At 35.4% G+C, this 72,089-nt stretch overlaps 2 protein-coding genes across 2 annotated transcripts; both read right to left on the reverse strand.

Annotated features, from left to right (window-relative positions):
- Positions 1-31,392: 31,392 nt before the first annotated feature.
- LOC122581567 (protein REDUCED WALL ACETYLATION 3-like) lies at positions 31,393-39,547 on the reverse strand. Its single transcript, XM_043753801.1, has 16 exons — positions 39,309-39,547; positions 36,848-36,939; positions 36,462-36,599; positions 36,315-36,371; positions 36,144-36,216; positions 35,890-36,048; positions 35,562-35,711; positions 35,123-35,378; positions 34,461-34,576; positions 34,298-34,384; positions 33,840-33,928; positions 33,660-33,722; positions 33,513-33,569; positions 33,194-33,290; positions 32,938-33,096; positions 31,393-31,851 (listed from the first exon to the last, which is right to left on the reverse strand). The coding sequence occupies exons 1-15, from the start codon at positions 39,339-39,341 to the stop codon at positions 32,941-32,943; spliced, it is 1,623 nt and encodes a 540-aa protein (XP_043609736.1). The 5' UTR covers positions 39,342-39,547; the 3' UTR covers positions 31,393-31,851; positions 32,938-32,940.
- Positions 39,548-40,318: 771 nt separating this feature from the next.
- On the reverse strand, positions 40,319-46,116 carry LOC122583287. Its single transcript, XM_043755708.1, has 8 exons — positions 45,364-46,116; positions 44,922-45,255; positions 44,424-44,720; positions 43,885-44,156; positions 42,209-43,791; positions 41,240-41,294; positions 40,754-40,837; positions 40,319-40,390 (listed from the first exon to the last, which is right to left on the reverse strand). The coding sequence occupies exons 1-8, from the start codon at positions 46,114-46,116 to the stop codon at positions 40,319-40,321; spliced, it is 3,450 nt and encodes a 1,149-aa protein (XP_043611643.1).
- Between the last annotated feature and the right edge of the window lie 25,973 nt (positions 46,117-72,089).

Raw genomic sequence — 72,089 nt, forward strand, 5'->3', positions numbered from 1 at the left:
CGATTTCAAGCCTATTTTGCCTTGTTTGGTTCCATAATCATATTTTTGTTATTACCATAATTTTTCCAGAATATTAACCTTGATATTAACACATTTTTCACTTATGACAAGCCTAGCTTCATCTCATAATCCAAACAACAATCCAACCTTCTTAAATCTAGCATATATGCACTTAAATCAATACTTTTTAACATAAAGCTTTAACTATCAAAAATCCATCCACATAAAAATATATTTTTCATGAAATATTCCAGAAATATATATGCAAATATTTATACAACATGTTCATCTTTTTATATAAAAAGTTACTTTACAATCTATCAACACATATCCACCTTTTTTATGCTAGCTTTTATAGATCCAACACTTTATCAATAAAATCTATATTTTTATAAATATTTCCAGAAATATTACCTTCATAATATGTATGAATATAGCCATCTTTCAAAGGAAAAATCACATCAAAGACTATTAAACTTATATCCACACTTTTGGGTCTTAAACTAGTTGAATCCTTGGATCTTTCTTCATGGATTCAACATGCATGAGCATGGAAAGAAAGATCCTATCAACTTTGCCCTCATCAAGTGTATATTCAAAAGAAAACATGAAGAAAACACAATCTTTTGATAAAACCTTTTTAATATAAACAAGAACAAGATTAATCTAATAAAGAGATGAAGATATATACCCTTGAAGAACACTTTTAGATGATGAAAAATGGCAGAAATTTCGTGGCCTATATCTCCAAGAATACCCTTGTTCAAACCTTGCAACAACCCTTAATCTATAGCTTAATCAACCATTTGTTTATCTAACCTACAACCCTTATTATTATCAAGTGTTTAGATGAGTTTTTAGTCTTGTTCTTGCTTCTTCTAATGGCTGCCGAAATGGACAAGAAAAGAGGAGGGAGGAGGAGTTTCTTGAGAGGAAATAATGACTAGTATGTGAAGAGTGTGAAGAGTGTGTAAAAATGAGAGTTCCAAGAGTGATTTTGTGGAAGTGAAATTTGAAATGTGGAGTGTGTGAGGGGGAAAGGGGGGGGCGGCCTTGGGGGTAATGAAAAGGCTTTTCCTTATTTTTTTTTTGTATAAAATTAGTGTATAAGTTGTTGTATAAGTATATGTTAATTATGTATTTGTTTTGTAAGTGTTTAGTTAGTTAAATGTAAGTAATTGGTTGTTTTAGTTAGGAATATGTATATATGTGTATAAGTCATGTATATTTATGTGTATGGATATATTTTTGTATTTTTAGTTGGTTACATAGGTCATTGGTTGTAAATTTGTATTCATTTTTAAGCTTATATGCTTACTTATTAAGTTTTCGACGCTTTTACGCACACAGTCCTTCCAAGTATATTTTTAGTTGAAGATTTTATTTATTTGATCATATTTACCAAATTTAGTTTTATTTTTGATTTGTTGGGCATTCCATAGGAAATTTTGATTGGTATTTCAATTTGTACGGCTTAGGTTATAATTATCGTATTGATTAATTACCTCTTAAAATTTTTGTTCCGAGGTATTTTTCATTAAGTATATCTCGTTGCATATCTTCAGTTTTGGACTACTAATTTGGGGCATTACCTACTAGCTTCAAGTATAACTATGACTTGCGGGAACATAGACAACCTAGCTAGCACATATATAATACTAAAAGTGCGGTTGTTACAATAGGGTCGTACCATGGGGACGACCACTTAAAGTAAGGTAGCTAGAACACCCTATGGTCGGACTAGAAGTGAAAGTCGTCACAAAGGCAACTAACCTTCTAACGTTACACTATGGGTGGGTGGACGAATCCTAGTTGCGCAACTCTCTAACTACAGGCCTCCACTTTCGGAGTAAATAGTAGTGTACCGAAAGAAAACGGGTTAACAGAACTCAAGCTCATCATAAAACATTTATCACATTGAACATACGAAACAATTTCATTTCATAATCATATTATCAAAAATCATTATATATATCATACTTTTCACCCCGATTGTTAAACACATAAAATAGTTTGAAAGGGGGCTATGACTCACTTGATTTGAGAGTGAAAGAGGGCTGATCAAGAGTGAGATCTTCGACTAGTGGTGTCTTTCCTCAAGCAAGCCTAAACCATGGTATTCGAAATATGCACAACGTAAGTATGTGTTGCATGACTAGTAAACTAGATCATGAGATGTATGCTAGTAGACTTGCCTATCTTTAGTTGTTACTTAATTATGGAATCAAAGTGCATTATGATGTTCAAAATGTTTGGTTAAATTAGAATTGGTGATAAGAGTAGTTTTCGTGTTATACGTTTTTGCGCGTTTATTGGAATTTCGGTAGTTTGGCTTTGATACGCATGATTTCTTTTGTACACTTAGCTTTGTAATATTATTTGACATTAGTACTGTAATATTATGGATATTAAAATATATTTTCTGATTTATATTAATTTCCTTGATTTATTATTATTTAATTATTTATTTATTCTATTTATTCATTAATTAATTAAATAATTCCTTATAATTATTCTTAGGTTCTTAAATTGACTTTAAATTAATGGATAATTATATTTTGATTATCTACTGATTATTATGCTTTTTAAATTTGTAACATTATGTTTTATATATTTATTTAAGCTTTATTATTAATTTATTTAATAATAGTGATTAATTAGTGATTTTAACTTAGTTATTTATTCTTAAATCATATAAAACTTGGTTCTTTCCTTGTGATTGTTTTCCTCCAGTAGGTTTGAGCTATTTTTGTCATTGGTTATGTGAATTTGTCCAAGTTCATGATTTATATAATTTATTATTGATTTAATTATCCTTTATATCCCTTTTTAAATTCAGTAAATCATAAAAACACTTAGAAATCACCACAAGAGTTTTTGTCCAAAAATCCCAGGCCTCTCTAGACACCTTTTATCAATAAAAATTTATAACATTCAACCTCTCTTGTTTCTTTATAATTTGAGGACTTTTAAACATGAAAATCGTTTACCGAAATAGTGATTTTTGCCTCATTTCTCAAGAAAATTAAGTGCTTCAAAAGGGATTTTTGTTCTTGTTTCATTTTATCCAGAATATTCATCATATTTTGATGTTCCAAGTCGTGATTGTGGTGGTGTTGTGATATGTGCAATTTTGTGCTTTCGGTTGGTGATTATTTGACCCGAAAAAGTGATTTTTAAGCTTATTATTGTCTTGGACCAAGCAAGTTGAGTTTTGTAATATTAATATCAATTTTTCACAGTAACTTTGTGATATTTTCTTGGTCATTTGATTTTGGTGCAAGTGTGTGTTAAAAGTGCATTTTTTACAAGCTTTCGGTTTTCGATTTCAAGCCTATTTTGACTTGTTTAGTTCCAAACTCATATTTTTGACATTATAATAATTTTTCCAGAATATTAACAATAATATTAACATATTTTTCACTTATGACAAGCCTAGCTTCATCTCATAATCCAACAACAAATCCAACCTTCTTAAATCTAGCATGCATGCACTTAAATCAACACTTTTTAACATAAATCTTTGTCCATCTCAAATCCATCAACATGAAAACATATTTTTATGAAATATTCCAGAAATATATGTACAAATATTATATAAAATATGTTCATCTTTTTATATAAAAAGTTACTTTACAAACTATCAACACACAACAACACTTTTTGCTACAAACTTTCATGGATCTAATAATATAACATCAAATACATATTTTTTTTTATCAAATTTTCCAGAAAATATTTCTTCATAATATACATTAATATGACCATCTTTCACAAGAAAAACCATATCAAAAGCTATATAATATATATCTACACTTTTGGGTCTTTATCTAGTTGAATCCTTGGATCTTTCTTCATGGATTTAACATGCATGAGCATGGAATGAAAGATCCTATCAACTTTGCCCTCATCAAGTGTATTTTTAAAAGAAAACATAAAGAAAACACAATCCTTTGATAAAACCTTTTTAATATAAACAAGAACAAGATTAAACTAGTAAAGAGATGAAGATATATACCCTTGAAGAACAATTTTTGATGATGAAATATGGCAGAAAATTCGTGACCCAAGAAGCTCCAAATAACTCTTGTATCAACCTTAATATGACCCTTAATCTATAGCTTAATATAACCCTTTCTTAATCTAACTTAACCCTTATTATTAATACAAGTTTAAGTTGATTTTTGCTTGCCTTTTCTCCACCTTTTGGCTGCTGAAAATGAGAAGGAGAAAGGAAGAGAAGAGAGTTTTTCTTGAGAGAGACAAAGTTGGTGTGAAGAAAGTGAAGAGTGTGTTTTTGTTGGGAGTTTCAAGAGTGATTGTGTGAGAAATAAGAATTCAAAAGTGGAGTGTGTGTGTGGTCTAAGGGGTGGGGGGGACGGCTAAAAGGGTAATGAAGGGGTTTTCTATATTTTTTTTTTATGTTTAATGTAGTGTAAGAGTGTAGGAGTATAAATATATAAGTTGTATATATACATATGTTTGTTTTATAAGTGTAATGTTAGTTAAATGTAAGAAAATGGTTGTTTTAGTTAGGAATATATAAATGTATGCATAAGTCATGTGTATATATGTGTATGTATATATTTTTGTGTTTTAAGTTTGTTACAAGGCTCATTGGTTACAATTCTTGTAATTATATTAGGCTTATATATATACACTTATTATTAGTCAAGCATTTTTTTTTTTTTGTACATAAGGACTTATAAATGTTTTAAGTTGCTCATACTATTTTCATGACCAAATATTAGTTAGTTGGCTTGATGGTTAGATTGTTGGGTATTTACAAGTGTTTTTAAATCGCTAGCTCAACTTGTGAGACTTACATTATTATTTATAACTTGATTGAACATTAATAAAATTTTTGCTCAATGGTATTTTATTAAATTGAATTTAGAACCAAACAATAGCTTTAGATTACTAATTTAAGAGCATTATCTACTAGCTTCAAGTATAACTATGACTTGCGGGAACATAGACAACCTAACTAGCACGTATATAATATTAAAAAGTAGGGTTGTTACAAAATGGCCACTTCAGTTGGCCAGAAAATTGAAGATACTTTGATTACCAGGGAAGATGAACTGATTAGAAAGGTAATGTCTGAGATTGCCAAGATACCCCCTCCTCAGGTTGATCTGGCCCCTGTTACTAGTGAACTCAGCCAGTTAAGGGGTGCTATAGATAAACTGGTATCTGAAATTTCTTCCCACACTTCATCAATTAATAAACTGGCCACTGAAGTGGAGGACTTAAAGAAGAAAAAAATTGAACCACTAGTTGCACAGATTGATCTCACTCCAGATGTTGTTAAATTGATATAAGAACTTAAAACTGGTCAAGCTCAAACTACTCCAAATGTCTTGACTCAGTCTGGAGAAACCAATCATCTTTGGGGGTCATTTCGAATTATATGCACCATCTTTAAAGAGTGCAAGGTCATGCAGTCATGGCAGCCTCTTGACCGATTGCCTTTCAATAACGAAGACTGGGCAGCGGTTAGGGCAGGTGTAGATGCTGCCAAGGGGGAAAGAACTGTCCTTGCACGAAAAGTACCTGGCCCCGGTACAAGACAACTGGTGGAAAGGCAAGTTGTTGTTGCTGGTACTGGTGCCAGTCAACAAGTGATTGAAGAATTTGAGGATGTTGGTGATAGGGGGAATGTTGACAAGGGCAAGAAAGTTATATCTGATGAAACTGCCCAGATGGCCACTGACATACCCATGCTGGAGACTGGAAATCCTGATCAGCTCCCTCCAGCTACTGAATCTGATAGCAAGCTACTGGCGAGAATTGGTGATATTATAAAGGAAAGGAAAAAACAAAGAAAAGCCAATCTGTTGGAAGGATTAGGCATACTGGACATAAATGATGCCAATCTGTTGGGCATCACATTGCAGCAATATAAGAAAGTCAAGAGTGACCCAAAGATAATGGGAATGATAAATGAAATGCTTGACATTAATCTTCACAAAGACTATCCAGTTGATGAAGCTGAGCATGATGCCAGAAACCTCAATATATCAGTGGAGAAGGCAAAGGAAAACAGGGCCAGTGGGATACAGAGGAGACTGAAGAATGTCCAGAAGGTTATCAAGAGGGTGCTTAATCCACCCAAGTCCAGGGGAACAAAAAGAAAAGAACTTCCAAGATATTCAAACCTAAGGACTTGGGTAGAACCACTACATGTTACTGAAAGTGACATTAAAGCTGTTGTACAAAGGGTAAGTACTTGCCAGATCAAACTGGCAAATGAAACTGAAGCCAGAGCATTCTATCAAGAATTAATGCAGCGGAGATATCACCCAGGTAAGATTGTTGAGGTTTAGGTTAACATTAAACCTGGCAACAAGTTCTTCAGTGTTGGAGTCAAATAGGCAAATGGGCCTTTGCATACTACTGAAGACCTAGATGTGCACAACTATGGGCATGCTGAGCAGGTGGGCATGTTAAATGTGTTGGAGGTAAAGTCACCAAAGAGTAGGCTGGAGAAGTGTTGGGTTCACATCTTGCAAAATCTGATCAAATTCAAAGAAGATGTTGAAACAAGACTGAATGTGGTAGATGAAGACAAGCAGTCCATCTTTTCAATAACCAAGAAAGGAAGAATTGGTGAAGGGTCATCAGTTTAAGTTCTTCTTCCAGTTATCTACTTGTAATTTTATTTACCTTCTTGTAACTTTTGTAATTCTATCATGTATATACAAGTTGTCAGATTGTAATCACAAGATAGATAACAGAAAAACCCAAGGCATTTGATGATCTACAAAAATGCCTTGGAAAATTAGATTATATTTGGTCAAACAAGTGCTTTAAGTTCATACTTGTATAGATACAAGAACTTGAAAAGACTTGGCAATATTTTAGGACAAATAGAGGGAATTTGTTAGGTCTAGTTTTGGTTTAAACCGGCCAGTCTCCAGTTGCATCTGGAGACAAGAAGATTTGTCCAGAAATATATTGAAGTCTAGTTGCAGCGTACAGTTAATGCAACTGAAGACATTCCAATTGAAGTCGAAGATAACAAGTGGAAGATAGAGAATGACAATGGCAGCGAAGCCCAGTTGGCATTCTACTCAGATAGAAACTGGAGAGCATCAGTTTAAATCCTTTACAATGCTTTACACTGTTTATGAGGAAGACCTTTTTGCTTTATGCAGCTTTATACAGACAATATCATTTGTCTATGATTAAAGTACAAAAGTGCATAAAGCAGGTTGGATAAAGTAACATCTTGACTTACCTTATCAAGCATTTCAAAGAAACTCATCTAGTTTCCTTAAATGTTGTCAACCATATCTATACGATAAACTTGGAATCCCAATGCCAACTTTGTCTATAAATAGAGGTCTTTGCATAACAAGAATACAACTTTGCATATTCAGACTTTTGCAATATTCTTGGTGTACTTGTGCAATATTCTCTCAATCGTAAAAAGGAACACTTCACAACTTTAAGTGTTTCGATTGTAAAAGAGAATTTCCAAGTTTAAATCAATTGTATTTCATAGGTTATTAGGATATTTACATTTATGTATTATCTTGGTTCCGCAACAACCTTGTATTTTATTTACCATCAATATATAAAATACATTTGAAATTTACAACTTGTTCTCACCATATTTACTTTATTGTATTTACTTATTGCATTGTCATTTACTTATTGTCACCTTTAAGTAATCTATCCAAGAACTTGGTATACATTCACTAGAACTGGTCGTCTCCAGTTCAGTGTTTATATTGCAAAGAATTCTCACCATTGAGATAGAGGTGTCTTCAGTTAGTACCATCTCTTGAGTTGGGACTTATAGATCGTTTGACTCATTCACCCATTATGGTTTCCCCCGATTGGTCTCAACCTTTTGAACTAATATGTGATACGAGTGATTTTGCAGTTGGAGCTGTTTTAGGACAAAGAGAAGGTAATCATTTTCGTCTTATTTATTTTGCTAGCATGACTCTTAATAGTGCTCAACAAAATTACACTACCACTGAAAAAGAGTTGCTTGCGGTTGTTTATGCATTTGATAAGTTTAGATCATACTTAGTGCTTAGTAAGATCGTTGTTTTGACCGATCATTCAACCCTTAAGTACTTGTTTGCCAAACAAGATGATAAACCTCGTCTTATACATTGGGCTTTACTCTTGCAAGAGTTTGACTTCGAGATAAAGGATAAGAAAGGGGCTGAAAATTTGGTGGCTGACCATTTAAGTAGATTAGAGGATCCTCACCATGAGTAATTGAGGGAAGAGAATATTGATGATGCATTCCCAGATGAATATTTGATAAGTGTTGATTCTAATCTTCCATGGTATGAAGATTTAGCTAATTATCTTGTTGCAAGGATACTTCGTAAAGGATGGATACATCAACAAAGGAAAAAGTTCTTTTCCGATGTGAAACATTACTTTTGAGAGGAACCATATTTGTTTCATGTTTGTGCAGATGGAATGATTAGAAGATGTGTTTATGGAAGAGAAACTCGTTTGATCTTGGATGGATGTCACCGAGGGCCAACCGGTGGTCATTATGGACCCTCCGTTACCGGTAAGAAAGTATTTGATGCAGGTTTTTATTGGCCCACCATTTTTAAGGAAGCTCAAACCTTGGTGGATACGTGTGAAGCTTGTCAACGTCAAGGGAATATCACCAAAAGAGATGAAATGCCACAAAACTTCATTCAGGTTTGCGAGGTTTTTGATGTTTGGGGTATAGATTTTATGGGACCCTTTCCGTCTTCAAATAAGTGTCTTTACATTTTAGTGGCGATTGATTATGTTTCGAAATGGGCCGAGGCTAAGGCCTTGCCAACAAATGATGCAAGGGTTGTTATAGATTTCTTAAGACAATTGTTTTGTCATTTTGGTTGTCCGAAGGCCTTAATAAGTGATCGTGGAACTGATTTCGCGAATCACTAAGTTGCTAAGGTGTTGAACAGGTATGGTGTTCATCATCGTTTCTCTACTTCTTATCACCCGCAAACGAGTGGCCAAGTAGAAAATACTAATAAGGCTTTAAAATGAATTTTAGAGAAAATCATAGGTGATAATCCTAAGAAATTGGATGATGCACTTTGGGCTTTTAGGACCACATTTAAGACTCCACTTGGGACTACACCTTATCGGTTGTTGTATGGGAAAACATATCATTTGCCTTTAGAGATAGAGCATACAGCTTATTGGGCTCTTAGAAATTGCAATATGGACTTGATTGAAAGTGGTGAGTTGATTGCTTTATCATATAGGATTTAATCATATTAGTAATTAAACTATATGTTCCCTTTGGTTCAAATTTTTAAATTGTGAAATGTGTTTTGAATGATTAATTAGACAAATCCCTTCTAGATTAATAACATGACTAGCACACTTCTATCCCAAAACACCAAATATGTGAGATTCTTGATTCATTTATAGATTGGCTTGGTGTTACGGTTTTGGTTTGATTACCTTGTAAATTTTTCCCTCTCATAGGCTTTTGGATTTATTCAAGAGTAAGGGTTCTATTTTGAACATTGAACTATGATGTGCAAGTTTGGGGTGAAATTGATTCATTTAATAGAAATCGATTAAGTATTTTTATTTTATTTTTGATTAGCACCCACTGCGGCGCAGTGAGGCGAAACACCTCCACTACGGCGCAGTGGAAAACTTCGGCAAATAAAGAAAAAAAGCTCACTGCGGCGCAGTGAGGCAAAACATACCCACTGCGGCGCAGTGAAATCCCACGAATCAAAATGACCAAATGCCCACTGCGGCGCAGTGAGTAGGGAATGACTCCCACTGCGGCGCAGTGGGACGACCTGCAGAAAACCCCTTTCTTTTAAAATCAACTTTCCTGCACCATATCACAAAATGGTTTCAACTAAAAATGCCACTTTCCTTCACAACCTTTCATGGACTATGCCAAACTTGCTTATGACATATAAAACACCATTTCAAAAGACTTGACATCTATACAAGCTTTACAAACACATTGTTCAACAAGTGGGTCGGATGCCCAACTTGGATAATTCATCAAATCTTTCAAGACTTGCATTACCCATTTAAATGCAATTTTCCAGAATTTTCAAAACAAGTTAACCAAAAAGGATTTGTATCAAGAGCCAATAAGTACCAAAGGGATCATCTACCAAATTATCCAAAATGCCAACCTTCCAAATGGCAAGAGCTTCCAATTCTAACTTCACTCGATCTCTTCTTTACCCTTGCTACTACCAACTCCTATAAAAGAGTTAAACAACTAAAACGTAAGCTACACTTAGTGAATGCATACAATATAATCATAATCATGTCATTATAACATTGTGCATCAAGCACCACATAAAGTCTAGCAAGCTAGCCATTATATACATATCAAACAGCATACATTCATTTTCAACATGGCCATGGACAATTTGGCTAGTAGGAATTTACCCACCTACTAGCTCTTGCAAACAAATTGACTAGTAGGAATTTACCCACCTACTAGTTCCAACTAATAACTATCAAATGGGTCATAGGAATTTATCAAATCACAATTCTTCCCATTTTTTCTTCCTAGAATTTTCGGCCACCACTACCTCTCACAACCCTCAATTTCAATTTCTTTTACAATGGAGATGGTTATTGTTATTGTTCTAAGATTAAAATTCTTCAATTTGAGTTTCTATTGCATGGATTTGAAGAAGAATTGAAGGTTCAAGAAGGATTAGAGATGTAGTAGTGGAAAGGAGTTGTTAATAAGAAAGAAGTGGAATTGTGGTTGGCTTATCTCCCTGATAGCCACGTCCCATAACATATTTAGTGGGTAAAATACCCGCTAGACACTAAAGCTCCAACTAAATTAATCCCTTAACTCAAGACAAAATACTAAGAAATTAATTTAATGTCAAAATTACAAAAAGGGTTAATTTCCTATTACCTTAAAATATTGGGATGTTACAAAACATAATACAATATACCTCACAATACATACAATCGATCAGATCAAACTCATACATATTTGATTGGAGTAAAGAGGCACAAACACTATCTTCGGGGAATCGCCAACAAATAACCCAAACACCCATCATCCCACTCTCAAGCTAACTACGGTTTGGTGCACGTAGTAAAAATTAAAACATATATATATATATATATCACCTTATCATTGAATTAAAGATTAGTGAAATAAAGAGTAGTAAACAATTACAAGGATATGTCAAAAATTTCACGGCTTGTGCAACGATACAATTATTAGTAACAAAAACTTTATCCTATAAATAACCAAACTAAATCGAAACTGGCCCAAACCGAACCGTGTTCACTCTACGTGTCATGATATTGGTTGGTTCTAGTTGGCATTGTTCTTGTACTAAGTCGTATTGACACTCACTTAGTACGCATATTTTTATTGGTGATATATATATAAAGCTAATTGGGGTGACGCATATTTTTATTGGTGATATATATAAAGTAAATAGGGGTGACGATGTTTTACCATAAAAATAAACAATAAATAAACCCTTACCTTCAATGACACTAGCTAAAATAAAGAATGAAGTCACAAACCCTCTATTTCCCTTGCAATTATGGACACCCGTGACACACTAATTTTCCCAATTTCTATTGCTAGCAATTTAAATGTTATTATTATCACAAGGAATTGAATAATGTATAAAGAATTAGAAGAAGAAAAGATGGGAGAATGGGTTAAAAAGATTGGTGGTGATGGAAAGATGAGTCAACAAAAAATAAATATGTCTCACATATTCTCCTTCTACCCCGTTGTTAATCAAATTAAATGGGTATTATACCCGCTCGACATTAAATATCCAATAAAGCTAACCTCATGTCTCCAATATAAATACTAAGAATTTATTTAAGTTAATTGCAAGATTGGTCCCTGTGGTTTACATACTTTAGCAATAAGAGTCCCTTTTTGAATATTGTTGCAATGGGGTCTCTCTTTTGAGAACTTTTTGCAAGATTGGTCCCTTTTTAACGGGACCTTTAACGGGTTCCATCAAGTCTTCACATGGTCATCACGTGCACGGACAAAATTGTCTTTTCATACACAACATAAGGGACCCCCATTACTAATAAACTCGAAAAAGGGGCCCCCATTGCTAAAATAGAAAAATCACAGGGACTAATCTTGCAATTAACACATTGAGAACTTTTTTAAATAAATAAAAAACTGCAATATAAAATTTATATTTTCTATCGAAACTAATTGATATATAAATTTTTATTATAATTTAAGGTTAAGAACCGAGATATCTTACGTTAATTAGATATTTATTAGAAAAACAAACTTGTTTGATTAATATAAATGTCATATATGGTATTTTAATTTTCGATGTAACTATTAAACAATTATGCAGTTGGTTGATTTATATATATTAATTAATAAATAAACGTGAAAGTTTATTTTAATATAAATGTTAACAAGTTTTTTGATATATTTTAGATATATCGAATAATATACTTTGTATTTTATAGTACGTGAAAATGTATTTTTAGTAATTTAATTATTAATAATTATGAAAAAAAATATATTAATAACAATTGAGTATCTAGTAAAATTCATTCTTTAATAAAAAAAACTAAAAAGTTTAACTTAGTGATAGATTATAAAAAAATCTAAATTAATAAGACTTTTTTACAATTATTATTAGTAATATTAATTTTTTTTGTCATGTTCGACAATCTTAGTGTTTAATTCGGTTTTTTTAGTTGGTTAATAAATGGTTAAACTAGTAGTCTTTTAGTTAGTATAAAGAAAAACAGATAAATATAAATGATTATATATATTAGGGTAAATTACATAAATCATACCTAAGGTTTGTTCGAAACTGCACTGCGCATACCTACAATTTAAAAATTACACGAGACATACCTATCGTTGTCAAAAAGCTACACTGATCATATCTAGCCCTAAGAGAGGGTGACGGACAGTTAAAAAGGGATCACATGCCAGTCACGTCAGGGGGTAAAATGGTCTTTTCACACTACTTCTTTTCCTGCTATGTTGTTTCTTCAAGCTCTATTCTTTTAGAAACAGAATATCTTCAGGCCAATTTTTTATTTTTTTTGGAGAGATTCAACTAGATCTTCAAATCTTTAATAATAACTTTATACATGAAAATCACAAAACTTAAAATAATCAACACTCATACATCTTCTCTGTCAAAAACAAAATCAACATCTATATCATTGTCTGAACTATTGAAATCATAACATTGAAATAAAAAGAAAACCAAATTTATCTATATATCTATATATATATATATATATATTAACAACAACAATAACAGTCTCAAATGGTCTCCAAATCAAAATCTGAACTCAAATCAAACCAAAAATCAAAAAATAAAAACCCCAAACCCACCACTGCGCTGCTGCAAACCATTGCACCCGATGTGGCCGCCGATCAGATGGAGCAAGCCCTTAGGGCGAAAAAGATTATGGTGTGAGTCCACCTTCACAAGATGTATAAAGAGAACAAGATATAACAAGAGATAAAATGGGTTAGTAATAAACACAAGTATATCAAGTAACCCGACTGGCAAGTGGTTCGAATCTAGATAACGACTAGTTAAGTACCACGATCCAGATATGGATATGAAAAATAAAGAACAAGTGCTTGAAACTATATAAATACTAAGTATATTCAAGTATTATGGAAATGAGTCGAGATGTATTTTTCAATGTATTTTATTTATTTCTATAAACAAAATGCAAGAGTTGTTGTGGAGCAAAGATAATCACACTTGTGAAAATATCTAAACAACCCCAGAAATACAAATGATCTATGCGACAAGGAATTACTCGTAAGAATACTTAGAGTAATATCACACGTTGGAATTGCCAAAGTTCCAAGCATTTTTGCAAGTGTGAGAAGTCTTATATTTATAGGCAAACATGTCTTGATGACATGGCAATATGCCGTACAAATATGGTTGGATGCATTTATGAATTTGTGGGACAAATCCATAACATGCTTGTTTAAGGTAAAGTATGTAAGTTTCTTTGATGTGACTTGACATACTTTATTCCCAACCTTTTGCTAAAACTTTCCCAATCCCAGGTATAGAGTAATTAACCGGGTAAAGGTAGTTAAAGCTGCAAAAAGACTTTCCTCGTAATCAGTGAAAAAGTGTTGTAAGTACTTTTTCACTGAGCCTCTTCAGATTCAACTTCAGGTAAGATCTTCTCTGAGCTCTGCTTCTGAGATGATCTTCTTTTTCAGTCTTCAGTCTTTGACTTCAGTCTGAACGTCTTCAGTGTAGGTTGATTCTGAATCTGAAGTGAAGCTTCAGTGAGCTTTATTTTGAATGACTTTAGAATCCTAAGCAAGCTTTCTTCACTGAACCTCAACTATTTTGAACAAATCATACTTAGTCGATTTTCGACCTAACAAATTCCCCCTATTTGTTCTAAAATAGTTCATGTATTTTAGACTTCTATCTATACAAGTTTGTAAGTCTAAAAATACAAGTTTTTGTTTAAGTTGTAAAAATATTTCTAAGGACATCTCATAGATCATGATGCCTTAAGAAAATTTTCTTGTTTGATTTCTAACTTAAACTATTTCCTAATAATATGATGTAACTTGTAACTATATAAAAGATACTGAGATGATTGTTCAGTTACAAGTACAAAAATAAAATGGAAAATATTTACAAGTACAAATATTTACAAAGAGATACAACTACTTCTTCGCAGGCCTTGAGCCAGAAGGTGCTTCAGTAGCCTTTCTCTTTGGAGAATTGACCTTTCCAAACAGTCTTTCCTCCATCTCAACTTTGGCCTTCATTTTCTGTTGGATCTTCAGCATCCAGGCTCCAGTTAGATGAGACTTTGGTTTTCCTTTCAAAATGGTACCCATTGCCAAGTGTTGGGCCCTTTCCCTTTTTTTAGATTCTCCCCACATAATGAACTGGTTGGAGACTTGTCTTTGAAGGGCTTCCAACTTTTTCTGATCAGCACCCAAATCTGGCAATGGATAACCATGCTCATCAACATTTTCTCCAACAACAAAACCAGAGTCCTTGGTCCCCTTTTTCTTTGGTTCCTCAACCATCTTAGCTTTGCCTTTGTCTTTCTTAGCTTGTTCAGATGGTTGGGGTTCAGATTGTTTCTTCAGTTGTTCCTCCTCAGATTCAGATTGCCTCTTGGTCGCTTCAATTAATTCTTGAGAGCTGGCTAGCAAACCAATTGGCACATCACTTCCCCCTTTGGGAATCTCCGCAGGCATCTTAGCATATAAATCAATGGCCTTCTGCATGCCCTGCAGAGGTTCCCAATTCTGCTGGGTAATACTATCAGAAATGCCTTTAGACATGGTGGCAAACTGAGCTCTTAATCTGAATGTAGAGTTCAGGTTCAGTTTCTCATGCTCCAGGACTTCCTTCAGCAATCCCTTTTCTTCATCAGATAAAGCACCAGAGGGAGGAGGAGTAACAACTTCAGGTGCTTTCTTGAGCAGGGCCAGAATTTCATCCAGTTGCTTCGACTGGTTCTAAACTTGTTGATCAAGTGTTGACACAGAATTTTTCAGTTCATGAACAGCTTTATCAACCTTGTTATTTGTTGCTTTGGAGACTTCAGAAACCATCGACCAGACCCTCTCTTCAACCTTTTCAGCCACCGACACTAAAATCTGAGAAATAAGATCTTCAGAGAATATGGACTTCAGTGTCTCAGAAACCTTTCCACCAACAGAGTCACCAAGTGACTTTTCATCAACACTTGGCTTCTTGACCAATTCACCAACTTCTTTCTCAACCGCCAAGAATGAGTTTTGTATCATAAGAATCCAGGATTGCAGATTTGCAACAACTGAACTCTGCACATCCCTCTTGGTCAACTTGAAAGCTTCACCAATAGCCCTACTTAAACCATTACATGCCGAAACCAATTCATGTAACTTCCCAACCACCAAGCTCTCATTAACTGCAACTCTTGTGAATTCAGCACCCATAGCAATCAAGGCACCTTTCAAATCGGCCAGAGACTTGGTGTTGGCAGCCAGAGATTTAGATAAGCCCTCAACCTGAAAGAGTAGGTTTTGGACTTCAGTTTGTGACTTCTCTAGCTGAGCTTCCATGCTCAGAGGTGCAGCAGACGAAGTGGAAGCTGAAGCAACAAAGGGAGATGTTTTGATGCCTGCCAGAGTTCTTTCTAAAATCCTTTCTGAGGGACCTTCAGACTCGGTCTCAGAATCCAAATCCTTTTCTTGACCTTCTGGCAGATCATACGTCCTCCTTGGTGGAACATCATGAATTTGAGGGTGAAGAAATTGAAGTGGTGGTTGAAAAACGGCGGAGGTAACATAAGCTGGTGTTGTACCTTGTGGAAACAAAGGATGTTGATGCGAAATTGGTGGTGGTTGATAAGGTGGATCAAGATCGATAACATTTTGTTGTTGTTGTTGTTGTTGTTGTTGTTGTTGTTGTTGTGGTTTTTGTGGTTGTTGTTGTTGTTGTTCCAAAAGAGGTGGTGACATAGGTTCGTCAACAAGGTTGAGGGTTGGCTCAGAATCCGATTGATTCTCCCTCAATAAGTCCTCATCAAACTCAAAATCTTCGAGGTTTCCCTCAGGAAGCTCATTGTCATCCCAGATATTTACAATCTGGTCAGATATGCTCTGGTCTTGATTCCCATAATCCAAGCCAGCACCCAGTTCAGCAGCTGCTTCAGCAGGTGCATCGTTACTGGTCAAAAGTGGAACAACTTTAGTCGATACCATTTGTGCCTCAGTAACCCTTGTGCTGGATCCAAGAGTCTCTTCATTGGCCGCAGAAGTTGAAACCTCCATCTCTCTGGGTATCACCTGAGAAATAACAAAAGTTTGTGCATGCAAAGAGTGTAAGATTTGTGAAGTTACAGGGAGTGCATGTGCAGACTCAACTTCTAATGTGTGTTGGGCTGACACACCAATATCTTCACCATCTCCTCCTAAAGAAGTTTTGGAGATGGTTGCTTGTAAGTTTCCCATTTGACCTTCTTCTGAAACCTGTTTTAAGGTCTCAGAAGGCTGAGCTTGGGTACTAGTATCCTTGGGTTGTAAGGATGGCCTAAAAGGACGCAGTTTTAATAAACCCTTTGGAGATCCTGGGGAATCTTTTGGGAGATTCTCAGGTTGGTCAGTGGAAGATGAAGGTGGCAGGGTAGAACTTGTTTTGGGTTTAAACAAGTGTAACATTTTGCCACTAGATCGACTGGTGGGTCTCACATTCTTTTGTGACCCGCCTAGTGATCTTTCTGAGCCAGCCGGTCGTGCTGCGTCAGTTTTAACATTGTTACCAAGTACCTGAAGCATTGCAGGGGAAAGCTCAGGTTCGTCCTCAGACTCAGTCAGCTTGGAGAGATCTTTACAAAAGTCCGTCTGAGAGTTCTCCTGAAGGATGTCAGAATATCCTTCTCCCAAAATGGCAAGAAAACATAAACTTAAAAATCTTGGGAAGGCAATATGAATGCTCCTCTTCCCCTTCAGCTTCGTCAACAGCTGAGCAAAAAGCATCTCGGCAAAGTCTACCTTCATCCCATGCCAGAGATAGTAACCCATCTCGACTTGGATCAACGAAATCTGATCCAATCCTCCACTATTTCCTCCAAGACACTCCACAATTTGTGTCCAGAAGTATTTCCAGCAACTCTTGAAGCCAGCAATAAAAATGTGGCCAGATGTCTTCAAGTTGCCATCATCATCAAGAATTTGGTTGTGGCCGGTAGCAAGCAAAACTTCTCTAAAATTAACCCCTTTTTGTCTTTTTGTATATGGGGTGTTGGGAGGCAAATAATTTAACCGAAGTGCCTCCCGGAAACCATCAAGCGTCAATACGCACTTCACCGTACCTTCTTTTAACATGAATGCTATCGACTTCTCATCCTTGGCAACTTCTGCCGTATACCAAAATTCTAACAAATATCGATGATATAACTGCTCTGGATCAGCAGTTAGGGCGTAGGAGATGGGGCAGCGTTGAAGAAACGCGTTTATCCTGCCCTTTAACCCTTCAGATTTGGCATTTAAGGCTGCCTTATAGTTGTTCATGTTGAACCGGATAGTTTTGGATTCGAAATCCTTTGGCCATTGAGAACTGGGTTTTACTGCAAATTTGGGTGGTGAGTATTCAAAAGCAATAAGGGTTTTGGGTTCTTTGACAGTCGATGATGTAGCCATTGAATATAAGATAGAATGAAAGAAATAAGGGAGATGAAAATGTGTTAAGGAAAATTAGGGTTTGAAGTTATGAAAGATAATGAAATGAATGTTGAATGTTTGAGAGAATGAGAGAGAGAGAGAGATATGATTAGGAGTAAATGAAAAATGAAATAAATGATGGAATGATCTTGGAAAAAGGTTTTTATATTTTCAAAGGAATACAAAAGGATTTTCCGCTGAAAATAAAAATAAAATAAAAAGATTTTGAAATTCAAACCCAATAAAATATAATTATATTTTATTGAAAGTAATTTTGATCGAGTTTGAAGTCCGAAATAATTTTTGGTGACACGTCCGCATTTAATGCAACAACGGCCATGACCCCACTTTTTCGAGAGAAATTCAACCATTTTTAATGCAAAAGCAATGATCATTTTTCTTTACGGCACAAGTGGTATGACACGTCAGCAAAAAGGTATCCTGGAATAGTAAAAATCACGTGTCCACTTGCCAGCTAGGTATCCATTGTATAATAAAAGGTTTAGATGAACTTCAGATTAAATAATTTAAAGTTCTGAAAAAGGTTAAGAAATTGCAATCTGAAACTTCTCATATTCTAAAAAATTCTGAAGTCCTTCAGTTTCTAAATCATTTCAGACAAAATATTTTCTGAGGCAAAAATTCCCCCTCAGAAGAAAAATTTCTTTTCTTGTAAAAACATTTTTTGTCTATTCCCCCTGAATTGCTACACAGGATTCAGCATTCCCAACTCGCTGATGAGATGTTTAAAAGTTTTGAGATCTAAAGGTTTTGTAAACACATCCGCTAGTTGTTTGTCAGTGGGAATGAAATGAATTTCAATATCACCTTTTAAAATATGATCACGAATAAAATGGTACCTATGATCATAATGCTTGGTTTTAGAGTGCATGACAGGATTGTGAGAGATTGCGATGGCACTTGTGTTATCACAGAATATTGGCGTTCTTGTGTACTTGACACCATAATCAGTTAGTTGGTTCTTCATCCATAGGATCTGAGCACAACAACTTGCTTCAGAAATGTACTCAGCCTCAGCAGTGGATAATGAAACTGCAGTCTGTTTCTTGCTCGTCCAACTAACCAATTTGCCACCAACGAAATGACAACCACCTGTGGTACTTTTCCTATCTATCTTACAACATGTATGATCAGAATCTGAATAGCCCATGAGATCTAGACTTGAGCCTTTGGGATACCAAAGACCTAGTCTGGGGACACCTTTTAGGTATCGAAAAATTCTTTTTACTGCATTCTGGTGTGCTTCTCTGGGATCAGATTGAAATCGTGCACAAAGACATGTTGCAAACATTATGTCTGGTCTACTTGCAGTTAAGTACATTAATGATCCTACCATGCCTCGATATTTTGTGGAATCAACAAGTTTTCCATTAGGATCTGAGTCCAAAGTTAATGGGGCAGAAAATGGAGTATCTTTAGAGGAGACAGAGTCAAATTGATATTTCTTTAAAAGATCTCTGACATATTTTTCTTGATTAATAAAAATACCATCGCTGGTTTGTTTTACTTGAAGTCCCAGAAAATATGTCAACTTACCCATCATACTCATTTTATACTCAGAAGACATTATTTTGGAAAACTTGTCACATAATTTTTCATTTGTTAAACCAAACACAATATCATCAACATATACTTGTACAAGTAAGATATCACTTTTCTCATGTAAGATGAATAAAGTGTTATCTATTGCACCTCTATGAAAACCATTATCTAAAAGATGTCGAGTTAGAGTATCATACCAGGCTCTAGGTGCTTGCCTCAGACCATATAAGGCTTTGTTCAGTCTGTACACCCAATGAGGTTTTTCTTTGCTTTCAAATCCTGGTGGTTGAGATACATACACAACTTCTACTAGCTCTCCATTTAGAAAAGCACTTTTGACATCCATTTGATAGACTTTGAATTCATGATGAGCTGCGAATGCCAAGAAAATTCTGATAGCTTCAAGTCTGGCCACAGGTGCAAAAGTCTCATCAAAATCAACTCCTTCTTCTTGTGCATAACACTTTGCAACAAGTCTGGCCTTGTTTCTGATTACATGAGCATCTTCATCTACCTTGTTTCGAAAAACCCATCTTGTCCCAATTGGTTCTTTCATCAGATTGGGGGGGACATGGAACAAGCTCCCAAACATTGTTCCTTTCAAATTGGTTGAGCTCTTCTTGCAGGGCTTCAACCCAACTTGGATCTTTTAAAGCCTCGTCAATCTTCTTCGGTTCTATCAGTGACAAGAAGCTGACATATAAGCATTGATCGCTTGTGGCTCTTCTGGTCTAAACCCCTCTACTTGGATCGCCAATCACTTGATCAATTGGATGTGAGCGAGTCCATTTAGAGTAATGACCAAGATGAATAACCATATCAGTGCAAGAACTCCTCTGGCTTACTTCAGGAGATGGTTCAGAATAAACTATTTCAGTTTCACCATCTTCATCATCTTGTAAATCACGATTTGCATCATGAAATTCTTCATTCTGAGGTAATTCAGGGGATACTGATATCTGAGGAGCAGCACGCACATCTGATCCAATAGTCAATTCAGAGGGTAGTTTGAATGTGACTGAAGGATAAAATGGAATGCTACTTTGCTGACTTGTAACTGGTTCTGAACTGGAATGATCAGAAACCTGTTCAGGTAACTGATCAGATTTGTCATTGTGATCAGATTCACCAAAACTGATAGGACCTTCTGAAGGTGGTTCAGGGATTGGTTTATTAAAGATTGCAGAATTTGATTCATCAAAGGTGACATGAATTGACTCATCAACCTTTTCAAGTCTTTTGTTATAGACTCTAAAGGCCTTGCGAATTGTTGAATAACCTAGGAAGTAACCTTCATTAGCTTTGGCATCAAATTTGCCCAATTTGCTGGAATCATTTAGAATATATACTAGACATCCAAAAACATGAAAATATCCAATATTAGGCTTTCTATTTCTGAGCACTTCATAGGCAGTCTTCTTATGTCTTTTGACATAAATGGAACGATTATAGGTGTAGCAAGCAGTTGCAACAGCTTCAGCCCAAAAACATTTTGGAAGACCTGATTCATTCAACATACTTCTGGCAGCTTTATCAGCGTTCAATTCTTTCTTTCTACAACACCATTTTGCTCTGGAGTATTTGCTGGGGAGAAGTTCTGAGATATGCCAGTGTCAGTGCAGAAGGTTTCCAGAGTGGAATTTCTGAATTCAGTGCCATTGTCGCTTCTGAGCTGACGTACTTTTCGCTTGTGCTTGAGTTCAATCTGCTTGATGAGGGCATTTATTTCAGCAGCAGCTTCACTTTTGTTTCTGAGGAAGATCACCCAACAATATCTTGAATATTCATCGACTACAACCAGAGTGTACTTCTTCCCCGCTCTTGTCTGAACATTCACAGGACCAAAAAGATCCATATGAAGCATATGAAGTGGTTCAGTGATGCTGAAATTTTGCTTGGTCTTGAAGCATGCTATCTTTTTCTTTCCCATTTCACATCTTAGACATGGTTTGTCTTTATCAAAAGACATAGCTGGTATCCCATCAGCCAGTTGTTTTCTTGACAACTTATTAATATATTTGAAATTGAGATGGGATAACCTTTTGTGCCACAACCAGTTGGTGTCCTCATCTGCCCTTGAGTAAAAACATTATTCAGAAGTAGCACTATTCATATCTACAACATAAATGTTTCCCTTTCTGGGTACAATCATTACTACCTTCCAATCTCTGTTGAATATGGTGCCTTGTGAAACATCAAATAAAACCTTAAAGCCATCATCACACAGTTGGCTGACACTGATCAGGTTATATTTCAAACCATTCACATATGCAACTTTAGTGAATTTGACTTGTCCATTGTTCACAACACCATATCCCTCAGTTTGTCCATTTTCATCATTACCAAAACTTATTGAGGGCCCCTCTTGCACCCTATATTCCTCTAGCAGGGTTTTGTGACCAGTCATGGTTCTGCCAACAGCACTGTCAAGAAACCAAGTGTTCTTTTTGCGGTCACCCTGCACATACACAAAGATTAGTTCTTTTTGGGAACCCATCTTTTGATGGGTTCACTGGACTTTCCCTGAACAGCCTCAGATTTCTTTGGCACATAAGGAACAGAAGGATCAAATGGAATTTCAGTCATGATTTCAGATGACACAAAAACAGTTGGTTTGATGACTTCAGGAACCTTTTTCTTCTCAGATTTTTGCTTTTCTTGCTTGATTTTCTTTGAAAAAGGTTTTGGCTTTTGTTTGGGATTTTGGGGAGTGCTTTCAACATTTTTTAAACGTGCATTACAGCTCTGCACTTGCCTAGCCAAATTCTGAAATTGACTTTCAATCCTTAACAAAATAGACTCTGAATTAGACACCTGAGGTCTACCAGAATCTAAGGTAGAAGGCTCAGCAGGGATCACATTTTTCTTTCTTTGAAGGTTCTTAGGAACCTTATTTGAAGACTGAGGGGAAAACTTCTTGGGTTTAGCTTTCTTGTCTGAAGCACTGGTCTGACATGCTTCAGATCTGCCCTCAGAGTATTCCTGGTTTTGATCAGTTATCACTTTTGATTTTCCAAGATCTTTAAAAATGATCTTTGGTCTCATTTCTTTAGGAAGTGCATCCAAATCAGTTATTACAGATGCAAGATGAAGATCACCAATGCCATAAGCGATTCTTTGATTTTCAAAAGTTTTCTTAACGGCAGCTTCAGGAAAAGGTGACTTCATCTAAGATTTAATTATTTTCTGTTCTTTTTCCAAAATAATTTTTAGTTCTACTTTTTCCAATTCAAGTTTAGAAACCAGAGATTGATAACTTTTCAAAGCCAACTGAACATCTTTCAGTTCTTTTAATCTGGCCTGACTGGCATTCATTTCAGAAGAATTTATTTCAAACATTTTTATACTCTCTGAACGCACAGTTTCAACATAAGTTATGTCAGCCTCTATAAGAACCAAAAGATCCAGTTTTTGTTCTTCATCCTTCTCAAAACCAAAAGTACTAACCTTCTTCATGATGATATCCACCCAACGACCAGATTCAACATCAGACTTAACAACATGACTATGATCTTCACGAGCCATGAAACACATATCCCTTACTTCTTCTTCATCATCAGATGACACGTCAGAATCCTCCCATTTTTCAGTGTCTGTTGTAACACCCCAACTAAGGCGGAACAATGAGATGTACAGAAAGTCGAGTATTCAAAACAAAGGATTATAAATAACATTCACCACAACCTTATTTGATAAAAAGGAATTTACAAATGTACAAGCATGTGAACCAATTTCCAAGTACAAATGCGTCCACCATACTTGAATATTAAGTTCACGAAACAAATATCAAGCACATGAATAGTATACTACAATGGTCAAGGCGGATTCCATTGCCCTTCACAAGGTTTGACATTTGACTCCAAAGTGCAATGCAAATATTCATGAAGCATATAAATCCTCAAAGCTTATGCTAATTCCTGAAAAGCATGAAGAAAAAGTGTCAACTACGAAAACGTAGTTGGTGAGTGCATAGGTTTTTAACTAATACAATAAGCATATATACATATCATAACAAAATAATTTAGGAATCACCAATTTCCATGAATATCTCCAATTTACCCTTTGATAATCATTTGTTCAACTCAATTTTAACCCATGTAAATAAATCCTTGTCACATGACCACAAGGCCTAATTCCATTATCTTAGATGAGTAAGTACTTGAGCCACTACTACTACCATTTTATTCAAGTCCGATTACAATCCAATAATTCAATTCATAGCACAAGCTGTCAATCAAGTGCCGTAATAATAATAACAATGATGATAATGGGTCGTGCCATGGAGACGCCCGATTATCTTAAGGTAGTTAGAACACCCGGGGGCCAGACTAGAAGTGGAGGTTGTCACGAAGGCAACCAACCTTCTAACGGTACGCTTTGGGTGGGCGGACGAAACCTAGTTGTGCAACTAACTAACTACAGGCCTCCACTTTCGGAGTAAATAGTAGTGTACCGAACGCCGCAGTTTGACAGAACTCAAGCTCATCACATAAATCCTTTATTTTCATGAACATACGAAACAATTTTATTTCATACTCATATATCAAGAATCATTTCATATAACAACTCTCTTTCAAGAAACATTGCATATATAGAAAGTAGTTTCATTTATCATGCTTTTCACCCCGAAAGTAAAACACATAAAAGAGTTTGAAAGGGGGCTATGACTCACCTTGATATGCCGCATATTATACTCATCTATCCAAAATGGGTACTTCCCATCTATAGCTTACTTGCCCATATATCCATTATGTTCCTCCATCATTTTTCAAGCCAAGACTATCCCTACGATAGGACTAATATACGTAAGTTCCTATCTTAAGCCATCACTTAGAAATGCCGCTTTCATTATGTTGCTATCAATTGTGGAATCCAAGTATATTGCTAACATTCGCATTGTTTTGGTTGTAGCGATTGATAGTGAAAAAGGTTACTTTAATTACATGCGTAGTTATAAGTTGTTAGATTTTTGGTAACTTGGCTTCATTTGTGGTTTCACTTGGCATCTTAGGTTATCATGTAGAAATATCATATTAAGCTATGTTATTCTTATTCATCATTTGTTGTGTAACCGATTTTGGCGTGAATAAACATTTGTGATATCAATATATAGCTTGGTTAACATAATTACTTATGTCAATCTCACTTAATTATCTTTGTTTTATTTTGATTATACTTATCTTCAACTCGTATATTCCTCGATTTGTCTTACGATTACTTGGTTCATGAAGTTCGTTTAAGTGTTATGGGCCATTACCAATTGGGCCTTAAGTGTCATGGGCTTTTAAATGTTTTGGGCTTACACTAGTTATTGGGCTTTACCTTATTTGGGTTAGGTGCTTAATGGGTCATAGTGGTTATTGGGCTATAAGGCTTATTGGGCCAAGTGGGCCTACTGATTTGTGTTCCTTATGAGTTCATTATTTGGGCCGGGTTAGCCCATTATGGTTCTTAGTTCATTACCTAGCCCATTATGCCATTTATAAGATTACTTACAAATTTTCTGTTTTATACTTTATTTTTAAGAAATGATAGCTACTATTTTGGGGTCAAGACGAATTATTTGGACCTTCATGATTTTTACACAGTGACTTACATGTATCTAGTACTTTTGTGAATTTTGGTGAATTTTTAGATGATGTTTGGTGTCCGTAAAAATTATCCAAACACAAACTGTCCCGAATGGGCACTGCTTGCGACATCAGAAGTTTTATAAAAGTTCTTGATGTTCTGATTGTTAGAAAAATCCCATGATTTTATTTTAAGTTCACAACACATTGAAATTACTTTCCACCAAGTATGACCTCCTGGAACTTTATGGATATGGAGATAAAAATTGTTAAAGTTTATAAAATATTCATACAAAATTATAGTTTTGACCAGTCTCAGTAGAAAAATCATATCTTTCGTTTGGTTTAGTATTTTTGAGTAATTCCAGTTGGAGGTTAATCTTAACTCATTTGTCTACAAATTTTATTTTGATAGTTTTTCTTGAAAATGTCCTCACATGTTCAGTTTACCCGTTCTAAGACAGGAGATCAATTCTGTCAGAATGTTTATTGGTTATATCAACTCACCAATGGTTTTGCTTGCTTGCTTTAACCTCTAGATTCCCACTAACAAAATTTTTACTTTATTTTGTATCTCCTAACATCAAATATGCAGATTTCAATCAATTTCAAGTTCATCAATCATCCTTAAAAGATCCATCTCAAGACCCAAATCAAAACAACTCAAACTAGTGCAAATCTAAGCATGCATGTAATCATCTCATCATTTTAACAACAAATCTTTATCCATCTTCAATTCAACAACTTAAAAACATATTTCTATGAAAAACTCCAGAAATATATTCATCAAAATATATAAAAATATGACCATATTTCAAAGGAAAAATCACTTTAAAATCTATTTAATCTATGACAACACCTTTGGGTCTTAAACTAGTTGAATCCTTGAATCTTTCTTTTAGATTTCAACATGCATGAGCATGAGGAAGGAGATTCTATCAACTTGCCTTCATCAAGTGTATTTTCAAGAAGAAAATCAAAGAAAAACATGGTCTTTGATAAAGATCTTTTAGTATATACAAAAACAAGATATATTAAATAAAGAGATGATGAGCTATACCCTTGATGAACTCAAAATGTAGGCTGTTTTGGACAGCCAAACCCACGACCACATGACCCCAAAATGGGCTCCTTATCTTGCTTTAACACACCCTTGAATGATCTAGCATGAACCCTTATTGTTATAGTTGATTCATTTAAGATTTTTGAGCTCTAATTTGTGTTGTAAGAATCGAAAAAGAGAAGAAGAGAAGGAGAGGAAAGTGCAGAAAATTTGAGAGGAAAAGAGAGAGAGAAATGGGATGGAGTCTGTGTTGGAAGTGTGAAAGGAGTGATGGTGGAGTGAAAGGTGTGAAGGGGTGTATTGGGAGTGTAAGAATAAGTGGTGTAGTTGATTTTTGATTGGGTAAAGGGTTTTGGGATATGGGGGCCGGTTTTGGTTAAGGAAAAATAGAGGGGATTTTTGAATTTTAAAGGTATAATGTAAGTGTATATGTGTATGTGTATGTGTTGTAAGTATGGGTGCATGTATGGACTTGTAGGTTAACTAGTTATTAGTCTTTTAAAGGACTTGTGTGATTATATGAATATGTATATATATATGGCCGTATATATGTGTATGTGTTCATATATATTTGTGTTTTAATTTGTTAATTGACTCTTTGTTTATAAACTTGCATTTTATATAAGATATCTGTATACTTATTATTATTCAACACTTTTGAATGCATATTAGCTTATAAATATATTTTTAGATGGTCATCATATATATATATATATATATATTTGTGTTTGCATATACTTAGATTCTCTTGATGTTTAAATGGTTGGACATCTATAAGGATTTCTTGATTGTTATCTCAACTTGTGAGTCTTGTACAAATATTTTTTTGCAACTTAACTTCTCGAATGAAACTTTTTGGTTCGTTGGCATTTCATCAAGTTCAATTGGAATTAATCGATAGCTTGAGGTTGTTTTGAATGATTATAGTTATTGTTTATGACATTTCTAAGATATCTAGTCATCTATGGTATTTCTAAGGCATTTCTCTTAATAAACCTCTACGGATCGATACCTAGATAAGATATAAGTAAGTTGTCCTAGTCGGAAATTGAGGGTTGTTACATCTGCCACCATGCAGCTATTCTTGTTGGATTCTTCCTGAGCCATCATCGCCATGTGGGCTTTCAGCTTTTTGTACTTGGCTTTGTACCCATCATCAGGCTTCTGAAAAATAGAATGGTTAGGGGCAGTGTGTGATGAGGAGGGTTGTGATGATCTGCATTTCTTCATAAAATGTCCTTTCTTTCCACATTTAAAACATTCTAAATTGGACTTATCGACAGTAATATTTGAAGAAAATTGTTTGCCATTTCTCTTTGATTTAAATTTAAAACGATTAAAAGTTTTGGCAATCATGGCAACAAGGTCATCATCATCATCCTCATCACATTCATGTGATGCATATTCAGAAATACCAGCTTTCATTAACTCAGCTACCATCTTCTTCACAGAGTCGGATTGATCACTCTCAGAGGACAGTAGGGCAGCATCTTGTGGTTCAGAATAATGAACCAATGTAGAACTGGTCGAAGTATGATTCTTTGCATCTTGCTCAGCCACAACTCTCTCAGCTTTATTCTCCTCAGTGTATCTGAAGGCACCATACAAGGAGGCCAGAGTGTGACTATGAAGGGTTTTGCCTTGTCTTAAAACCATGATCAAATTCTCCCATTTAAAAGGCAATATATCGCAAAACTTTTCAAGCAAAATTTCTTTGTCTTTTGTAACACCAAGAGCTTTTAATTGATTGACCAAATTTGTGAATCTAAGATATGTTTCAGTTAGAGATTCATTTGGTAATGCAAAAAATGCTTCATATTTTTTATTCAAAGAAACTTTTCTTGTGGTGATAGTTTCCTTTGTTCCTTCAAACTGTGTTAGCAATTCTTCCCACATTAACTTAGAATTATCAAGTAAAACAAGAGTGGGTTTTAAACTTTCTGGGACAGCAAAGAGAATCATAATTTGTAATTTGGAATCTAGGTCAGCCAAGCGATGGTCTTCCTCTGACCAATGATCTTTCTCTTTGGGTGTTAACCTAGGGGTCCCATCTTGGTTAAAAACAACAGTTGATGCATTCATGGGAACATAAGGACCTTCTACAAGAATGGTGGTCAAGTGTGTTTCAACTCCAGCGATGTACTTGAGCATACATGCCTTCCAAGTAATGAATGTGTCACTATTTCCATTAAATTTAGGTACCGGATTATTTGGAAAGTGAACATGAACACCGGGTTGAACTAGTGGTGGAGGTGGTGGATTTTGATTCATATTGACATTTGGGTTAGGGTTACCATTTGGGTTTGGGTTCGGTTGTTCGGTTCCAGACATCTTGTAGGATCAAAACAGGTATAACAATTTAATGATTCAACCTGGGAGGCTCTGATACCAAATGTGAGTCCACCTTCACAAGATGTATAAAGAGAACAAGATATAACAAGATATAAAATGGGTTAGTAATAAACACAAGTATATCAAGTAACCCGACTGGCAAGTGGTTCGAATCTAGATAACGACTAGTTAAGTACCACGATCCAGATATGGATATGAACAATAAAGAACAAGTGCTTGAAACTATATAAATACTAAGTATATTCAAGTATTATGGCAATGAGTCGAGATGTATTTTTCAATGTATTTTATTTATTTCTATAAACAAAATACAAGAGTTGTTGCGGAACAAAGATAATCACACTTGTGAAAATATCTAAACAACCCCAGAAATACAAATGATCTATGCGACAAGGAATTACTCGTAAGAATACTTAGAGTAATATCACACGTTGCAATTGCCAAAGTTCCAAGCATTTTTGCAAGTGTGAGAAGTCTTATATTTATAGGCAAACATGTCTTGATGACATGGCAATATGCCGTACAAATATGGTTGGATGCATTTATGAATTTGTGGGACAAATCCATAACATGCTTGTTTAAGGTAAAGTATGTAAGTTTCTTTGATGTGACTTGACATACTTTATTCCCAACCTTTTGCTAAGACTTTCCCAATCCCAGGTATAGAGTAATTAACCGGGTAAAGGTAGTTAAAGCTGCAAAAAGACTTTCCTCGTAATCAGTGAAAAAGTGTTGTAAGTACTTTTTCACTAAGCCTCTTCAGATTCAACTTCAGGTAAGATCTTCTCTGAGCTCTGCTTCTGAGATGATCTTCTTCTTCAGTCTGAACGTCTTCAGTGTAGGTTGATTCTGAATCTGAAGTGAAGCTTCAGTGAGCTTTATTCTGAATGACTTCAGAATCCTAAGCAAGCTTTCTTCACTGAACCTCAACTATTTTGAACAAATCATACTTAGTCGATTTTCGACCTAACATGTGGGATTGGCAAATGTTTCCAGCTTAGTTGAAAAGCCTAATCTTGACAAGGTCATGGACGGTGTTTTTCTTTAATAATTTGGTTATTGATAGTATGTAAATATTATAGATCTTGGGGAAAAATCCTTACATTTATATTAGATTAGCTATGAGAAAACGATGGATGATAGATGGCAGGAAAGAGGAAAATATAACACCACCACCGCCGATGACCGGACCACCACCACTGGCCGGATCTTCCAAACCACCACCATCATCGAACCTTCTTTGTTTAATGGGTTTTTCTTATTGGATTTTATTTTGTGGTTTCATACCATCAACATAGATACACAGCCGCATATACATACATACATTTGTATATATAAAGAGGGTTCGAAAGATAGAGAGGGGGAGTGAGAACTTCAGATATGTAAAACATTGAATCTGGGTGTGATATAAATTACTCTACCAATGAAGATGATGATATGGGGGGTGGGGGGCAAAAGAGTCTTTTAGGCGTTCACGTGACTAGCATGTGATAAAAATTAACGGTTTATCAGGTTCCGTTAGGGTTAGGTGTGGTCAGTGTAGGTTTTTTACAACAATAGGTATGTCTCGTGTAATTTTAAATTGTAGGTATGATCAGTGTAATTTTAAACGATTTATGAAATTTACCCTATATATTATAAAAAGTTAATTGCAAAATTGGTCCCTATGGTTTACACACTTTAGCAATGGGGGTCCCTTTTCGAGTTCATAATTAATAAAGGTCCCTTCAATGTTGTGCGAAAAGACAATATTGTCCCTACACATTAGTGCCACGTCATCCACTAACGGTTTCGTTAAAAAATGACCATTCTTGCAAAAAAAATCTCAAAATAGGGACCCCCATTGCAACAATACTTAAAAAGGGACCCTTATTGCTAAAATGTACAAACCACAGGGACCAATCTTGCAATTAACTCAATTTATTTAAAGGGTTAAACTACAATAAAAAAATACTTTATTTACCTTTTAAGCACTTAGTGTTACACCAAACCGCCGAGTTTCCGTTTCTTGGTATTATTTCACCAAAGCTTGGTGAATTCGACGAACCAATACCGATGGAAGCAGGAGAACTCTGAGTTGTCATTTTTTTCGAGAGTTTTTATCATTTTTACTAGTTTTTGGAGTATTTTAAAAATGCCTGGGCTGAAATCATCTTTCCATGGTTCGACTCAAGTTATTTACTTTCACATACAAAAGGAACTGGAAATGTTGAGAGACCGTTGGCTACATGAGACCTTCCAGTTTTACTAGTGAATTCTATGTAATCTATGTTCTAGTCGTGTTTCATGTCTAGCATTGAGTAGGGTTGTGGTAGTTTTTATTTTGTTTCTTGTATTGCACGGTGTTGCATGAATGTTTTGTGATGGCAAAATGGTATATATATACATATACAATAAAAAAAAAAAAATCAAAAACAGTAGAAACGGCCACATTCACGGGTAGTTTCAAACACCATTTGAAACCGAGTTCACATGGGTGTTTCAAACGGGTTACACTCAAACCGCTTCTAGTGGCAAGAAAACCAAACCAGTCCAAAACCCATCGGTTTGACCAAAACCTAACCATTATTTGGTCAAAGGCCGTATGGATTTCAATTTTCTTTTTTTTTTTTTTTTTTTTTTTTTGGTACACGACTACATAGCAACATCACAAATACAATGAAATCATGATATGTCGTCCACTGGATAATGTATCCAAATACATGATCTAAACTAAATTACAAGATGTTTTGTCTTGACTTTACAATTGTGAAATGACCAACATTTACACAAAACTGCAACAATTCTTTACTTTTCGTTTTCAAATGATTGCCCACAAACCTAGATTACATATACTTACAAGTTCCCATCACACTCAACAAACTACAGTACACATCGAAAAGATTACAAAAGGATTACCTTTACTATAACAACCAGACTTCTACCCAATGGTTCAGAAAAGCAAAAAACGTCTACATCTTGCAGACTAGCAAAAGCATAGGGCCGACTATCTCCAAAATTGTTGGAGACACTTTACTTTATGAGCCATTTGTTGAATTTAGAAGTATTTTGAATTATTGTTGCTCCATGTATATATATTTCATGATTTAAACAGAAAGTATCTTGTAGTAAATCTTTGAACTTCATCAAGCCTGTAAATATAGATCATGCAAGTACAGCTCAAGACTCAAAAACACAAATATACAAATAGCACATTGATCCGTCCCAAAAACAACTTAATATCTGACTTTTTACATCAAAGAGTTGTCTCTTTAACATCAAATATTACAAATGAAGTAATGAAGTAATTAAAATCCATACATTTCCAAAAGTAATTATTATCAACTCTATGACAAAGTGAGAATACCTTATTAAGGATTTTTAAGTAAAATATAACATGGATTATAAATTTTGCCTTTTTGCTCTGAAAAGTTTAATAATTACATTTAACTATGTAAGAAATGAGGGAATAGCATTCCCAATTAAAACTTTAAAATAAAATAAAAAATAAAAAAGCTGCACTTTCCGAGAATGAAAATGACAATTGTAGTTAGCAAAATGTGTAAAAACTGGCTCTTGTTTTGTACATTTTAATAGCACATATAAAAGTAAAATAGTTGCACCAAAGTACAGTTTTCAAATGATACTCGCCCCATGATAACCACCAGTATATAAACATTATGCAATCATTTATGCTCATTTCAGTTTGAAATAAGAAGTGACTGTTGTTCAAGGAAGCAAATCAAGTGATTCAGACTATTTTATCTTTCACGATAAGGGGGTTGCTGTTTGAGTCTCCTACAAAGCTATCTGAATGCTAACATTGCCTTTGTAGTTAATAGTGCTTTATAATAGACATTTAATTGGAAAATAACAAATAACCATTTTAGAGAAAAACTAAGTTTCAGAGTCCAACAATAAAGCAAGTAAAAATCAAAAGTTAAAATATGAAACAACCGTTGTATGCGTCATGATATGGTCTAAGCCAGAACACATCCACACATAAGCATGCAAGTCTGAAAAGTGTGAATAAAAAGTTCATTGGAAAGTAACAAACCACCATTTTTAAAAAAAAAACTATGTTCCAGAATCCAAAAGTAAAACAAGTAAAAATCAAAGTTAAATTATGAAACCACCGCGGTATGCATCATGACATGGTCTAAGAACACACCCACACATAAGCATGCAAGTCTGGAAAGTTTACATATAAAGTTCTAAACGCACATTGATAAGCTTACCGGCTATTGAGGAATCTGAACAACAACAAATGCAATTAAGTATAGACAGCCAAAAATTGCTGCTCCAGCTAGAAAATTGTAAAGCAGTTGTCGATCGTTTTTTGTGGGTATAAAAACTGACTTCAGCGTATTTGTCAGTTCAAATAGCCTACAAGATATCTGCAGAAGCAAGAAAAAGTATTTCTAACTTAAGACAGTTAATCTTTTTAATACCAAAAAGTAGAAAGGTGAAAGAGTATGTTGGTGTATTGCTCACCAAGACATAAACTGCAGTTGTAAGCATGAAATTGAGCATTGGGTAATTTGGTATAAATGAGAGAAGCCATTTTGGCTGTGCATTGGGGATATCTGATCTGCACCATTCATGCTGGTTAGTACTATGTGATTTCAATTAATTTAGGTTCTGAAGTTGTTTCTTCCGATAATTTAACTATTTAAGATGTAACCTTTTCATAATTGCAAATAAGAGAATGATGTAAACTAGAGCAAAGGAATCTTTGGTCTATTAAATGAAGAAAACGGGGAAAAAAAGACAAACTTAAATTCAAGGTTAAGGATATGCAGTTTGTATTCACCTAAGCCATATATGGAACTGAGAAATGTATGTCTCCAAAGTGATTTTACCAAGCCACCTATTAAAACACGAAAAAAGGTAAGGCTGGATATGGAATTGTATTATCTTAACAATAAACCTTTAAATGAGGAAATCAAAGGGAGCTTACGCAAAGAGAGTTAAAGTGAAATTCCGGAGATATTGAGTGAAATTCCTCAAGCAGATGTAGACACTAATAGCAGAAAGAAAAAAAAAACTTTTTGACTTAATTACAACATGCCAATATACCAAAACATTTACAAGCAGGTGATGAAAAAAAGATAAAAGAATGATAAGATTAATTACACACGTTATAGGTATCCATGATGTGTAGGGGTGGTATTTATTGTATGTAACCTTGTCCAACTTGTATATGTACTCATACCACATGTAACCAGCCTGAAAAAAATACAAGTTACAAACACAAAATCCTGAATGAAGAGAAACAAATCAAATAGAGTCATAGAGATGACAAAAATGGGTGGGTCAGGAAAATTGGGTATCGGATTTAACAAGTTGTTTTTTAGTACACCGAGTGGTTCTGTTTATCCTGCTACTCACAAACACTTTTTGCCTTTAGAAAATGTCTATAAATTGACCAGTTTCCCTTGTAACTGAATATTTTTTAATTGATCTACTATGAGACATAACACAAACCTAAATCGGCCCATTCATAAGTAAATGATTAGAAATTGCAAACTCTCTAGAAAGATTATCCCTTTTTTTTTTTTTGCAAAACCTCAAGAAAGAAAGATTATCCTGACTAACCAGAACAGAGACTGAAACAATGGACGCCTTGATGGTGCGTCTCCGTTTACTTTCTGACTCCTCAAGTTTTTCCATCCATTTTTCGACCTAGGATAATATCATACAAAACAGTTTAGCAATATCTTGTCTTCAGAATATATAGAAAAAGCTTCTAAAAACTTACATTAGGGTGAAGATATGCATATATCATTCCAATAATCCATATGTAGCGATCTAGTCCAGATCTGAAGTGCCACTCATGCAACCTAGGCAGATCAGGTTTAGCAGGATCACTATATCCTGCAAACAGTAAATGACTTTCAAGACATCTTGGTGTAAGTTAATCTACATTCTGCAGAGGCACAGAAATTTGAACTCCTAAGAACATCGTATTAGAAGTGGCAATATTGGGCGTTAAGTAAACTATATTGATTTAATGATAGTCTGAATTACGCACAACAAAAAAAACAGAAAAGAAAACAGGGAAGTTCTATGCATTAAAAGTACACAATGGGTGTCTCTTTTAATCCATTTCCTTTTTAAGTGAAATTTTTGATTATTTGACTAATGACTTGTTAGAGATAAATAATAATCCAAATTCATAAAAAAAAAAAACATAAGTTTGCCACCAATATGCTAAATATGTCAGAATATTATCAAATCATGGTGTTCTAATATATCCAGTTACATATCCAGTTACATTTTAGGCTCTGTTTGCAATGGTATCATTTATCTGCCTTGCACGAAATATTAAGTGTACCTAACAAGAATGCAAAAGGTCCCACATTTTTAGGCTCTGTTTACAATGGTAACACTTATCTGCCTTCCAGGAAATATTAAGTGTACCTAACAAGAATGCAAGAGGTCCCCAAATAAGGTCAAAAACTCCAGGAATCTCCCAGATCAAGATAACCACTAGAAAGCAAGCAATGATCTTCATAATCATCACTGATCTTATCTCATTATATTTGCTTCCGGTGGCAAGTGCTCCATACACCATAAGAGTGAAGAGGGTGTGCATAGGACAAATATAATAGAGCATATAGTCGTTGTTAAGAATTATACAACAAAATGCCACAAAAAAATTCAGCCTCCACATCATCTGCAGAGTGAAGATACAATGTAAGTTACTTCCATAAAAATAACCGATTAGAATTAACTGACTCAAAATAACTTTCAATAAACAAATGTGGCTAATATGTGAAGTTTAGATGTTTAAAACAAAATAAATATCACTGATAACATCAGCACCATTCACAATAAGAAATATAAAAAAATAGATCACCTGAGAAAATCGTGCAACACTGAAATCCTTTCTAATGTAGTAGTAGGAGAAGTTCCCGAAACCAGTCATCCAGACATAGGCAGCAATAAAAACACGAATAGCATTGTAAATCTCGGTGGCAGCAAAATAATGATACATTAAGAAGAGAACCTGTAAAATTACAAATAGCAGTTTCGATATAACTGTTTTTGTACTGGTAATGATGTATTTACCATCAAGATAGTGTAGGCAATAAAAACATTAGTTTGAATGAAGTACTATAAGAGCTTAAAATTAAACTTAGAAGGATCAAATCAGTGGCTAAGTAATAATATTAAAAAACTCTTGCCTGCATCCATCCTTTCCACTCCTCTGTTTGATGTCGATTGAGGTAAAGTATCGATTTTCCTGATAATGCAGACTTGTCACTATGTTTCTTCAGAGATGTCATTGCCGAAACAATGATTAAAAGTGCGTACAGGAAAAGGAAAAGGTCACGATTGTAATTCTGTACAATAAAAATATAATTACACACAGTTACAGCCAAACATAGAAACACTTGAAGCTCCAATTACAAAAAAGATACTAGCACAGGGAAAGAACCTTCGAAGACTCTGGGATTAAGCTGGTACGGTCACACAAGTAGAAATAAAACAAGATTCCCCCAAATTCTGATCTACACGAAGTAATAAAGTCATATGTAAATGATGCATCAGCTTAAAAAGGAACGGACCATCAGATGAAGTTTAGAACATAAAAAGTAGCATGGCTTACATTGATCTTAGGGTTGCTCTATTTTCAAGTAAAAAGGACTCCTCCATTGTCACAAATCTACAGATCAATATTGTGGAAGACAATTAGCGTTTTTACTGTAAAAAGAAAAGAAGGGATTCGAAGAAATCCATTAGAATGTTAACTGACCTAATTAAGTTTGATTTAACGACAACATCAGGCTGCCTTACTGATGCTATCTTTGGTGGACCACCTTCCAGCAAAACAGCCCGGTCATCTTCCTCAGTTGCCACAATTTCCAATTCAACCAAACTATTGTCTGAATGGCTGCTTTCGAAAGACATGAGTAAATAAAAATTAGAATTTACCATGACTTAATTGTAAAGCATAGACCTACTCAATGCTGAATGCAATAATTCACATGAAAATGGATTGGTAGATAAGATTAAATCACGCATGACAATACTTAAGCTACATATGATAAGTAATTCGATCAATGAAGATTAAGACTATCGGAAATCTGCAAACTCCGAGTCCAATCGTAATATGAAGCTTAGAGTAAAAAAAGGACTTACAGTTTGGATATGGATGAAGTTTTCTTGTATTCCAGCCATTCCGAATAAATCCAAGAAACAAATATAGGGATGATTCCAAGCAAAAATGACACCTGCGACATGATAATAATTATCAGACATTATCCTCATAAAGCTATATAAGGAAAAGCATAATGAAATGCTAAAATACATGCCTGGTAAAGCTACCTCCATAACACCTCTTTTTTCACAGTATTATAGAGTAAAAAGATACCAACCCTTTAGAATTTCATTGTTTTTCTTTCAGTTGTGTTTTCATCCAACTTACATAGTAAATACTTCAGATTTCACATTTGAAACAATTCAAAACAGATTTCAAGCAAGCTGCGTTTTCTTCTATTACTTTCTAGCTGTTTCTCAAATGTATTTGTATTGTCTACATTACCTAACTCATCTTCAACGTCAACAACCATTATAAAAATATTGATATAGCAGTGTCCATGAAATCAGTACACATAGACATGATTCTAGTGACTAAATATATAGTCTGCAAAATCAATTATTCATCACTATAAATCATCAACAAACAGTGGCGAAGGCGCGAAGCAAGGATTTTCAGTCTAGGGTTGCCGAATAGTTTTCATGATAATAACAAGGATGAAATTAGGTGAAGAAAATTTTAAGTGTATATATTGTTGGGTTGCCAGTTACCCTTAAACTATATAACTTCATAAAAATAGTACTAGAAATAAAGAGATCACAAAGCTCCGCCACTGTCAAGAAAAGACAATTAACATAATATAAAGGCTCGACTCATGAATAGACAATAACAAGTAACAAGAAAAACTTGAATGTTCCACATGTCATCATCTTACAATTAGGCACATCTTTAGGTGCACCAATTAGGTTGATTTATCATTATCCTGATTCTTGCTTAAACCTCAGAAAACAAAAACCCTTAAGAATTTTATGAAATGAAATCACACGCTAAGTTACATTACGTGGGACGAATTTTCATTCACCATGGAAAGAAAACAAGGGGTGCAGGATCTAAATTACACCAATTCTACTCAGCTACGTCACCATAGAGGAGAAACAGCAAGTCTATTTAAAAAATTTACCAAATCTGATAAAAAAAAAATCTCAAATATAATCAAAGAAAATGTGTAGTAAAAAAGAATAGAACTCCTAAAGTCGAGGATCTTATACATGCAAAAAACAGGGATCATGAATTACACAACTGAGAATGACATACACATACACGAACCCAAATAATGCTACACTAGATTCATAACACTTCAAGTTCACCAACTTCCACACACACTCGAATCAAAACTCTTTCATCATCTCAGACAACATCAATGCAATGATAAGCAGTACAAGATCGAAAATACCAAGGCCGAATTGAACCTCAAAAAACAGCAAAACTAGTCAAATTTAATGTACATACGCCATACGGCATGATCATTAACTACAAGATACTAGAAAATACAAAACAGACACATTAGCTATGTAGTCAATTTCGGTGGTATACCAGTGGTATACCGGTGGTATTTCGGTTTTCGATCCTCTACTGGTATACCGGTCCAGATTTCTGTCCAAAACTTCGGTACCGAGATTTTCGGTGAAATTCACCAAAATCTCACCGAAATCGATCAAATTTTGGTCCAAATTTTGATGGTTTACCGGTTTTCAGGTTTTATTTGTTTATTTTTGTTCAAACTTAAAAAACAATATCAGAAACACTAATTTTTGCAAGTATTAACACTAATCTATCAAATATTGACACTTTTAAGCTTGACTTTTGATATTTAGATTAAGTATTAAACTTAATATGATTGCTATTTGTGTATAACTGCAATTTTTTGGTATATATTTAATTATATATAATATTTTACATGATATTAAAAAACCAGAAATACCGCCGAAATCTCACTGAAATAACAGATATCTCGTATACCAGTCCTTGACCGAAACACCGAAATTTTGGTCCTTAACTACTTAGCACATTAGGCCACACCATGTAACGTTAACATTTAAATCAAACTCTTAAAAGCTGGGATGTACATATCAAACTTGTTTTTATTCATTGCTATCTTAAGCATCACTTAGCAGGTAAAAAGTATCTTTTGCTGACAAGGCAGCAGTATAAGTTTCCAAGCCATCAATTTACATGTTAAGAGGTGATATACACACATACATACACATACACACATACACACATACATACATACATACATACATAGAGTAAGATTTGAAGTATCGGATACACAAAGTAGCAATAAAGAACAAGTTTATATGCCTATATATGTATGTATACACGTGTTTTGTGGGGAAAAAAATTTGAGATCAGGATGGAAAATATGTGCATCAAATAGATCTGAAAATCAGCATTCACAAAATAATGTAAAAATAAATTAATTGAGAATAAAACTATTACTGTATAATAATAATAACAGCAGTATAATGGAGTAAGAAGATTTAAGAGTTAATCAGTTACTACCTGACCAGGGGTAAGAGGTCCAGAAACCGCCATTAAGAATAAAACAAATCAATCAGTTAATCTGATTTGGATCATACAGAAGGAAAAGAAGAAAAAAAAGCCCTAAAATAAAATCAAATCATATCATCATGCGTAGTTGAAATTATCGCATTCTTAGAATGATCCAATTTGAATTTGAATCTATGAATGTGAATGTGTTGTGTGTGTGTTTACTTCAGTGTATTATTACGAGTGAGTATTATTAGTAAAGACAAAATGTTTATGTTATTTATTAATGTAATTACATTGGAGTTGTATGTTATGTAACGAATTTAACAAAGTGTATGTTATCGGGTAATCTATATGTAGCCGGTTACCATCTAAAGAGATAATGACATGTGAATATAGTTAACTATGATAAAATGTCTATGTTATGTATCGATCTAATTGGGGTCTATGTTATGTAATGAACTTACCAAAATTGTCTAAGTAATAAATGTTATTTATTATTTCCAACTCCTCCCGAGTATTTGAGAACTAGTATTTTCTTGTTTCCATTTTGTTATTTATTAATATCTCGAAAAAAGAAATGATGAATTCCAAGGTCAAGGGGATTTGATCTTTTCAGCTTTAGGCTTGTAATGTGTTCTTCTAAGTTTGTTGTTTTGTTGCTTTAACTAAAATCTAACAATTAGTTATTCTTTCTCATTTCAATTCTAAGTTATGCTTCAATGAGCCATGTAAGAATACGTCCCTAGTCTCTCATTGTATGTTTGTGTGGGTTGTATATATATGTACCCTTAAATTTGTATGTGTCAATGTTTATATGTTTAAGAATATATGAGTGACTGGTTTTAGGTTTTTGAAAGAACCCGACTCGATAAACCGAAAATACAAGTTTTTTTTTTACCCCCACTGCGACTCAGTGGGGTTAGGACACCTCCCACTGCGACTCAGTGGGAAATCTCTGGTCGGCAAGTGAAAAACCTCCCACTGCGACTCAGTGGGGTTAGAACACCTCCCACTGCGACTCAGTGGGAAATCTCTGGTCGGCAAGTGAAAAACCTCCCACTGCGACTCAGTGGGAAATCTCTGACCTGCACCTGATGCAAAAACCAGCCATTTGACATACAAAACGACTCCAAACTATAATATTCATTTGCCCAACTTCCACAAACTAAATTTCAAATATTCCAACAACTATAAAGACACATTTCAAACACATTTACAACATCAACGAGTACACAAATCAAGATTTTCATCAAACGGGTCGTTTACCCACTTTGACACCCTTTTTGACCGAAATTATGAATTCACAACTATCCAAAAACTTTACAACTGAAACATTTACAGAAATTTACCCAAAAGCACGACCCCAAACTAAAATGTACCATGAGCCAAGAAATGAGGGACAACTAAGCTTCTATACCAAAAGATCGTCATTCGCCCGAAAATGACCTAATTACCTTCAAGACGTCCAAAAAAATCGCTTCAAACTCTAAATCAACTATCTTCAAACAACACTCACTAGTTCCTTCCTCCGGAACTACCTATATAAGAGGGTAAACATCTAAAATATAAGCAAAGGCTTAGTGAATATACTTGCATACATTTACGAATACGAAGGAGGGCATAGTACAAGGACTTTCACATGTAACCTATGGCATCGTCATGTCACATTTACATATTCACCTTGCACACAAACAATACATATATGGATCCATATAAGCTAAACAATCATAACAAATCATATCTATCGGGATTCTTAGGCCCCAGAGGTTCTTAGGCCTCATATCACATCAACTATCGGGATTCTTAGGCCCCGGAGGTTCTTAGGCCTCATAAACAATGCCCCACATGGGCTTAACGCCGAACCAATTACCATGCTTGGAACATTCACATCTCATGGTAATTGGCCCAACGTATACATAAAGGTATGCAAGAATACTCACCTCCTCCGCAACAAAGATAATAACGCTAAATGAACAAGCACAAGCAATCTTCAACCTATGATCATATCGTAAAAAAATGTATAAGCTTACATTCACAACTATGACTAGCTCAACCTAATCATACTCAATTACTAGCCTTCCTAGACCCAAAACCCAACTCATTTGTCATTGAGTTTCATTTTCTTTAACAAACACACTAGGTAGCTCAATCTACCATTTTCATCAACAATTCCATAACTAGTCAAAACTCATTTTTCTCAAGAACTCAAATTTATCACATGCACTCATTATTTTCATAATCAAACATATCATATAACTCAATGACAACTAGCTTAACTAAGGAATTGGGGAAAAATTAACCATAAATCATTTTTCTAGTAAAACCCCCAAATTGGTTCACTCATGAACCCTAATTTTCAAGAGAATTGACAAAGCTAGATTGGGGAAATTCATTACCTCACAATGGAATTACTTGAGATTTTAAATTCACGAATCCTTCCTTTTTTTTTTCTTCTCAATTTTTGGCCACCCCTACCAAAATCACCAAAACCTATCCTTTAAATTCTTGAATGAAGACTAAAGTTGGTGATGATTGTTATAGTGATTTCTATTCTTGGATTAAAGAGGATTACTTTGATTTTTTAAGAAACAAGATTAGTCTTGCATGAAGAAAATAGAAGAGAATGGAAAAGAGTGAGTGGAAGGAGGTTTCCAACAACAAAAAGGGGTGTCTGGCACATCCAGAAGGTGCCACGACCCATTCCCAATTTTGAGGGTATTTTCCCCGCTATCCGCTAAAGTTCCAACTAAATTAACCCCATATTCAAAAATAAAATACTAGGAAATTACTTTAATGTCAAAACTATAAAAAGGGGTTAATTTCTTTTACCTTTAAAATCTTTGGGGTGTTACAACTCTCCCCCACTTGGAACGAATCACGACCTCGTGATCCAAGCCATATGCAAAGACGGATAGTAAACAAGAACATCATGTTCGGACTCCCAAGTGCAATCGGACATCTTGCCGTGCTTCCATAAAATCTTATAAGTCCTCACCGTCTTCTTTTGCACTCTTCTTAGCTCTTCTTCTACTATGGCAATGGGCTCTTCAATATAATTCAACTTGTTATCGACCTCTATTTCTTTCAAGGGTACATAAGTAGATTCGTCGGCTAGGCACTTTCTAAGATGAGACACATGAAACGTAGGATGTATTCCTGAAAGCTCATCCGGTAACTCCAAACGGTATGCAACCTTGCCAACCTTAGCCAAAATTTTGAACGGGCCAATAAAACGAGGACTTAATTTCCCACGCTTTCGAAAACGTAAAACACCCTTCCATGGAGAGACTTTCAACATGATGCGGTCGCCCACATTGAATTCGATTGGTCTTCTTCGTTTATCCGCATAAGACTTTTGGCGGTCTTGGGCCGCTTTTAGCCTTTCTTTAATCACATCGATTTTCTCAATGGTCTTCAATACCACCTCCGTTCCTCCTATTTCACGTTGACCAACTTCTCCCCAACAAATTGGAGATCGAAACTTCCTTCCATACAACATTTCATACGGTGACGTTTGAATACTAGAATGGTAGTTATTGTTATATGAGAATTCTACCAAAGGCAAGTGAAGATCCCAAGTGCCTCCAAAATCAATTATACATACTCGAAGCATGTCTTCAAGCGTTTGAATGGTTCTCTCACTTTGGCCATCCGTTTGTGGGTGATAGGCGGTGCTAAGCTTGAGCTCGGTACCCATATCTTCATGAAATTTCCGCCAAAAGTGAGAAGTGAAACGAGTGTCTCTATCCGAAACAATGGAGATAGGAACTCCATGTCTAGCTACAACTTCTTTCACGTAGATCTTTGCCAACACTTCGGATGACGATGCCTCACGGATAGGGAGAAACAAGGCACTCTTGGTTAGTCTATCAACTATCACCCATATGGTATCAAATTGATTTCTAGGGGTCTTGGGCAACTTTGTGACGAAATCCATGGTGATCTCCTCCCACTTCCATTTCGGTATTTCCAGTGGTTGCATCATACCATAAGGCTTTTGATGCTCAGCCTTCACTTGTGCGCAAGTCAAACATTTCTCGACATACTTCACTACATCACGTTTCATACCAGGCCACCAATATTCTACTTTCAAATCATGATACATCTTTGTAGCACCGGGGTGAATGGAATACTTGGATTTGTGAGCCTCATCGAGGAGAACTTGCTTCAACTCACAAGAGAATGGGATCCAAATCCTCCCAAAGCGTAAGGTAAGGCCACGAGAATCCTTAGTGAAATATTGCAATTGGCCTTGAATTCTTTCTCTTTTAGGATCCCGTTGCAAAGCCTTCTCTTGAACTTCTCTAATTTGATCCAAGAAATCGTTAGTGATCAAAACCCAAAGAGGAGAAACGACTAAGGCATGATGAGAACTCTTCCGACTCAAAGCGTCCGCTACCACATTAGCCTTCCCAGGATGATACAAAATCTCGCAATCATAATCCTTCAAGAGATCTAGCCACCTTCGCTGGCGATTGTTGAGATCTCTTTGCTCAAAGAAGTATTTGAGGCTTTTATGATCGGAATAAATGGTAAACTTGACTCCATAAAGGTAATGGCGCCAAATTTTCAAAGCAAAAACCACCGCCGCTAACTCCAAATCATGAGTGGGATATCGCTTTTCATGCTCTTTCAATTGCCTAGAAGCATAAGCAATAACTTTACCTCGTTGCATAAGAACACAACCGAGGCCATTAGATGATGCATCACAATACACCACCATATCTTCAAGACCATCGGGCAAAACAAGAACCGGTGCTTGACTTAGCCTTTCACGAAGTTGTTGAAAAGCCATCCCTTGTTCATCTTTCCATTCGAACTTGATATTCTTGCGAGTTAATTTGGTCAAGGGTGAAGCTATTTTAGAGAAATCTTGAATGAAACGACGATAATAGCCCGCTAAACCCAGAAAGCTCCTAATCTCCGACGGGCTCTTGGGTTGCTCCCACTTCATCACCGCATTAATCTTAGCCGGGTCTACCATAATTCCTTCACTATTAACCACATGACCAAGGAATTGCACCTCCCGTAACCAAAATTCACATTTGGAGAGCTTGGCATAGAGCTTTTCTTTACGAAGGGCTTCCAACACTTCTCTTAGATGAACTTCATGATCGGAAGAACTTTTGGAATAAATAAGAATGTCATCGATAAAAACAATCACGGACTTGTCAAGCATGGGTCGACAAACACAATTCATGAGGTCCATGAACACCGCGGGAGCATTTGTGAGTCCAAAAGGCATGACAACAAACTCAAAATGACCATAACGAGTTCGAAAAGCGGTTTTAGAAATGTCTTCCTCACGTACTTTGAGTTGATGGTAACCCGAACGAAGATCAATTTTAGAAAAATACGAAGCTCCTTGAAGTTGATCGAATAAATCGTCGATTCTAGGCAAAGGATACTTGTTCTTCACGGTGACTTTGTTGAACTCACGATAGTCGATGCACATTCGCATGCTTCCATCTTTCTTTTTGACAAAAAGTACCGGTGCACCCCATGGAGAGTTACTAGGTCGAATAAAACCCTTGTCAAGCAATTCTTGTAGTTGCTTCATCATCTCTTGCATTTCCGTTGGGGCCAAACGATAAGGAGCTTTAGCAATGGGGTTAGCCCCCGGAATGAGATCAATAGAGAATTCAACTTGCCGTTCGGGAGGAATGCCCGGCAAGTCTTCGGGAAAAACATCAACGAAATCTTTAACAATGGGGATGTCTTCAATAGAAAGAGGTTTCTTCTCAACATCAACGATGTGAGTAAGATAAGCATGACAACCGTGAGACATATAACGTTTAGCACGAGCAAAGGTACAAACGGGTATAGAACGTTCTTTCTTATCACCATAAACCACCAAGTCTTCGCCCTTAGAAGTCTTCAAATACACCGCTTTCTCATCACATGAAATTTTTGCGTTACAAGAGCTTAACCAATCCATACCCAAGATTATGTCAAACTATCCCATTGGAAAAGGAATTAAATTAGCTTGAAAGAGTTCCGAAGAAATTTTGATTTCGCACCCTTTATACACATCCTTCACTAATTCTACCCTACCATTGCCAACCTCAACTTGCAAAGTATATTCTAAACATGATTTAGACACGGGAATAACATGAATCATTCTAATAGCAACAAATGATCTATTCGCCCCCGAATCAAAGAGAATACGCATAGGCACATTATATACAAGGAATGTACCTGTGACAACATCATCGGTGTTTCTTGCTTGCTCCACGGAGAGTTGGAAGGACCTTCCCCTTGGATTTCCATGCGTTTGGGCATTCTTCCTCTCCGCTTCTCTTCTTCTTTCTTCTAACCTCTCCTCCTCCGTTAATTTCGGGCATGAACTTCTCATGTGACCCTCTTCGAAGCACTTGAAACAAATCACGGGCTTGTGAGGTTTGGACCTACATTCCCGGCTAGTATTCCCCGGTTTTCCACAAGTGTAACAAGCCTTGTCTCCCGCTCTACAAACCCCCGGATGATTTTTCTTACATTGACGACAAAAGGGGACATTTCTTTTATTGGGATAATTACCGGAGCTACCCTCTTGTCTAGGCTTCTTGCTTGGAGAATTTACATCTTCATACCTTCTTTTCAAGACACCTTCATCTACTCTCGACATCTCGATCTCATGATCCCGGGCCACATCCGCCAACATGGAGAAGGACTCCATTTGGCGCAAACTAATTTTCTCCCGGATGTTCTTCCTCAACTTCAAATAAAATTGCTCTTTGAGCAATTGGTCATTTTCAAGGAATTCTGGACAAAATTGAGCCTTGTCCAAGAATTGAGCTCGGAAATCATTCAAACTCATATTGCCTTGACAATCGTTGAGAAATTCACTTCTCAACTTGGTCACTTCAGCTTCCGATCTGAACTCTTTGAAGAACATTTCTTTAAACTCGGCCACTCCACATTATCCAAGGCCCCCTTTTTAATTGCCAACAAGCCATCCCACCACCTTTTCCCACCGCTTCGAAGCATACCTACTGCAAATATCACCTTCAAATGTTCGGGGCATTGACTAGTACGGAACGCCCCTTCAATTTCCGAGATCCACCGAGTACAAACAATAGGATCCCGATCACCATGATACTCGGGTGGGTGGCACACTTCAAAATCTCGGAAGGTGAACTTTTTCTTGTACACCCTTTCCCCCGTCACTTCAACCTCCTTTTCCTCTTCCGTTCTCTTGCCTTTATCTTTGGCATCACGCTTCTCAAATTCCCGTTGCACATTAATTGCAACTTCTTCTTTAATCATTTGAGTGATGTGATTATTCACCGCTCCTTCTAAGGTTTGATTCAACCTTTTCAACAAGCTAGGGGTATACTTTTCTAATGCCCTTCCGATTTGCTCCGATATGTTCATGCTATCCGCATCAAATATAGGCTCTTCTTCATCATTTTGTCGTTGATGCTCATCTTCATCGTTGTGTTGATCGGCCATGCTATAATAAGATTTAAATAAACGGATTTAATTTCAAAGCCTATCTCTACACACGCAAACTAAAACCAACCCTATATCTTTATACAAAACCGTTCAAGGTTTGATGCCATTAGTTTATAAAGCTGTTAGTATTCCAACCACAATAAGGCCGGCTTCTTATTCTGCTTCAAATACTAACAAATCGATAAACTAGCATCATCAAACACATCCTTCGGTCCCATATAAAATTTCGGATACCTAAGGTCGAGTCTCAACTATGGTTTAAGTCTAGGCACTCTCTACGCGAGGGAATACCTAAATCCCTTAAACCTCGGCTCTGATACCAACTTGAAAGAACCCGACTCAATAAACCGAAAATACAAGTTTTTTTTTTACCCCCACTGCGACTCAGTGGGGTTAGGACATTTCCCACTGCGACTCAGTGGGAAATCTCTGGTCGGCAAGTGAAAAACCTCCCACTGCGACTCAGTGGGGTTAGGACACCTCCCACTGCGACTCAGTGGGAAATCTCTGGTCGGCAAGTGAAAAACCTCCCACTGCGACTCAGTGGGGTTAGGACACCTCCCACTGCGACTCAGTGGGAAATCTCTGGTCGGCAAGTGAAAAACCTCCCACTGCGACTCAGTGGGGTTAGGACACCTCCCTCTGCGACTCAGTGGGAAATCTCTAACCTGCACCTGATGCAAAAACCAGCCATTTGACATACAAAACGACTCCAAACTATAATATTCATTTGCCCAACTTCCACAAACTAAATTTCAAATATTCCAACAACTATAAAGACACATTTCAAACACATTTACAACATCAACGAGTACACAAATCAAGATTTCCATCAAACGGGTCGTTTACCCACTTTGACACCCTTTTTGACCGAAATTATGAATTCACAACTATCCAAAAACTTTACAACTGAAACATTTACAGAAATTTACCCAAAAGCATGACCCCAAACTAAAATGTACCATGAGCCAAGAAATGAGGGACAACTAAGCTTCTATACCAAAAGATCGTCATTCGCCCGAGAATGACCTAATTACCTTCAAGACGTCCAAAAAAATCGCTTCAAACTCTAAATCAACTATCTTCAAACAACACTCACTAGTTCCTTCCTCCGGAACTACCTATATAAGAGGGTAAACATCTAAAATATAAGCAAAGGCTTAGTGAATATACTTGCATACATTTACAAATACGAAGGAGGGCATAGTACAAGGACTTTCACATGTAACCTATGGCATCGTCATGTTACATTTACATATTCACCTTGCACACAAACAATACATATATGGATCCATATAAGCTAAACAATCATAACAAATCATATCTATCGGGATTCTTAGGCCCCAGAGGTTCTTAGGCCTCATATCACATCAACTATCGGGATTCTTAGGCCCCGGAGGTTCTTAGGCCTCATAAACAATGCCCCACATGGGCTTAACGCCGAACCAATTACCATGCTTGGAACATTCACATCTCATGGTAATTGGCCCAACGTATACATAAAGGTATGCAAGAATACTCACCTCCTCCGCAACAAAGATAATAACGCTAAATGAACAAGCACAAGCAATCTTCAACCTATGATCATATCGTAAAAAAAATGTATAAGCTTACATTCACAACTATGACTAGCTCAACCTAATCATACTCAATTACTAGCCTTCCTAGACCCAAAACCCAACTCATTTGTCATTGAGTTTCATTTTCTTTAACAAACACACTAGGTAGCTCAATCTACCATTTTCATCAACAATTCCATAACTAGTCAAAACTCATTTTTCTCAAGAACTCAAATTTATCACATGCACTCATTATTTTCATAATCAAACATATCATATAACTCAATGACAACTAGCTTAACTAAGGAATTGGGGAAAAATTAACCATAAATCATTTTTCTAGTAAAACCCCAAATTGGTTCACTCATGAACCCTAATTTTCAAGAGAATTGACAAAGCTAGATTGGGGAAATTCATTACCTCACAATGGAATTACTTGAGATTTTAAATTCACGAATCCTTCCTTTTTTTTTTCTTCTCAATTTTTGGCCACCCCCACCAAAATCACCAAAACCTATCTTTTAAATTCTTGAATGAAGACTAAAGTTGGTGATGATTGTTATAGTGATTTCTATTCTTGAATTAAAGAGGATTACTTTGATTTTTTAAGAAACAAGATTAGTCTTGCATGAAGAAAATAGAAGAGAATGGAAAAGAGTGAGTGGAAGGAGGTTTCCAACAACAAAAAGGGGTGTCTGGCACATCCAGAAGGTGCCACGACCCATTCCCAATTTTGAGGGTATTTTCCCCGCTATCTGCTAAAGTTCCAACTAAATTAACCCCATATTCAAAAATAAAATACTAGGAAATTACTTTAATGTCAAAACTATAAAAAGGGGTTAATTTCTTTTACCTTTAAAATCTTTGGGGTGTTAATTTCTTTTACCTTTAAATTACTTTAATTTCTTTCAATACTAGTTGTTACCTTACGCTGTCATTTTTATAATATTATTGAATAGCATGTGCCAATTATGGGGACCATTTCTAAGGGAATAATTCTAGAAGCTGCACATGCCCCTTTTCTAATTGGTTGTCTAAAAAAGTGGTGGTCCTTGTTATCTGTGACAGTCTTTTATTTTATTTAATATTGTATTTCATAATTCTAGAAAATAGTTTATTTGGCTATAAATAGGGTTTTATTTCTCATTGTAAGAGATTATGTTGTTGAATGAAATTAATAGAGCGACCTCTATTTCTTATCCAAAATCTTCATTTAACTTTATAGATCTTTGGTATTGGTGATTTGGAGTGATCCCTTTATCTATATTTGTGGTGGTTCGTCCTTTATCAAATATAGTGGTGAGATCTTAAATCTTCGATTCCTTTATCTGTGTTTGTGGTGGTTGACCATTATCAAACATAATGGTGGGTTGGAGTGTTTCCTTTATCTTTTATTCCGTTGGCTTGGCCTTTACGAATCTTGGTGGTGGATTCTTTTATCTATCCTTTTATTTATCGTGTTGTTTTGTTGTTTATTTCATAAAATCAGAAAATACCAAAAAAAGTAATTCGAGTTGTTGTAAAATTCCGTTGTGCTTGGTTTTTGCGTGATTTACGCATCAAATTTGGTATCAAAGCCAGGTTCAAAAAGTTTCCATGACTTTTTGTCCTTTGGGGTTGTTTATTTGTTGAAAATTTGTTTGGATAAAGTTGTTTCAAATTTCTACAGATCCGATTCTTCTTAAATATTATTGTTTAGATTATTTTAGATCTATATATATTTATTCTTGAAATTCAGATTTCAATTCTCAGATCTGATTTCTTTTGTTTAGATCTATTTTTGATTATCTTTTCATTTAGATAGTAAAAATGGGTTATAATAGAAATCTTGTTTTAGAGAATATTCGAAGAGATAGGCAGCTTAAATCTCTTGAAAAACAAATGGGTGAAATTCTAGATGTGTTAGAAAAGCATGTGAGAGAAAAATAAAATTCTCGTAAGAAACTCACTGATTGCAATTTAAATTTTATGGAGGTTAGATCAGTCCCTAATTCTTTTAAGAAGATAAAAGTTGAAGTCGATGTTAAGCAAGAGCCTATATATGATGAAGAAGAAATGTTTGATGTTGCTGATGACTTATTGCTTTTCGAGAAGCCTAATCATTCATTTGAAATGAATGAAGTTCACCACAAAGATGATATTTTTCTACCATGTGTTTATGATGACGACAGTGAAGAAGTAATTGAAGCTCACCTTGATGATTTCTTGCTGAATCGGAAAGCTAATCAGTCTCATGAAGTTAGTGTTGATGATTCCCAGAAAAGAAGTGTTTACCAGACCTGTTTTTGTTATGTTACTTGCGAAAAGGAGTTTGTAGGAGCTACTGATGGTGAATCATCACTGATCGAAGAAGCCCAGCGAGTAGTGCATTCAACTAGACCTCTCACTTATGAAGTCCAGCGAAAAGTGTACTTTAGTGAAGTTTTCACTGATGAAGCTCCATCTGATATACAAACTGAAGATACAACTGCCAAGTTAACTGAAGTTCCAACTGAAGAGCCATCTGGCGACTCGACTGAAGAGCCATCCGGCGACTCATGTGAAGAGCCATCTGACGATGCAACTGAAGAGCCATCTAACGACTCAACTAAAGAGCCATCTGATGACTCAACTGAAAAGCCATCTGACGACTCAACTGAAGTGTCAACTAAAGATCCATCAGTTGAAGTTCAACAAGCAATGTCTATATGCCTGATGAAGAACTTTATTACTACTCAGTCACTACCAGTTACAATTCAATGGCTTAAGGAAGGCATTGGTGTAACCACTACTAACCAAACACTTGTGTTTAATATAAGATTTGATTATTATGGTATGGGTTTTTGTGTTATTCCTATGAATGCTCGAATTTCGATGTTTGATAATGATTGTTGTAATGGCCACCTGAACAATAGTTCATTGTTTGTTCGAAAGAGGCAAGTCCCACTTAATCGTTTATGTCCTGATGAAATGATTAAGGTTGAAGTTACTAAATTATTTGTTCATGTTGATACGTTTAAGTATGATAAGGCCATTGTATGGGCTGAAGTGTCCAGTTTGTTAAAACTTCAGATATCTGGTCTATATACTCAAACTGGTGAAATCTGTGATGACTGTGCATTCGATCTTGAAACCAGTGGGTAGGTTAATTGTAAAATGAAGGCCATAATATAAGATTACTTATTTGTAAGTCTAGTTGAGTATGGAAGAAGTTTAGAAGATGATACTTTTGTTTATTCTCATTTTATGAGAAAGTTTGCTGAAATGTTATGCCCAGTGAGGCATCTGAAATATGATTTGTTGGCTGATCTTAAAATCAAACAGCAACACTTCTTATTTGATTTTGAAGTTGATCGAAAGGTTGAGTACCAGATGAAAATGAAGTTGTATGTGTCTGGTCTTATAAAAGCTAATGAGCAGCAAGTCGAGAATGAGTATAGACTTAATTATAAGATCAATTGTAAAAAAAAAAAGAATCTGAATATGGTGTCTCTAGAAGTGTGTTCTGGTTATGCAATACAAGTCCTTGTCGTTAGTGGGTATCGTGAGATTCTCACTACAATAGTATTTAAAGTGAAAGGCAATCTTTTTATAGTGTGTACTGAAAGTTATTTACACCTTCCAATTCTGGTGTTCGTTAGTTTGAAAAGGTGTGATTTGTATGTGTGGTTAGAGAAATGTAATCTCGTGATACATGAACTTATAGTTCTTGGAAGTGTTGAAGCAAATAATGTGATCTTTGTTGATGTTTCAAAGGTTGATCAAGCTTCGTATCTGTTGGTTTTTCATTCAGTTGTGAATTTCTAGATTTTTCACTCGCTATCAGCAATTTTGGAAGTTGATGTGCTGAATTTCTTTTATTTAAGAAATCTGAAAATTCAAGCTTTGTCACCGGGTTAGGATTATCAGAAGTTGTTTATGATCTGAAAAATGTTCAGGAATGAAAACTTGAGGCCTTACTTTAAGGACTTGAGGGCAAGTCCCAAAAAAGAGGGAGAGATTGATGCGGAAATGACCCCGACCCATTTCCACATAAAAGGTTGGTTCGTGTTTTTGTTAATTGAAGCTCAGCAAGCTAAATTCCCTCTGATTTCTCATTATTGGAATATACTCGCTGATGACATCAGCACCAAGTACTCCTTGTTATGTGTTGATGAGTTAAGACGAAACCAGTCCAAAACTATTATAGTTACTGAAATGGTGTATGCTGATCTTGATAATAAGTCGAGCACTGAAGTTATGCAACAAAATCAAGTATTGCTGGTCTTAAAGTTCGTCTGTGATCGAACTAGTTTTGATCAGCAACAAGCCTCGCTGAAACAACTTTAGTTGATCACGGCCAGTGAACTGGTTAGCACCAGATGCAAGCAGCGAGTGTGCAGATCCGCAAGCAAAACACTTCAACGACAAGTCTTCAGTAACTTCATTTCAGAATTTTTACTGACCAGTTACCAGTTTTCAGTCATTCACTTCAGTGGCCGATTTCAATTTGTGTTTCTGCAATAACTTCTATCAGCAAGTACCTCGAACAACAAATTTTTCAGCGAGCAAGTGGTAGCAAATGTCCACTGATGAAGTTCAACTTCATTTAAGCAATCTACATGACCAACGAGTGTTTAGGCCAGCAAGAAACACACCAGCGAGCGAGTTGTTTCGGTACCAACAAGCAACATGGTACTTTCAATAACAAGCTCATCAAGCTTAAAGTGAATGATGGTTGTTTCAGTGGCAATGGCCAGAGATGGGTGTTCACTACTTTATTTAAGTTATACTTTAGCAAGTGTTCACCAGTGGTGGAGTTCATCAGATCCATTTCAGTTGCACTTCAGTGGCTCGTTTTAGCAACTAGGTATCAATCCACCAGTGAAGGTAGTGACTGGATTGTTTCAGTGAATAACTCCAGTGAGTTATTTCAGTCAACATGCTACTCTAGTGAACCACTTCAGTGACAAATTCCAGTCACAATACTCCAGAACAAGACTCCAGTAAAGCGACTCCAGGTCAAGGCTCCTGTGAAGCAATTCCAGACCCATGCTCCAGTGAAGATCCTCCAGATCGAGGCTTAAGTGAAGATCCTACAGATCCATTTTCTAGTGAAGATCCTCCAGTTCACTCTAGTGATGACTCTCTAGTTTGGGCTCCAGTCAAGACCCTCAAGTGGAGCTTACCAGTGATTGCCTCCAATCAAGATGCTCCAGTAGTAACCCACCAGATCTACTTCTTTTTGGGTAAATGGGGTTGTCCCCGTTAACTTTTATATTACCCAAAAACATTACAAAATAAGTAGTAAGACTAATTTATCGTACTAGTTCATACATAGGACATGCCCTATATATGTTAACAAGAAATACTAGGAAAAAACTGCTACACAAGCGAAGCAAGCCTATTCTAAATACAAGGACATTTAGAAATAGACAATAACACTAAGATATACCAGGTCAATTCGCCATTCTCAAGCATATAATCACCCCCAATCTTCCAAGTATCAAGTGTAGTAACAACTCGAGCTGTCTTTTTAAACTTCAATCTTCATAACCTTGAACGAACAGTATCTTTGATAAGATTGGATAAAATATCAGGTGGGCGAGCATGATTAGCAAACATCCTGTTGTTTCTCTCCTGCCAAATAAAGTAAGCAGTGGCTGCAACAACTAGTCTACCAATAACATGAATTATAGATCGTGATTTTGCATGAACAATCGACCAAGCTGTGATATTATTCCAAGAACCTGAGGTAGACGGCATGTTAGCTACACTTTTAACAGCATCCCAAACCTGTGAAGAGTATGAACAATCGAAAAACAGATGTGAGTGTGAATCAAAATGAGCCTTGCAAAGCGAGCAACACATCATGTTCATATTCAATCTTTTAGTTGGTGGCCACTGTAGGTCTTGAGTGAGTAATTTCCTATGCATAATCAGCCATAAATTGAAGGCATGTCGTGGTATACATTGTGGAAACCATACAACCTTCACCCAATCAACAGCTTGTTCGCGACTCCTAATTGTGTCCCAAACAATGGAAGAAGAAAAAGGCTTATCTTCATGTGCAACCTTCCAAACCAGCTCATCTTTTTTTGTCCCTGCAAAATTATAGTCGAAATGTTAGATAGAATGGGAAAAGAATCGAGCCAATCAGCTGGCCAAATCTGTGACAACCCTCATTTTCCGACTAAGACAACGTACTTATATTTATCTAGGTATCTATCCCTAGAGGTTCGTTAGGGAAATTGACCTTCTAGACATTTAGGCAAATTGACAATTGCCCTCTAGTACGGTGAAATGCCTTAGAAATGCCATAAACAATAACTAAAATCATTCGAGATAATCTCAAGCAATAAACTAGTTTTAAATGAACTTCATAAAATACCTTTGAACAAAAATTTTATTGTTAATCAATTAAGTTATATAAACAATAATGTAAGACTCACAAGTTGAGATAACAATCAAAATCCCTATAAATTGTCCAACAAATTAAACACCAAACCAAATTTAAGTAAATATGGCCATGAAAATAAAAATTTCTATCTTGAAAATATTTGTAAGTTATATGTACATAAAGTGCTTAAATAATGAGTAAGTATATATATGCTTAAAAATAAATACAAGTTTACAACTAATAGCTTATGTAACCAACTAAAAATACAAGAGTATATCCATACATACATATATACATGACATATACATACATTTATATATTTTTTTAACCAAAACAACTAATACCTACATTTAACTAACATAACACTTACAAAATAAATACCCACTTAACCTATACTTACACTACAATATATACACTACTTTTATACAAAAAAAAAAAGAGAAAACCCTTCCCTCTCCCCCTCTTTGGCTGTCCCCCCATCACACCCACACACACACACATACCATTTGAAATTTTTCATGCTTTCTTTTAGTCTTGGAACTCTCTTTTTCTCTCTCACTTTCTCCCACTCTTCCACACACATTCAACCACTTTCTCCCCTCAAAAATTCTGCACTTTTCTCTCCTCCTTTTCTTCTCATTTTCGGTTCATACAACAAACTATAGAGCTCAAAAATCTTAAGTAAATCAACTATAATAATAAGGGTTCATGCTAGATCATTCAAGGGTGTGTTAAAGCAAGCTAAGGAGTCCATTTTGGGGTCATATGGTCGTGGGTTTGGCTGTCCAAAACAGCCTCCATTTTGAGTTCATCAAGGGTATAACTCATCATCTTTTTGTTTAATCTATCTTATTTTTGTATATACTAAAAGTTCTTTATCAAAAACCATATTTTTCGTTGATTCTCCTCTTGAAAACACACTTAATGAGGGCATGTTGATAGAATCTTTCCTTTCATGTCATTGCATGTCAAGATCTAGAGGAAAAATTCAAGGATTCAACTCAAATAAGACCCAAAAGTGATGGTTCATGAGAAAGCTTTCAAATTTGTTGATAGATCTCTACAAAATCGATTTTTGTTGATAAGGATGAAGATTATTTTCTGTGATTTTTCATAAATAAACTTATTTTTATGTTGTATGAAAGATTTGTCAAGAGATTTGTTCATAAAATGGTTAGATGGTCACATGCAATCACATTTTTGGATGATATTTGCAAGAACTAAGTTTATTGATTTTGTTGGGTAAAAGTTCAAGTATGAATGATGTGTGTTGATCTTAAAATTAGTTGAAATCTGCATATTTGATGTTAAGGAACACAAAATAAAGTAATAATCTTGTTAGTGGTAATTTAGAGGCTAAAGCAAGCAACAAACACTATTGGTGAGTTGATATAATCAAGAAGAATTCTGACAGAAATAATCTTTTCACTTGGGACGGATAAACTGAGCATTTCTAGACATTTTCAAACAAAACTTTCAAAATAAAAGTTGTAGATAAATGAGTTAAGTTTAATCTCCAACTGGAATTACTCAAAAATACTGAACCAAATGAAAGATATGATTTTTCTACTCAAACTGGTCAAAACTGTAATTTGTCTGAATATTTTATGAACTTTAACAATTTTTATCTCCTAATCCATAAGGTTCCAGGAGATCATACTTGGTGGAAAGTAATTTCAATTTGTCTTGAACTTAAAATAAAATCATGGGATTTTTCTAACAATCAGAACATCAAGAACTTTTATAAAGCTTCTGATGTTGCAAGCAGTGCCTATTCGGGATAGTTTGTGTTTGGATAATTTTTAAGGACACCAAACATCATCTAAAAATTCACCAAAAATTTACAAAAATACTAGATACATATAAGTCACTGTGTAAAAATCATGAAGGTCCAAATAATTCGTCTTGACCCCAAAATAGTAGCTAACATTTCTTAAAAATGAATTATAAAACAGAAAATTTGTAAGTAATCTTATAAATGGCATAATGGGCTATGTAATGAACTAAGAACCATAATGGGCTAACCCGGCCCAAATAATGAACCCATAAGGAACACAAATCAGTAGGCCCACTTGGCCCAACAAGCCTTATAGCCCAATAACCACTATGACCCATTATGCACCTAACCCAAATAAGGTAAAGCCCAATAACTAATGTAAGCCCAAAACATTTAAAATTCCATGACACCTAAGGCCCAATTGATAATGGCCCATAACACTTAAACGAATTTCATGAGATAAGTGTAATCAAAATAAAACAAAGATAATTAAGTGAGATTGACGTAAGTAATTATGTTAACCAAGATATATATTGATATCACAAATGTTAATTCACGCTAAAATCGGTTACACAACAAATGATGGATAAGGATAACATAACTTAATAAGATATTTCTACATGATGACCTAAGGTGCCAAGTGAAACCACAAATGAAGCCAAGTTACCAAAAATCTAACAACTTATAACTACGCATGTCATTAAAGTAACCTTTTACACCATCAATCGCTACAACCAAAACAATGCGAATGTTGACAATATACTTGGATTCCAAAGTTGATAGCAACATAATGAAAGTGGCATTTCTAAGTGATGGCTTAAGATAGGAACTTACGTGTATTAGTCCTATCGTAGGGATAGTCTTGACTTTCAAATGTGATTGAGAAATGTGACGGATGTATGATGGAGCGATTGATGGGAAGTACCCATTATGGATAAGTGAATATAATATGCGGCATATCAAGGTGAGTCATAGCCCCCTTTCAAACTCTTTTATGTGTTTTACTTTCGGGGTGAAAAACATGATAAATGAAACTACTTTCTATATATGCAATGTTTCTTGAAAGAGAGTTTGTTATATGAAATGATTCTTGATATATGAGTATGAAATGATAATAAAGGATTTATGTGATGAGCTTGAGTTCTGTCAAACCGCGGCGTTCGGTACACTACTATTTCCTCCGAAAGTGGAGGCCTGTAGTTAGTTAGTTGCGCAACTAGGTTTCGTCCGCCCACCCAAAGCGTACCGTTGGAAGGTTGGTTGCCTTCGTGACAACCTCCACTTCTAGTCTGGCCCCCGGGTGTTCTAACTACCTAAAGATAATCGGGCGTCTCCATGGCACGACCTATTATCATTATTGTCATTATTATTACGGCACTTGATTGACAGCTTGTGCTATGAATTGAATTATTGGATTGTAATCGGACTTGAATAAAATGGTAGTAGTAGTGGCTCAAGCATTTACTCATCTAAGAAAATGAAATTAGACCCTTGTGGTCATATGACAAGGATTTATTTACATGGGTTAAAATTGAGTTGAACAAACGATTATCAAAGGAGGAATTGGAAATATTCATTGAAATTGGTGATATTGAAATGATTTTGGTAATCGAATGATTTTGGTATGATATACGATTAATCGATTTATATACTTTTTCTCTCATGATGATTTGACAAATGAGAACCTGAAATTTTACTATAGATTGTCCAAGTCTTGATATGACATTATGGTATCTGGAAACTTGATAACATGATATGAAAATTTTGTCGATCATATGGTTTGGATATTTCGAAATGTAATAGTAATCAGTTTTTCTAAGTATTAAAACGGTGATGTACCAAGATTTATATAGAAACCTATGCACTCACCAACTACGTTTTCGTAGTTGACACTTTTTCTTCATGCTTTTCAGGAAATAAGCTTAAGCATTGAGGATTTATATGCTTCATGTGTTTGTTATTTGTTTCGTGAACTTAATATTCAAGTACGGTGGACGCATTTGTACTTGGAAATTGGTTCACATGCTTGTACAACTGTAAATTCTTTTATCAAATGAAACTATGGTGAATGTTATTTATAATCCTTTGTTTTGGATACTCGACTTTCTGTACATCTCATTGTTTCGCCTTAGTTGGGGTGTTACAAAATCCATTCCCCATTCCGATTAATATCGGCCACTTTAGCTTAAAGAGATAATCCTGCCCTCCTTATATCCTGCGGACGAATAACATTTGATAAGGGTCCTATGTAACTCCAAGTATCATACCAAGCTGATGTATCTTGTCCATCCCCTAGATTTTTCCATATAAAATTACGGATAAGGGGCCTTAAAGATAGAATTTTTCTCCAGCTCCAACCATCTGTTGATAGACTAGGTATATCACAAAAGCTTCTTCCTCTTAGTTTGTGATCATAGATCCAATCAACCCAAAGTGATCTTCTATGAGAAACAATACTCCAAACGTGCGAGATCATTAAAGCTTTATTCATTTCAGATACTTTTCTCAATCCTAATCCTCCTTCATATTTTGGCACACATAGAGCTTTCTAAGAAACCTTAGCCTCACCTGTTTGCATAGGACCTTGACACCAAAGGAATCCCCACATAGTCTTTTCCAAGTCAACCATGATTCTAGAAGGAAGGATGAACATAGACGACCAATACAGACATAACAGAAATAATTAGTTGCACTCTTCCTGCAAACGATAGGAACTTATTCCTTCAATCCATAATTCTTTTCTCCATTCTTTCAATCAATATTTTACAATCTTTATACAAAAGTCTGGAGGAAATGAGAGGGACACCTAAGTATCGAACAGGGTGTTTACCTTCTTCAAAAGGCATGATATTCACAATGGAGTTTTTAACCAAATCAGGCACATTATAGAAGAAAACTGTGCTTTTCTGAGTGTTCAAAATTAAACCTGTCATCTTTTTAAAGGAGTCAATGGCACCCAGAATCAATTTAGCCAAGTTGATATCTCCCCTAGCAAAAAGAAATAGATCATCTGCAAAGCATAAGTGGATAACTTTCTGCTTGACACACTTGTTGTGGAATCTAAAAGAAGAATCCAACCGAATAGAGTGTTGAAGAATAAGAGTTAACATTTCCATGACCAAAGTAAAGAGATAAGGAGAGATAGGATCACCTTGGCAAAGTCCTCTCTTTCCTTGAAAAAAACCATGCAGACGGCCATTAATACTCAATAAAAAAGTTGTGGAGGATACACATACCATCACCCAATTAATAATAACCGGATGGAAACCAAAACCATACATAGCAGCCCGTAAAAAACCCCAATCTACTGTATCATATACCTTCTGAAAACCTTAAACACACACTTGGAGGTCCCTGCTTTCTATGATAGTAATGCATAATTTCTTGGGTGAGAAGAATATTATCAGAAATCTTTCGACCCTGAACAAAAGTTGACTGATTAACACTAACCACCTCATGCAAACCCTCCTTATTTCTATTGGCAATAATCTTGGTAATGCATTTAAGCAACACATTACAACAGGATATTGATCGAAAATCAGTAATATAAGAGGGAGTTGTAACTTTGGGGATGAAAGCAAGAATAGTATGGTTAAGCTCCTAGAGCAGCTTGCCTTTCTTGAAGAAGTTATGGACTGCCAAAGCAACATCCTTCCCTACAATTGACCATGATTTCTTGAAGAAAGCAGAGGTAAAGCCATCAGGCCCTGGGGCTTTGATATCACTTATAGAAAACAATGCTTCCTTGATTTCTTCATCAGACACATCACGGATCATATTGAGAGCTGTTTGTCTATCTAACACATTAATAAATAAATCAGGTGCAGGTTGTAATGATACATCTCCTTCTTTACCTAAAAATGTCTCATGGTGTTGAACTAAAGCCTTAGAGACGTTGCCACCTTCATGTAAAACACCATGAACTGTTAGAAATCCAAAAGTAGTGATACATTGTAATTTAAGTTATGGACTTACTTGTTGTTAAGTCATGAGTTGATGATTTCTAAGGTTGAGGGGCTAATTGTGATTATTAGCATTGTTAGTTTGTTTAGACTATAAATAGCCCTCAATCCCTTAGAAATCAAAAAACACATAACTTTTGAACAAACACTCAACACTTAACACCTGAATAACACATTCTTGATCCAAATTCTCTCTCAAAACACACACAAACACCAAGAACACACACACTAACCAAACGCCATTGTTGATGTGAATTCAAATGATAAAATCGTGTTGCTACATGTGGTATCAGAGCAAAACATCATTTTTATCTCGATCCATAACTGAATTCAATCACAAATCATCACACATTCACCTTTAATTTTGTTTTCATCCTGTTTCTGTTCGTTTTTTTTTCCTCATTGAAAATTCAATAATAACCTCTTAAATCACATAAAATAACAAATGTTTGTTCACCGATCGATTTCTCATAGTTAATAACATAATCCTCTCAAGTCTCGTGTTCTAATTCGATTTGGATCAAAAGTTCAGATTTTGAGTTTTTGGCGCTAAAATTTAGGATTTGATTCTGTTGTGTTATAAGCTAAATTGTGTTAATCGGATCGTTGCTGAGGTGAAAACAAACTGTTTGTAAGTGGTTTCATGTTCCAATTCTCAGAAAATCAAAAGATATTGAAGTTTTAAAAATCGTCAATGGAGTTGTTCATGTTTAGAGGTTGAAGACGACCTTGTGAAACTAAAACGATCTCATTTAGATCGTTTCAGTTTTCTTTCATTGATATTTACATTTCAGTGGCGTGGCTTGTAAAACGATTCAAATTTGATCGTTTTGACAAGTGTGGTTGTGGTGAGAAGAGTTGGTTGTGGCTAACTGATCCTTTGGATTGGTTTTGGTCAATTCAATTTCTTGAAAATACTCAAGTTGTTGAGAAATCCTGAAAAGAAACCAAAACGATCTCTTTTAGATCGTTTCAGTTTTCTTTGAAACCAGAACGATCTCTTTTAGATCGTTTCAAGTTTTACTTGAACACTTTCTGGTTTGACTAATTTATGAAGAGTTGTGTTTGGGAATCATAATATTCTTGGGTAACTGATCTTCGTGATTGGTTTTGCTCAATTCATTTCATTCCAATTCATACCAAAATTCTGCCCAAATCATTTCAGAATACTTAGAATTTTTTCTTCTTCTCAAGATAGTTTCAATTTTAAATCGTTTCACTCCAAGTTCAATTTAGATCGTTTCAAGTTGGATTGTTTCATTCCTACATTTAGATCGTTTCAATTCAAATCATTTCATTCCTGCACATTTAGATTGTTTCATTCTCACTTCTTCTAAATTGTCTCATTTCACTTTCTTAAAACAATTTCAATTCAGATCGTTTCATTTCATTCCAAATTAGATCGTTTCAATTTCTTCTTCAAAAATCAATTCAATTCTCAATTCAAATCAATTTCAAATGACTACTCGTGAAGCATTGTCTCTAGGTACTGATACAAGACCTCCAGTTCTTTATATTGGTAATTATGGACTTTGGAAGAAAAGGTTCATGGATTATGTGGAACGTCAGACTAATGGTCACATGCTTAAGGACTCAATCATCAATGGACTTGCTATGCATCGTCATCCTACTACCGGTGCTATTTTGATTCCTGATCTTTTGAATGCTGAACAAAGAGATCGTACTGCTACTGATAACAGAGCTAGATCATGCTTATATCAAGCACTTCCTGATGAGATCTATGGCTCAGTTGATTCTTATGACACAGCAAAGGAGATTTGGGATGAAGTTGCTAGACAAATGGAAGGTTCTGATGTAACCTCAACAATTCGACTGACAAATGTCTTAACTGAGTTTGACAGTTTTCAGAAATCACCAAATGAATCTCTTGAGTCTGTCTACTATAGATTTTGCAATGTGATCAATGAACTGAGAACAAGGTCAAGAAAGATGAGATTGAGCTGAACATCAAATTTATCAAAGCACTTGGTCCCGAATGGGAAGATTATGGGACTCAAATCAAACAACATCAAGATCTGACCAAATTCACCATTCATACTCTTTATGAATCTTTCAAGTTGAATGAGCCACGAGTTCTAAGCAAATATTCACTCAACAAAGTGCCAGAAGTTGTATCTACTGATCCTTTGGCATTGGTTGTTGAACCAAAGATTTCTGAGGCTCTTAAAAGACAAATGACTGTTGTTTCTTCGTCTGATGAGGAGGGAGAAGATTACTTGGCTCCAAGAGATGGTGTTCCTGATGAATTCTACCAAGCTCTTGCCGCTGTGACTAAGCATTTCAAGAAAAAATATTTCAAAGCGAGGCCAACTAACAACAATCTTCGAACTTCATCAACAAGTGCATTCCTGTGAAAACGTGTTTCAGCACGTTCCCGGATCGATTAACACGAGATCTAACAATCATAGATGTGCGGAATCCGTCTATGATCGTTTTTAGGGTTAATTAATGATTATCATGATAAACACACACGAAGATAATAAGAATAGGAGATAAACACGAAAATACTATTATTAATCATATGATTACAAGATGAATCCGTATGAAAAAAATCTACAATGATTATAGATTACAATCATTGAGACGAATCGTGATAGTTTGGGCGGTATCTCGAGGTATAGATCTCTACCTCCAGAACCTAGTGAATGACTCTATGTTGCAACTAAATCATCAACCTAAATTCGTGACCTAAGACTTATATTTATAGGCTGAACAAACGGACTGGGCTGTCAAATTCGTACAAACGGGCTGGGCCTTACTAACATAATAGTTCTTACGAACTTAATCTTCGTAAGGCATATATGTAGGAAGTTAATAGTTCTTACGAACTTAAACTTCGTAAGCATAATTGTACGAATTTCTCAGCCTTTTAGAATTATTGCATCGGACAACAAATTGTGCACTTTATGTGCTCTAACAATTCCAAAGAAGGAACAATATCATCACAAGAGTTTTGAACAAGGTGAAACAACTGGTTCCAAGAAAAGAGACAAGAAAGCAGAAACTGAGAAACAAATCGTGGAGAAAGAAAAGACATCTGACAAAAAGTGTTACAACTGTGGAATTCCTGGTCATTTTGCTGTGGATTGCAAGCTGCCTCGCAAGAAGAATTATGAATACTACAAGCAGAAGATGCTCCTGGCAAAGCAAGTTGAAGCCGGTCAAGCCTTGATTGCTGAAGATGACAAGTGGCTTTTACTGACTGATGATGAAGATGAAGATCTGTCTGGCAATGTATGTTTCATGGCAAGGTTGAGCAAAGACAAAGTGTTAGAGGCTGACAACACTGACGAGGAATATCCCGATGATGAGGTAAATCTCGACTCTACTTTTTCATCAATTAAGGACAAAGAGTCTTGTAGAATTGCCTTATCAAACTTGACGAATCATTACACTTCTTTAGCCAACAAAAACAAGAAATTGAAAAATAGCATTTTATTTTCAAAAAGGGAGTACACAAAACTTCTTGAAGAAAATTCTAAACTACTTTTTGAGTATGATGCTATGAAACAAGAATTTCAAAACTATAAAGAACAAATGTTGGTTAAAGAATGTGAAATGAATGCGTCTCCTGACTCTAAGTTATTGGAAAAGTGTCATAATTTAGAAAAGACCATTCTTGATCTTTCAAAAGCCAATCAAGATCTTGAAGTTCAAAAGACCAATGAATGGCTTCGTGCAAATGCGAGACAAATGGATGTTGATATTCTGAATAAGAAGCTTCAAGAAGCTACACCAAAAACAATTGAACTTGAAAGAAAAGTTTCTGATTTAAATCATAACTATTTTTTAAAAGGCATTGAGATTGAAAATCTTGAAAGACAAATTGAGGAACATAAAAAGAATATACTCTTCTATCAAGAAAAGTTGTACAAAGTTGAACAAAACCCTCTTTTGGATTTCACTACCTATTTCAATAAGTCAAAGATTGATAAATCAAAACTTCTTCTTGGGTTGGGATTTGAGAATATCACTCCATTGCAAAAAGCCAAAGACAAAATCGAACCCTTGTATGATGAAAAGTTTTTGAGACTTGGTATGGTTCAACAATTCATTCGTCCATTGGATGACGAATTTGAGACTGATGAAGTTGAGAAAATTCAAGACAATAATTTTTTGGTTAATTATGATGCCATCAATACTTCTTACGAAACGAAAAAGTCATCAATTTTTGAATTAGAAGAGATTGCGTCTAATTTTCAAAACCAAGAATCTGTCGTTTCCCCACCTAAACCAACTAAATTGTATGCTCCATCCACATTTTTGGAAAAACAAATAGAAGGTTTACAACAAAAGGTGGAATCTCAACAAAAACTTATTAATAATCTACAGTCTCAAAGTCCGAATTCAAAGAATGAATCAATTGTTGTTGATATCAAGAAAGTTTGTGTGAATGTTTCTACCCAAACTGATTTCAGTCTTTTAGTAGACCATTCCACTCAGACTACTTGTGTTTCATCTACTGTTTCCTCCACCCAAACCTTGGCTGATTCTTTTGAGTGTTCATGTCAATATACTGCTACTGTAATAGCTGATGATTATGTGCAATCTGATTTATCTTATGACGAACTTGCGCATAGTATAGTTTTGATATGGTACTACTTTAGGTTTTTCACTTGTGAGTCAACCTGAAGAGTTAGTTGTTCACCCTAAGCTTTGTGCTAGTATAGGTGTTGATACTTCTACTCAATTTTCTTGTGAAACCAAAGATATGTCAGTTCAAGTTGATTTCATTCCTGAGATTACCAATAGTGTGAAGTTGGAAAACAAGACTCCTGATTTTTCAAAATTCTCTCCGGTTTCACCATTCACCAAAAATGATTTTGATAAATTCATGGAGGGAGAATATGTTTTTGATTCTGAAACTGAGAAAAAGATTGAATCTACCAAAATCAAAGTTGAATCAAAAGAGGAATCTCCAAAATCGTTTTTCAAAGCTCCAACTTCATATTATTCAAAGAAACGGGTTATTTCCAAACTCATCAAGACTGAACCAAAGACTGTCACCAAACCAAGAATCAATAAGTTAAAAACAAAGTGTCCTACCCCGGAAAAGCATGTTAAATCCAAACAAGTTGAGACCATTCCCAAAATCAAATACAACAAAGTGAAACTTCTGGAAATCAATTCAAATGTTTCTTCATCTAGCTCTCATTCTAGTTCAACTTCTAAAGTATCTAGGTTTAGCTCTGTTTTGCTAACTAGGGATACTACAAATGGTGCAACTAGATATAGGGATAGATATGGCTGGTTTTCTCACGATAAACCTAAGAAACAAGAAGTTTCTGCACCTTCAAAAGAGTCTAAAAAGATAAAAGTGCTTCAAAACTCTCGTTCTAATCTTCTTAGTGCCAATCCAACAGGTGGAAAGAGCTTGATTAGTGAGTCTAAATGGGTAGCTAAGTCATTAGTACCTAAGATCACTAAAGTTGAGAAAAAGAAGAAAAGGCAAAGGAGAAAAGCGGGTAGTAATAAGAAGCTTGTTTCTGAGGTTTCAAACAATTTATCTTTTAAGTCATCTTTGAAAACAAATGTTAATAATGCCAAGGCAATGCCTTGTGATGGTGTAAACAATGTTAATTCTCGTTTTTATCTGTATGGTTTGAATGGTGGTAGACATGTTACTTTTGATTCGTGTGTTAATATTCGTTTGTTTAATCCAAATGTACTTGTTGATAATGTACTTGTTAACAAGTATGTTGATTCGAAAGCATGTTTGTATGCATCTCCTAAGTTATACCCCCTGCATGTATTAACTAACCACAAAGGACCCGTCTTTAAGTGGGTACCTAAAGTCGGTTAAATTTTGATTGCAGGAAATAACCATCTGTGTATGGATACTCGATTTCGGGTGTTCAAAACACATGACTGGCAATAAATCATTGCTCAAGAATTTTGTTGAAAGATTCATGGGAACTGTTCGTTTCAGAAACAACAATTTCGCTCCAATTCTAGGTTATGGAGATATTGAGAGAAACGGAATTGTCATTAAGAAAGTTCATTATGTTGAAGGCCTGAGTCATAACTTGTTCAGTGTTGGACAGTTCTGTGAGAACAACCTTCAAGTTCTTTTTCGACAATCTCTGTGCAAAGTCCAAACTCTAGATGGAATTGATATCCTATGCGGAGATCGTGAAGATAATCTTTTCACAGTTAATCTAGATGATAACCAACCAACTGATAATATTTGTCTTGTTTCAAAAGCTACTTCAAAGAATTCTTGGTTGTGGCATAGAAGGCTTTCTTACTTGAATTATCAAACCATCAATGCTTTAGTCAACAAGCAACTTGTTATAGGCTTGCCTGACTACAAATATGAGAGTGAGCATGTCTGTCCTTCTTGTGCAGTTGGGAAGATCAAGAGAACTTCTCATAAACCAAAGAAAATTCCACACACTTTGGCACCTCTTCATTTGCTTCACATGGATCTTTGTGGGCCTATGAAAGTACAAAGCAGAAACGGGAAGAGATATATTCTGGTTATCGTTGATGATTATTCAAGATACACTTGGGTCAAGTTTCTTGCTTCAAAAGATGAAACAACTCAAATTTTGATTGATTTCATCACTTCCACTCAAGTGAATCTTCAACTTCCAGTCCATTATATCCGTTCGGATAACGGTACTGAGTTCAAAAATGCCATCTTCAATAAATTTTGCAAATCAAAAGGCATTACTCACCAATTCTCTGCTGTTCGTACCCCGCAACAAAATGGTGTCGTTGAAAAGAGAAACCGTACGCTGGTGGAAGCAGCAAGAACAATGCTTGCTTATTCCAAGTTACCATCAAACATGTGGGCTGAAGCTGTTGACACTGCCTGTCATACTCAAAATCGGTCCATCGTCAATTAGCGTCATGAGAAGACTCCTTATGAGGTTATTAACAAACGCAAACCGAACATCAATTACTTCCATATTTTTGGGTGTGTTTGTTATACCTTGAATGATCGGGAAAATGTTGGAAAGTTTGAAAGGAAAGGTGACGAAGGTTACTTTGTTGGCTACTCAAAGACATCGATTGCATATCGCATCTTTAATCGTCGAACAAACACGATTCAAGAAACCATGAATGTTTGGTTTGACGAGATGTCTGGCATGATATTTGAACAAGAAAGTTTGCTACCAACAATTAGTGATCCAAGTACTTCAAGTACTTCCTCAAGGACGTCTACCTTAGCTTCAAAGTTCAAGAAATATCCAACTCCAACAAGTGAAGAGCTAGATATTCTTTTCGAAGAATTCTACAACTCAAAACCGATTCAAGAAAAGGAACCTCAAGTCATCAATGAACCAATTCCGAACAATGACCCTATTCAAACAAATGAATCAGTTCCTGACAACTATCATGAATCATCTTCAAATTCTGTAGAGCAAGAAGAATCACCTTCAAGTGATATTTATTCTCAAAAGAATGTTCAAGAACAACCTTCTCAAATCACCCAAATAACAAATCCATCAAATACTCCAAATGTGCATGTACCACTGGATTTTGATCATCCAAACTTTGAGGAAAGAGTTCTTCCAAGCTGTGATTCCATTTCTCAACAGAACTCTGGATTTAATGATGATAATGTTGACATTCATCAACAAGATCCTCTTCCTCATGACAACAAGTGGTCACGTATGTGCAAAGATCATCCTACAGAACAGATCATCGGAGATCCACAAGCTGGTGTTTCTACCCTTACTACAGTCAATGAGTGTCTTGTTGCACTTTCACTGAGTAACATCGAACCCAAAACTGTCTCTAAAGCTCTTCGTGATCCAGAGTGGGTTAAAGCAATGCAAGATGAATTAGCTCAGTTTGAGAGACTGAAGGTATGGAGATTGGTTCCAAATCCAAGGAAAGAAGAACCAATTCGCACTAAGTGGATTTTCAAGAACAGGAAGGATGAAAATGGAGTTGTAGTAAAGAACAAAGCTAGATTGGTTGCAAAGGGTTACTGCCAACAACCTGGTGTGGATTTCGTCGAAACATTCACTCCTGTTGCAATAATGGAGGCCATTCGTATATTCTTAGCTTATGCCGCATTCAGAAACTTCACTGTGTTTCAAATGGATGTGAAGACAACATTCTTGAATGGAGAACTCAAAGAAGAAGTTTACGTGGAGCAACCTGAAGGTTTTATTGATCCTAAAAGGCCAAACCATGTCTACAGGTTAGACAAAGCTCTCTATGGTTTAAAGCAGGCACCCCGAGCATGGTATGATTCCTTATCTACTTTCTTACTCAAAGGAGGCTTTACCAAAGGTACTATTGATCCTACCCTGTTTATTCGTAAGCAAGGTAAACATGTTTTACTTGTCCAAATATATGTTGATGACATTATTTTTGGGTCAACCAGTCAAACTTTTTGTCGAAATTTTTCATCTCTAATGGTCAATCATTTTGAAATGAGCATGATTGGGGAAATGAATTACTTTTTGGGATTACAAATCAAACAATTACCAACTAGTATCTTTATATCACAAGGTAAGTACATAAAGGATATGTTGAAAAAGTTTGATATGAATACATGTTCTTCAATTTCAACCCAAATGGCTGCTCGTACAAACATTAATGCTGATAAAAATGGGAAACCATTTGACCAAAAGAGGTATAGAAGCATGATTGGTTCGTTGTTGTATCTTACAGCATATCGCCCAGATATAATGTTTGCAACATGTATGTGTGCTAGATATCAAGCCGCTCCGACTGATTTACATTACCAAGCTGTGAAACGAATTTTTCGTTATCTGAAAGGTACACCCAATCTTGGTCTCTGGTATCCAAGGGATACTGGATTCAATTTAACTGCCTATTCAGATGCATATCATGCAGGTTGTAAGCTTGATCACAAGAGCACATCTGGTACTTTACAATTCTTATGGGATAAGATTGTAAGTTGGTCATCCAAGAAGCAAAATTGTGTATCACTGTCAACAACGGAAGCTGAATATGTGGCTGCTGCTAGTTGTTGTGCTCAAGTGTTATGGATGAAAACACAACTTACCGATTATGGTCTGAAATATGATCGTATCCCTATCTATTGTGATTCTCAAAGTGCCATTGCAATTGCTGTGAACTCAGTCAACCACTCACGCTCAAAGCACATTGATGTGAGATATCATTTTCTCAAAGATCATGTTGAGAAAGGTGACATCGAACTCTACTTCATGGGAACTGACTACCAACTCGCTGATTTGTTCACAAAACCATTGGACGACAAGAGGTTTAATTTCTTAATCTCTAAACTTGGTATGCTAAATCTTGATCCTTGATTCACTTTACTATGGAAGGAATTCTTGATTCATTTTTCAAAAATCATAAAAAGTTGAAAAACAAAAATCAAATACAAAAATAAAAATTTTGATAAATAACAAAAAGATTTTTTTCTTTTCATTTATTTCAAAGTGGCTTGCGTATATTCTGTATGCAACCCGTTCTTCATTAAACTATTTATTTTAAAGTAGCTTACATATGCTATGTATGTAACTCGTGCTTAAATGATGTATTTATTACTTCATGGCTTATGCACACTCAGTGTATAACCCGTGCTTATTTGTGTTATTTATTTCAAAAATAGTTTGCATATACTCTGTATGCAACCTGGTTTTAAAAAGAAAATTATTTATGTTTCAAAATTGGAATTAATTCATGTTATTATACATATAAATTGATATAAGATAACGTGGAATTGAACGCCTTTGAGTGCTTGCCCCAAGTGGTCTTATATGAATGTATATGTGTAATACAAGATGTTGATTGCAATTTTGTTACACCTGTTTCAAAAACTCTCAATTGTTGATATGAGAAGCAAAGGATTGAACGCCTTTGTGTACTCCTGAGTTGTTTCATCTTGAACAATTGATTGAGTTCACTTTTTATAAAACTTGTTTTGATTTCACACAAATTATTTTTGCTCCACTTTTTCTATGAAAATCTTTTTGATCTATATTTACATAGATTAAGGGGAAGTTTGTGATTTCAAATCTCTTTCAAACTTCAAATGTGTTGTTTAAATATTTTTTTTCACATTTGATGAATTTTTTTTCAAAGGAAGTTCGGTGTTTAGTTTGCACATGAGCGACTAGGTTTTTCTCAAAAATATACTCCATGAATTTGATCATCGCCGATGAGTTCTAACCCCGGAGTATTCACTTCTTTCATAAGAAAGTGAGGGTATTTTTGAGTAATGATGAATTTGTGCAACTAAGTTGGAGGGAGTAAAGTCGAAAAGTGAGAGGTTATGGTGATAATGTTGTGAGAAAAGGGTTAAAAGAATTGATACCTTTCCCTAAAATTCTCAAATCGCCGGGTAAAACACATTTCTATCGGATGTCATTTGTTGATATCTCGATATTGAAGAAGCCTTCATGGACCCAATGAAGCGATGCACATCTTTACCTAACCACTCAAGTGTTTCTTAACAAATGCTTGTTTTACTTCTCACGGAGATTTTCTCATTTCTATTGACTCTTCATTTGGAAGACGTTAATATTGAAAAAGGGTGACACTCTGCTCCAGTCCCCGACTTCATTTGATCACTTTGTGTCTAGAGCTCTCATAGTTTATCATTAATTTGATCGTTATTCATTCTTTAGGACACATTTGCGTCATATCTTTGTGATATACATGCTTATCTTTGTGATATAGCCGGAACATTTGTAGTGATATCTCAATTGATATTTCACGATGATCAAATGGAAATCCTACCATTGCTAACATCATTTCCAGCTTTGAACGTAGGTCTCATAATTGCATTTTTGTAATTATTGAGTTAACAAGAAGTCTATTGTGACCTTGGATTTTTCCTAAAAGTCTTTAAGGATAGTAGAACATGGTTATCGAACGCTTAGGTGACACTGTCCATGGTTTACATTCTTTGAAGCAATCTTGAGGTTGAAAAGCCAAAAGACCAAACTATGTTAGAGGTTTGATTTGTGCATTTCTCTATGATACATAGGAAATCTGATAAATGATATACATTTCTTTCGGTCATTTCATTAATCCTTTCGATTTTTGAATGCAAACGGATCATTCTTATCCGGTTTCTTTTCTCATCACCCCAACACAAAAAACACCAACACCATGCTAACATGTCTATCCCAACAACTTCAATCTTACATTTTAGTCACCCATAGGAACAATTGGGTTGGTTTATTTGATTAGATTGATGTTTTGATGGTTGATAATTCTCCATGCGCATAATGTCTAGATTTTAGTCATGATTATTTCTTTTAACAATCGAATCAATCAATGTTTGCATAATGACATTGGTTCCCAACTTTGTCATTATGAGGGGGAGAAAATAGTATGATTGGTTATTGATTAGGTGAAGAAATTAGAATGATTGATAAGGACAAGGAGAAAAGTTTGTGTTTGGTTGTTTCAATTGCTTTCCGAGATACTATCATTCAGCTTCTAGTTGGAAAATTTCAAGTTTATTTGGAGTTCTTTTATCTTAAATTTCATTTGTGACATCAACTCATCATTCTTCTGCAAAATTCCAAACTGCAAGGGTTTCCAAATTCAACTTGAAGATTATTCATCTCGAAAGAAAAGGATATACATTCAAGATTTAGCAAGAGATTTTTCAAAAAGCGAAGAGACTGTGATTACTCATGAATTGAAGGGGAGCATGATTACTTCATAAGAGACTTTTCAAATCCTCATTCA

Source organism: Erigeron canadensis, chromosome 9 (assembly GCF_010389155.1).
Source record: "Erigeron canadensis isolate Cc75 chromosome 9, C_canadensis_v1, whole genome shotgun sequence".
NCBI classification, from domain to species: Eukaryota; Viridiplantae; Streptophyta; class Magnoliopsida; order Asterales; family Asteraceae; genus Erigeron; species Erigeron canadensis.

Excerpts from the sequence above, each read along its gene's own strand:
- LOC122583287 (XM_043755708.1), bottom strand. The coding sequence starts at position 46,116 with ATGAGTTTGAATGATTTCCGAGCTCAATTCTTGGACAAGGCTCAATTT. Across the intron at positions 41,295-42,208 it reads GATGTTCTTGTTTACTATCC|GTTGAAGATTGCTTGTGCTT; the intron begins GTCTTTGCATAT and ends ATATGATCATAG. Across the intron at positions 40,838-41,239 it reads TTATCTTTGTTGCGGAGGAG|GTAGTTCCGGAGGAAGGAAC; the intron begins GTGAGTATTCTT and ends CCTCTTATATAG.
- LOC122581567 (XM_043753801.1), bottom strand. The coding sequence starts at position 39,341 with ATGGCGGTTTCTGGACCTCTTACCCCTGGTCAG. Across the intron at positions 34,577-35,122 it reads ACCTCTTGCATTCTTGTTAG|GATATAGTGATCCTGCTAAA; the intron begins GTACACTTAATA and ends TACTGTTTGCAG. Across the intron at positions 33,570-33,659 it reads TTCACTTTAACTCTCTTTGC|GTGGCTTGGTAAAATCACTT; the intron begins GTAAGCTCCCTT and ends GTGTTTTAATAG.